The following is a 72089-nucleotide window of genomic DNA, read 5'->3' as shown; positions in this document are numbered from 1 at the left end:
CACTTTAGAGTTAAATAAGCCCTTACTGGGGCAGCCAAGCTCATGAAAGGAAATTACCTTCCCTGACAATCAATTTCCCTACCTGTCACTGTGTGTTGTCCTTCTAAGCATGGGACACATGTAGGCGAGATGGCCAAAATATGTTTTGCAGTTGGGTGGCCTGAATCGTTGGAAAATCTTAGTAAATTAAAATACGTGCTTTTGGACACACTGCCCTGGCTATGGTTAAGGGCTAATTTGCTATGCATTTACTATGCAGATTGACAATAGTCCTGTGTCACTTTTCACAGAGTTTGGGAACTACTGCACAGGGAAGACGTTCAAATGGTTTTGTCAGAAAAACAGTGTGGGTCTAGCTGGCTGGCTGGTTTTCTGTCTGTGTGTGTGTGTGTATGAGAGAAAGGAAGCAAGAAAGATAAATAGACAGATGGCGCCAATAGACATGGACACCCCATTCTTGGATCCTAAGAAACTTTGCAGTATTATTATTTTTGGGGGGTGTTATTTCTCACATTATTTGCGCATACATTTTTTTTCATTATTACCTACAGCCGGGTACATTACTCGTTAATGTTCAATCGTGGACAATAAAGTAAACAAGCTCATGGCAAGGATCTCCTTCCAGAGAGACACGAGGGACTGTAACATACTCTGTTTGACGGAATCATATCTCTCTCCGAATATACTGTCCCCGTCCATACAGCCAGTATATTGTGTGGACAGAAAGAAAGAACCCTCCCGGAAAAAGAAAGGTGGAGGTGTATTCATGGTGTGAATGTGGAAACGTACAGGAACTGAAGTCCTTTTGTTCACCCAACCTAGAATAACTCACAATCAAATGCCGACCGCATCGCATTACCTCCCAAAATAATTTTTGGGGGTCATCGTCACATCGTGTATACTCCCCCTCAAGCTGATACCATGACAGCTCTCAAGGAAATACACTGGATTTGTGCAAACTGGAAAGCGCATATCCTGAGACAGCATTTATTGTAGCTGGGGACTTTAGTACAGCAAATCTGAGGAAAACACTACCAAAGTTTTTTCAACATATCGACTGCGCTACTCACACCTCAAAACTCTCTACCATTGCTAATCTCTCTTCCGGGACACTTACAAGGCCTTCCCCCGCTCTCCCTTCAGCAAATCAGATCACACCACCTTTCTGCTTCTCCCTTCTTATAGACAGAAACTCAAACAGGACGTACCTGTGGAAAATAAAGTTCAACAACGGACTGACCAATCAGAATCTATGCTTCATGATTGTTTTGATCATGCAGACTGGGAAATGTTCTGTGTTGCCTCTGACAACAACATGACATATACACTGACTCAGTGACTTTGTTCATCAGGAAGTGCGTAGAGGATGTTCTTCCCACTATGACAATTAAACCTATCCAAACCAAAAACCATGGATAGTATTTGTGCTGAAAGCGCAAACCACCACATTTAACACGGTAAGGTGACTGGGAACATGGAGGAGTACAAAGTGGAGTCGCAATTCAATGGCTCAGACACGAGACGTACAGTACCAGTCAAAAGTTTGGACACACCTATTCATTCAACATTTTTTCTTCATTTTTACTATTTTCTACATTGTATAATAATAGTAAAGACATCAAAACTATGAAATAACACATATGGAATCATATAGTAACCAAAAAAGTGTTACACAAACATATTTCAAGGTAGCCACCCTTTGCCTTGATGAGAGATTTGCACACGCTTGGCAGGAGTTCTCACATTTGCTGAGCACTTGTTTGCTGCTTTTCCTTCACTCTGTGGTCCAACTCATCCCAAACCATCTCAATTGGGTTGAGGTCGGGTGATTGTGGAGGCCAGGTAATCTGATGCAGCACTCCATCACTCTCCTTCATGGTCAAATAGCCTTTACACTGCCTGGAGGTGTGTTGGGTCATTGTGGTGTTGAAAAACAAATGACAGTCCCATTAAGCGCAAACCAGATGGGATGGCATATCGCTGCAGAATGCTGTAGTAGCCATGCTGGTTAGGTGTGCCTTGAATTCTAAATACATTTCTGGAAGTGGAAGCTCAATTACTGCCATTCTACAAAAGTTAAAAACTCTAAAATACTGTTTGGAGAACAGTAAAAAAACAAAAATTACCTCAGCCATGAATCATCACAACAATATTAGGTTTAAAGGTCTGTGGATGTCACGTGTGCTCCCTCTCTGGCCTCTAGGTCACCAGGCTGCTCATTATGGCGCCCACCTGTCACCATCGTTACGCGCACCTGCATGTTGTCAGACTCACCTACACTCCATCACTCCCCTGGTGTCACTCACTTTGGTTCCTTCCCCAGGCGTCATTGTTTCTGTTTCATGTCTGTGCTTTGTCCATGTTTCTTGTTTTGTATTATTTACCGTTTATTTATTAAAACACTCACTCCCTGAACTTGCTTCCCGACTCTCAGCACACATCGTTACAGAATGAGGCCTCACCTAAGGGAAGTAACAGGGGGAGTTTTTTGTTTTGGTGGGAATGGCGTTGGGTTCGGGAACCGCTACAGGCTCTCATGCCTCAGACAGATCACCAGGCTCTCATGCCTCAGCCGGATCGCCAAGGCTCCCCTGCTACAGCTGGCTTGTTGGGCTTTCATGCCTTCACCGGATCGTCAGGCTCCCCTGCTTCCACCGGCTCATCAGGCTTTCATGCCTCAGCCGGATCACCAAGCTCCCCTGCATCAGCCGGTCTGTCAAATTCCTGCGCCCCAGCCTGTGACAAGTTCCCGTGCATCAGCAGGGGTGACCGGTCCGCTCCTGATCCCCGGGATCGTCCCTTTGTTTGGCGTCCTGCGAGGGGGTACTGCCACGTGTGCTCCCTCTTCAGTTTCTAGGTCACCTGTCTGCTCATTATGGCGCACTCCTGTCATCATCGTTTTGCCCACCTGTGTGTCGTCAGACTCACATGGACTCCATCACTTCCCTGATTACCTTCCAAATACTGTATATGTCACTCCCTTTGGTTCCTTCCCCAGGTGGCATTGTTTCTGTTTCAGTTTCATGTCTGTGCGTTGTCCATGTTTCTTGTTTTGTATTATGACTTGTTTATTTAATAAAACACTCACTCCCTCAACTTGTTTCCTGACTCTCAGGCCACGTCGTTACAGTGGAATAGCATATACAATATCAACCACTACTCAACCTTATCATAACTTTAGTCATTTACTCAAGGAACAGTGCACTGTAGTACACACTATCAGGCCAACTTCAAATGCCACCCGTGAGTGTGAAGTTTGGGCGACACAATTTTTTGCAGACTAATGTAAGATATAATGTAATGAGTAGATTGCGTAGTCATAATTTAGGCTAATAATAGGCTATAACTCAATCACTGTTAGCAAAACAGACAGTTCGGAAGAATGCATTCCTGTGCTTGTAGTGACATAAAGTAGGCCTAATTAGAGATGTTTCTTCTCCTTTCTTTGCACAGGAAAAATGTATCCTTTTATTAACACATTTCCTGCAATTCCACTACTTCTTATATGACTGGAGACATAAGCAATATTTTTTTTTTTATATGACAAATTAGAAGTCTAATCTGCTGACACTAACAAACATAAGACTGCTAAATAGTTGACAAAAATGCCTACACATACTGAGTTGACCCTTTAATGTCTATGTTTTGTTTGCACTGTCATGTACTCTCACAGTGTACATACTCTACACACTCACACATACTGACACACATGCTATTTTTAGTACTACATTGATATTGATTACTGCATTGTTGGGTTTAGGGCTTGCAAGAAAGGCATTTCACTATACTTGTGCACGTGACATTTAAACTTGAAATTTGAAACTTGAAAAAGATCAGTAAAAATGACCTTGTCTTGAATGCAACCATCTAATCTTGTCATCAAAAAACTTTCCAATGGTACTGATCCAATAATAAAGACAGTGAATTTTCGGGCACTCACCTGGGATATAGCCGATGCTCTCCACTGGTGCCAATAAGATAGGCTACTGTTAGCTCAATTGGGAGTTGAGAATTTTGATAACTAGAGACAGATTAGAATATTTTCTTTGTCTTCTCTTTTCAGCAACATCCATTTGCTTTCTTAACTAAGTTTTTCCTAAAATTGTATTTAGAAATCTTGCGATAGGCCTATTTAACTGCTTTTTCCTGACTGCTGCAACTCAACAATCAGCTGTTTGGTAGGCTATTTGTCTCATGTTATTCCCAAATTGCACACTTAAAAACAATCCACCTTTAATTTTAACTTTGTCTCCTCAGTAAGAAAAGCACCACTTATTTTTAAAATTAGGAATCCAATGTGCCATTTGTTTATTTCTGTGTTTACGTGACTAATGCTACTACTTTTTGGAAAATGTGTTGTATAACATTCCCTGTGGCCAACACATGCTCATGGTGTTGTATTTTGAATTATTTTATTTATTTATGTATAGAAACGAGTAATTGTACAGCTAATTTTGGGAATTTAATTCAATTTACTTTAGGGAAAGCTTATCTTCCCCAAGTCTATTGGATGCCGACATCAATGTGAATGTAACCAGTGCATAAAACAGCTGGCCGAGTTCAAATGCCGACATCAAACTCAAAGCAATCGGCACACTGCCTAAACAGCTGACCGGCAAAGGAAACTGCCTGGCACTGTCTACGCTCTCTGCTTTTCAAGTGAGAGAAAGGCGTGCAGGGCTGGCAGCTTCTCTCCGCTACCAGCTCTCACAGTCTCATGTCAGAAAAAGACATTCATCCATGTTTCTCAAACATCAAAATTAAAAAGTTGTTCCAAATGTTACATTTAAAATTGTTTAAGGTTAAGTTTAGGCATTAACTCCACATTTTTAAGCAGGGTTAAGTTCAGGCATTAACTCAAATTGTTATTTTTATTTTTATTTAGCCTTTTCTTAACTAGGCAAGGCAGTTAAGAACAAATTCTTATTTACAATGATGGACTACCCCAGCCAAACCCTCCCCTAACCCAGACAACGCTGGGCCAATTGTGCACCGCCCTATGGGACTCCCGATTACAGCCAGTTGTGATACAGCCCGGTATCAAACCAGGGTCTGTAGTTACACCTCTAGCACTGAGAGAAAGGCGTGCCACTCGGGAACCTTCTTAAGGTTAGATGTTAACTCTGAATGGTTAAGGTAAGGGTTAAAATATCAATAACAACTTTCTATTGCTCGATTTGAACTTGCAACCTTTGGAATCAAATCAAATCAAATCAAACTTTATTTGCTACATGCACCGAATAGAACAAGTGTAGACTTTACCGTGAAATGTTTACTTACAAGCCCTTAACCAACAGTGCAGTTCAAGAAGAAGAAAATATTTACCAAGTAGGCTAAAATAAAAAGTCAGAATAAAAAGTAACACAATAAGAATAACAATAACGAGGCTCTATACAGGGGGCACCGGTACCGAGTCAGTGTGCAGGGGTACAGGCTAGTTGAGGTAATCTGTACATGTAGGTGGGGGCGAAGTGACTGTCTATAGGTAACACACAAACAACGAGTAGCAGAAGTGTAAGAGGGTTTGTCAATATAAATTGTCCTGTGGCGATTTTTATGAATTGTTCAGCAGTCTAATGGCTTGGGGGTAGAATCTGTTGAGGCGCCTTTTGGTCCTAGACTTGGCGCTACGGTACCACTTGCCTTGCGGAAACAGAGAAAACAGGGTGACTGGAGTCTCTGACAATTTTAGGGGCTTTCCTCCCTGTTATACAGGTCCTGGATGGCAGGAAGCTTGGCCCCAGTGATGTACTGGGCCGTTCACACTACCCTCTGTAGTGCCTTGCGGTCAGATGCCGAGCAGTTGCCATACCATGCGTTGATGCAACCGGTCAGGATGCTCTCGATGGTGCAGCTGTAGAACCTTTTGAGGATCTGGAAAAGGTTTTGTCATGCCCTCTTCACGACTGTCTTGGTATGTTTGGACCATGATAGTTTGTTGGTAATGTAGACACCAAGAAACTCATGACCTGCTCCACTACAGTCCCGTTGATGTTAATGGGGTCTGTTCGTACCTCCTTTTCCTGTAGTACATGATCAGCTCCTTTGTCTTGCTCACATTGAGTGTGGGGTTGTTGTCCTGGCACCACACTGCCAGTTCTCTGATCTCCTCCCTATAGGCTGTCTCATCGTTGTCGGTGATCAAGCCTACCTCTGTTGTGTCGTCACTTAAACTTAATGATAGTGTTGGAGTCGTGTTTGGCCATGCAGTCGTGGGTGAACATGAAGGCAGATGCTTATGCCCAACAACCATCCCCATCCAGGTGGCATAACTGAAATCTACTTAAAGGTAACAGAGCTCACCGTTGCCCCTAGTGGCTGATTTCCAAGTCAAACTCCCGACATCCTCAGACAAGGATGGATGACTTTTACCACGGGTGACCTGGCTTCTCTCCGAGTGATGCTCCGCATGATCACACATGATGTGTGTGTGTGTGTGTGTGTGTGTGTGTGTGTGTGTGTGTGTGTGTGTGTGTGTGTGTGTGTGTGTGTGTGTGTGTGTGTGTGTGTGTGTGTGATTACAATGTGGGTAGGGATAAACATTAAAGATGGCCTAAACAGCAATGTGTTCCTTCAAGTCACTGAAAATCACCATAGACACTATTTTTACGCACATTCAAATAACCAACTTGCCAACCCAGAACCGCACCAGCCTACCCTACTCCTATCTCTACCTCTGTCTCTTTTGCCTTTGTCTCCCTCCTTCCAACTTTCTCTCCCTCTATTCTTGTCTCCGCTCATATTTTCTTCCTCCTTCCTTTCTTTATACCTCTCATTCTTACCCCCATATCTAATCTTTTCTCCTTTCTCTGTCCCTTTCTACTTTTGGAGAACCATTGAATCTTTGTCAGACCTGCAAGTGTGAAAACTGGGAGATGAAGTAGAAAGAGAACAAGTTATGAGAAATGTGAAGGTAATGTTGCCCCTCCTAGTTTTCTTGTTATCTAATTCTATCTCATAATCTCTGACTAGGTTTTTTAATTTACAGATTCAGTGGCACCTAAAGGAGAGAGCGAGAGAGAGAGAAAGAAAGAAAGAGAGAAAGAGGGAGAGAGAGCATGTGGCTGAAATCTGGCTTGCCATCTACTTACTTAAACTGCATACTGTGTGCTAATCGTACTACATACTCTTTAGAACATACTGTTTAGTAAAAACGAATGCAGTAAGCAATTGCGTTGATTCCCGCCATTCGTTCATTTGGGTACAGCATGTCTGTCAGACACACGTGGGTCTCGAAAGGTCTCCTCAGTTAAGTGCAGCGAATTCTATTAGATGAAAAGCCTAAATCAGTATGACATCCTGGCATTTAAAGCATACTATATTTGAGAAATTTCACATACTATTATGAAAACATATTTTTTCACATACCCAGAATGGCTACTATTTTAGAACCCAAGTATTGTATTCGGACATAGCCAGAGACAGAGAAAGAGCAGATTAGTCTTAATTATGTTAGTTATTATCTGGGTTCAGGGAGGATAGGGTTCTCACACTGGGACAGTTTCAAATGACCCTAATTGTTTTTTTAACAAAAACTCAACAAATATGCAGAGTTAAATAAAGAGAGAGGTAGAAAGGAGGGAGTTTGGCCTGGGAGGAGGACAGGAAAGGGCCTTTTTGGTTGGGTCACAGTCAAGTTCCTCCTTTTTCATTATTAAACATCATTAAACAGTGGACAGAGGTGACAGGCTTGCTCCAAGATTAGCTGCATAGAGAGCTGGTGGGAAAAATGTCTGGAGCCCCAGTGCTGGTTGGGGGTTGGAGGCTGGCTCAGTACTGGATAGTCTAGGAGCGTGGCTCTGTGCTATTTGCTGGGGCCCCAGTACTGGGTAAAGTCAGGACAGGGAGTCTAAGTACTGGCAAGCGGCTTGGGGCCCCAATACTGACTAGGGTATGGGCTGGGGATCTCTCTATTGGATAATGTGTTAACGATAGTACCCTAAAAGAGAGACAAGATGGTACCTTATATAATACATTTTATTCAAGAGTAATAAGCATCAGGGTAAAACAATATTTTAACTTAGTATTCATTTCTAACTGCCTCTATTTTGTTTGAATCAGATAATGTCTACAACAACCAACCACAATACATTGATAGCAGAGTATAGCTCCGGTAATATCTTGAGCAATATCCACAGCGAATGAATAATATCCATTATTTCCCCCTTCCTACACACATTTACAAATGAACACTTCCCAAGGGCTAGGGACTGCATTAAGATTCCCAGTTCCGGAAGTGTGAAAGTAGAGAACAGAGGGCAGAGAACATTCCGAGTGGTGGAGAATAATGATATTCCCTAGTTAGGTGCTCTCATGGTTGATTGAATTAAGGAAAAGAACTGGAAGACATGCGTCTTCCCATCTGGCCAATTCTTATCACAGGTGCAATTCCACATTATTTATACAGCCACCCTTGGAAAGCTGAACCGCAATTATTACACGATTGAACACTTAAATAACTGAAATGAAATGGAATTGGAATGAAATTTAAAAGATTCCTCTGGATGAGAAAGAAAACGAGAGATGGTGAAGGATGATGATTTTGAATAATGTGCATTATTGCTTTAATTAACTAAGAAAAAAAAGGTTTTGGCCCTCTACTTCCCTATAATCTAAGTTAGTTATGAGAGAAATATAATAATTTATAAGAAAAAACTAAAATGATCAAAAAGTAGTTTTTCTCTCATCTGATGGGTTTTGAGTTTCGAGGGACAAACTAGTTTATAGAATAGGCTACATTGTGTGTGTGTTGTGGTGATATGTAGATTAATTAATTAAGCATATTGATCGCGGCAGCAGTGTTGCATTGTGGATTTTTAATTAGCGCATGCTTGAGAGTAATAAAACTCCTCTGCTCTATTTGAGTGGAACCAAGTGGAACTGAGCACGTCAGCAGAGAACACTGCTCGGCATCGCGTGCACTCGCTATGCACTCACTACACTTTTCCCATGCATTCCAGACCATGGTACACTGATTCTAGATCTGTTCGTATGAAACACATTTTGAAACGTAAAGCCTTTCAACAACACCACTGAGTGTCAAGATGCACAAAATGCTCATATTGCACACACCCACCCACACACATACATACCATACACACACACCTCTCCCCACACAACACACCCCTCCTCACCGTTTCCCAATTACACATTTGATTCCTTCTCCACTCTCTGCCTAGAAACTGGGCAGCCATTTTGTTCCCGCAGTTTCCTCCCCTTTCATTTTATTAAATAAGTATTCAACCCCCTGATTCATTACATATTAGAATCACCTTTGGCAGCGATTACAGATGTGAGTCTTTCTGGATAAATCTTTCCACACAAGTTCTTCTTTTCAACATTTCAAGCTATGTCAAATTAGTTGTTGATCATTGCTAGATAACCATTTTCAGGTCTTGCCATAGATTTTCAAGCATCTTTATTTCAAAATTGCCACTCAGAAACATTCACTGTCCTCTTGGTAAGAAAATCCAGTGTAGATTTGGCCTTATATTTTAGGATATTGTCCTGCTGAAAGGTGAATTAATCTCCCAGTGTGTGGTGGAAAGCACACTGAACCACATTTTCCTTTAGGATTTTGCCTTTGCTTAGCTCCATTCCATTTAGTTTTTTATCCCATAATCATACCCATAACATGATGCAGCCACCACTATGCTTGAAAATATGGAGAGTGGTATTCAGTAATGTGTTGTATTGGATTTGCTCCAAACATAATACTTTGTATTCAGGACAAAAAGTTAATAGCCACATTTTCTGCAGTATTAAAGAATATTCTATTCTTTTAGAACATTTGTATTCTGTTAACCTCTAGTGACACCCCATCCCGTGAATGGGACCGTTGTCATCATCTGACACTAATTAGCATAACGCAACGGACATAAATATTACTAGAAAATATTCTTATTCATGAAAATCACAAGTGAAATATATTGAGACACAGCTTAGCCTTTTGTTAATCACACTGTCATCTCAGATTTTCAAAATATGCTTTACAGCCAAAGCTAGACAAGCATTTGTGTAAGTGTATCGATAGCCTAGCATAGCATTTTGTCCAGCTAGCAGCAGGTAACTTGGTCACGGAAATCAGAAAAGCAATCAAATTAAATTGTTTACCTTTGATGAGCTTCGGATGTTTTCACTCACGAGACTCCCAGTTAGATAGCAAATGTTCCTTTTTTCGCCCGGAAATTGCAGTCACGAAAACTGCGAAAAATATTCCAAATTAGCTCCATAATATCGACAGAAACATGGCAAACGTTGTTTATAATCAATCCTCAAGTTGTTTTTCAAATATCTAATCGATAATATATCCATCGGGACAATTTGTTTTTCAGAAGGACCGATTGAAGTAATGGCTACCTCTGTATTTTACGCGAGAATCTCTTTGGGAGCATCAGGTGACCACTTGCCCAATGTAGCCGCCTACGGGTATTCTTCAACCTAAATGCGTAAAACTACGTCACAATGCTGTAGACACCTTCGGGAATACGGAGAAAGAGTAATCTGGTTGATAGCCCATTCACTGCTCAATAGGGACGCATTGGAACGCAGAGCTTTCAAAATATGAGGCACTTCCGGATTGGATTTTTCTCAGGCTTTCGCCTGCAACATCAGTTCTGTTATACTCACAGACAATATTTTTACAGTTTTGGAAACTTTAGAGTGTTTTCTATCCTAAGCTGTCAATTATATGCATATTCTAGCATCTTGTCCTGACAAAATATTCCGTTTACTACGGGAACGTTTTTTTTCCAAAAATGAAAATACTGCCCCATAGTCACAAAAGGTATTAAGGCTTCCTTCTTTTCACTCTGCTAATTAGGTTAGTATTGTGGAATAACTACAATGTTGTTGATCCATTCTCAGATCCATCACAGCCATTCAACTCTGTAACTGTTTTAAAGTCACCATTGGCCTCATTGTGAAATCTCTGAGTGGTTTCCTTCCTCTCTGGCAACTGAGTTAGGATCTTAGATAAGACCTGTATCTTAGTAGTGACTGGGTGTATTGATACACCATCCAATGTGTAATTAATAACTTCACCATTCTCAAAGGGATATTCAATGTCTGATGTATTGGAGAGTTTCAGAAAATCTACCGAAATCAAACTAAGTGCATCGGCTATTCTCACTCTGATGTGAAATGTCCTACATGGCAGTAGCCAATTAGAATCTGCTGTGAATAAGAGTAGCCTAAATGCTCATTCCTAGAGCAACACACGCACACACACACACACACACACACACACACACACACACACACACACACACACACACACACACACACACACACACACACACACACACACACACACACACACACTCTCTCTCTCTCTATAGTAAGAGATCAGGTAGGGGGCAAAATAGTAGGCATTTTCACAGTATTGACATCACTTTTGCAGTAGGCCTATCACACAACAATTATGTAATGCAAATGAATGATAAGAGTATGAATGAATGAATAAGAGTAGCCTAAATGCTCATTCCTAGAGCAACACACGCACACACACACACACACACACACACACACACACACACACACACACACACACACACACACACACACACACACACACACACACACACACACACACACACACACACACACACACACACACACACACACTCTCTCTCTCTCTATAGTAAGAGATCAGGTAGGGGGCAAAATAGTAGGCATTTTCACAGTATTGACATCACTTTTGCAGTAGGCCTATCACACAACAATTATGTAATGCAAATGAATGATAACAGAGTGAAAGTTTATCCACTTCTTTTCGTAGGCTACACATGGTATTGATCCTACACTACTGTGACATATAAAATGTAGGCTACAAAATGAAGGCCTATCTGAAATGTAGCCATACACAACAACTGTCATTTTAACAAGAAAGCATGCAATGTTGTAGAGAAGCCCCACAAAGATACGGTAGCCCAAGATATATTCATTAAAACAGCACACACACAGGCTAACTAAGGATTCAGGACCATTGAACAGTACCGCCAGTTAGCACGGTCAAAAGGATCATGTTAGATGCGCTGTCAAAATGTAGATTCTCCCTCACTCCTGCCTCCTCAGATCATGAGAGGACACCCGGCATATAGCCGCATATAGGTCTGCGCTACTGGCAGGCCTTGACGGCGCCTTCTTCATTGGGGGCTTCCCATTCAAGATCGGATCCGGAGGTACCTGCGTCTTTGTCCTCGGTTCTGTCTCCCTCTTCGGTGGCTTCTACCTTGGGTTCAGATCCACGGAGCGCCCAGCCTCACCAGACCATGAGGCTGCCTGAGAGACCGGCCCATTCAACATCACCAGCTGTCATCATAGGCAGCTATATGGTGAGAAACATCTCGGTTCCCAAGGCAAAAACCCTGTGATACCCAGGAACACGAGTACATGACTGGCTGCTCCAGACTGTTCTACCACAGATGCCGGGAGCTGTTGTAGTCCATGTGGGGTCAAACAACATCAGGAGGGATAGCTCGGGAACATTTGAAAATGGATTTTAAAGAACTGATTTTAGCATTAAAAGACTCCAAACAATGGCTAATAATTTCAGGTTCAGTACCATCATTGGCCCGCTGGTGTGAACATTTCAGCAGACTGCTGGCATTACACATCTGGCCAAAAGACTACTGTAGCTCTGCTGGAGTCACTTTTATAGATAACATTGACACCTTCTGGAAACAGAAGTTGTAGAGGGTGCAACAGGACAGCACCTCAGGAGTAACTGTCAGTTGGCTATCATAGCCGATCATTCATCATCTCTACCCGACCTGCTGTCTCATGAGAGTTGAAAACAGCAGGTCTGGGACAAGGTAGCATTTCCGGTGAACAGGTCAGGGTTCCATAGCCGCAGGCAGAACAGTTGAAACTGGAGCAGCAGCACGACCAGGTGGACTGGGGACAGCAAGGAGTCATCAGGCTAGGTAGTCCTGAGGCATGGTCCTAGGGCTCAGGTCCTCCGAGAGAGAGAAAGAGAGAGAAAAAGAGAGAGAGTGAATTAGAGAGAGCATACTTAATTCCACACCGGATAAGACTGGAGAAATACTCCAGATATAACAGACTAACCCTAGCCCCCGACACAAACTATTGCAGCATAAATGTATGAAGATCCTTTCCCTACTCTCTCTCAAACCTTGCCTCTGTGTGCTTCCCTCTCTCCTCTCCTCCTCTCTCCTCGCTACTCTAACACTACTGGTGACTCACAGATTATTACCCTCTCTCTCTGCTCTCCGATCGATTAGCCAGCCTGCCGACTGCTGTAACAGCCAGACCACCTTGCCACGGCTTTGCAGGCTTTCATGTTCTCTAAGTCCTTGGCTCTGTTCATTAAACTCTACAGCACTGTTTGTTTAGACTCCCTCATCATTCTAGCACCTTTGTAGACTAACTCTCTCCCTGCCCACCCCCCATTACGAGACTCCCTTGATCTCCGCCCGCATCTCAAAGTGTGTACGGTGTGTCTGTGCATGCATGTGTATATGTGTTCTGTGAGCGTGTGTGCAAGTGTGCATGTGTGCGTGTACACTCACATTTCCCCTTGTATGCATAGGTCCACTGCACTCCCAAGCCAGTCCAGTACATGGAGAAACTTTCCTCTTGCCCTCCCAGTAGATTTATCCTCTCTCTCCTCTCTCCTCTTCCTCTGCTCTTTCCACCCTGTGCCTCACTCTCTGGTGGATCCCTGCAGTCCAGAGACAGTCATTTCTGTTGATTAGGCCCGGTGTCAGTTTAGTCAACCTTATCGGTGCATATTTTAGCTATGCAGATGAGGGAGGGCCAGAGCAGTTCACAACTCTGTAGGGAGGAGATGACGCTGTTTCTATTTGCCACTGTGTGTGTCTTTCTTTCTCTCTTTCAGTCTTTCTCTCTTTTTCTCTCTCCTTTCTCACACACGCATGGGCAAATGCACAACACACACACACACGCGTACACACACTCACACCCCGTGAGATCAGACACAGGGCCTGGGGCGGTCTGTTTATTATGTATGAGAGGGTCCAGCCTATAGGTGCCTAGTCTCCAGGTTGGGAGAATCAGAGAGAGGCCCATGTTTCGTTAGCATCTGACCTAGGGAAGTTAGGGGGATGTGGGGCTGGGAGCAGCCAGGTGCTGTAGTCGCCCTGGTGCTGGAGCTCAGTGGAGTCCAGAGATAGTAGCACTCTGCTGGCCCTGCTTCTGACAGGGCTCCTGTGGAGGTACGCCATGCTCGGAGGGAAACGATGCAGCGTGGGGACCTGTGTTTCTACTGCTCACCTGTCCATGGTGCTGAGGGGGACATGTTTCACTATAGCACACCTGTGGTCAAAGTTCCAGGCCGCGTTTGAAGTTAGGTTCATTCACCAAGATGTTAATTTTTTGGGGGGTCATTAATTCTCAAACTAAGGTCTTTCTCTCTCTGTCTCTCTCTTTTTCTTTATCTCTCTTTTTCCTTCCTCTTTTTCTTTTCTCTTTTGTCTCTCTTCTCTTTCTCTTTTTATCTTTTTCTCTCTTTCCATTTCTCTTTTCTCTTTTTCTAGGCACCATCTTTATACAGTATACTGCATGCCTCTCACTCAGTCTCCCTATGTCATCCTTTCCTTCTCAACACCATCATTGATTGTGGCTTACACAGCAGCATCAGTTGATGACGCCCTCAGAACTCATTATTTATCCAGCTTAAACTGTTTTTGTCTCTTCTCATATTTGTGTACAGGAAACATTGTGCACTTGAGGATATGTCACACCCTGATCTGTTTCACCTGTCTTTGTGCTCGACCCACCCCCCTCCAGGTCTCACCCATCTTCCCCAATATCCCCTGTGTATTTATACCTGTGTTCTCTGTTTTTCTGTTGCCAGTTCATTTTTTGGGGTGAAACCTACAAGCGTTTGTCCCCCTGCTCCCATCTGTTCTTGCCCCTGTTTTCTAGTCCTTCTTGGTTTTGACAGTTCCGCCTGTCCTGACGCTGAGCCTGCTTGCCATTCTATACCTTGCCCCATCTCACTGGATTATTGACCCCTGCCTGCCCTGACCCTGAGACTGCCTGCCGTTCTAGACCTTTTGCACCCTCCCTGGATTACTGGCCTGCCTTTGACCTGTAGTTTGCCTGGAGTACTATAGGGGTACTATAAATAAACGTTTATTTCTTCGACACCATCTGCATCTGGGTCACACCTGAAACCTGATAGATATAGTAGTCCTTAATGAAACACCCCTGTGTATGAGGCAACAAGGTGTAGCATTAGTCTGAGCCAGCCCTATCTCCTCTACCCTGTGGTCAGTGTTTAATTGCATTATATTGAGTACTGCAGGCAGTCAACCTCCTGATTCTGACTGGAGTGGTGGAGGGAGGAAGGTAAGAGGGAGGGATGGATGGATAGAATTTAATCTTTAGACTGGTACAATATTTAGGAGAACAAGAAATTGAATTATGTCGAAGAAGGAGACAAGGAAGTAATCCTTTTGTGAGAAAAATATTCCAAAAAACAAAAACAAGCATGCATCCTGTTTTTGTCCCTTCGTTGAGGTAATGACAGATCTGGACATGATTGGATAAGAGAAATAAGTTTCCAACCCACTGCTTTCACTAATCCGCCCCCTTCCGTTTTATGATTACTTCAAGGGTTTTTAAAAAGTGTAACCTCCCCCTTGATACATAAGTACTCAAACAGAGCCTCTGCTCTATTTCCTTCCTGGATAATCTCAGAATCTATGACATCATTGTCCAATCATTTGCCTTTCTTTAGCTCATCATTTTATATAGTATCCCTATGGTGTAAACCTGGTGTAAGCAACCCTGGTCCTGGAGTGCCGCAGGTACTTCATGTTCTTGATTTAACCGACCTGGAAGAGCAGGTGTGTTGAATTTAGGCAATCACTGAACTGATCATTTAGATCAGTTGGTCAGGTGTGGTTCCTAGTTGGAACAAAATTCTGCATCACCTGCGTCACTCCAGGAACAGGGTTGCCTACAGCTGGTGTACACACACACACACACACACACACACACACCTCTTCAGAGACGATATCCAACAGAGTGGATTCAAATTGCCTGCCTCTGTAGACAGACCATCCTAGACCCCAGTTGCTGATTGGGTGTCTCAACTATCTAGGGTTTGTGGGATTGACCAAATCGAAGCCAGTGAGGCAAAGCCCCCCTGAAATTAAAACCATAACTATGGAGTCCTTCAAAATACAAACAAATGAATTTAAACATATTATACATTTCATTGCAAACAATATCAAGTTTATTGGGGAGATTGTGTGTAGGTCTTCAGTGTTATTATGTGCAGTTTCATCAATTAAATATATGAACAAAGCTGTAAAGATATTTACCCTGCGGACTATATCTGGCCTCTGCGATAAGCAAGGTACTGCCCTGCTTAACACAGTGACTAGTGTCTGGTTTCAATTATGGACTATGTTGGCATAGAAGAACTACCTCACTGCCTACATTGAACCCCCCCCCCCAAAAAAAAACAAGGCACGCACGATTCAAAACCAAAGTTTGCAGTGAAAAATGTTGCAGTGGTTTTAGTTAAGGTACACTGCATGACTAAAAGTATGTATACACCTATTCTTCGAACATCTCATCCCAAAATCATGGGCATAAATATAACAATAAAGCCAGAGGGGGTGTGGTATATGGCCAATATACCACACACCCTCAGGCCATATTGCTATTATATACTGGTTACCAATGTAATTAGAGAAGTAAAAATATGTTTTGTCATACCTGTAGTATACTGTCTCATATACCACAGCTTTCAGCCAATCAGCATTCAGGCACGAACCACCCAGTTTATAATATATAATTGGTCCCCCCTTTGCTGCTATAACAGCCTACACTCTTCTGGGAAGGCTTTTCTAAAGATGTTGAAACATTGCTGCGGGGACTTGCTTCCATTCAGCCACAAGCGTTAGTGAGGTCGGGCACTGATGTTTGTTGATTAGGCCTGGCTCGTTCCAAGTCGGCGTTCCAATTCATCCCAAAGGTGTTCGATGGGGTTGAGGTCAGGGCTCTGTGCAGGTCAGTCAAGTTCTTCCACATCAATCTTGATAAACCATTTCTGCATGGACCTCGCTTTTTGCACGGGGGCATTGTCATGCAGAAACAGGAAAAGGCCTTCCAAAACTGTTGCCACAAAGTTGGAAGCACAGAATCGTCTAGAATGTCATTGTATGCTGTAGGGTTAAGAGTTCCGGTGATGGGAAATTAGGGGCCTAGCCCAAACCATAAAAAAACGGCACCAGACTTTATACTTCCTCCACCAAACTTTACAGTTGGCACTATGCATTGGGGCAGGTAGCGTTCTCCTGTCATACACCAAACCCAGATTTGTCCGTTGGACTGCCAGATGGTGAAGCGTGATTCCAGAGAACGTGTTTCCACAGCTCCAATGGCAGCGAGCTTTACACCACTCTAGCCAACTTTTGGCTTTGTGCATGGTGATCTTAGGCTTGTGTGCGGCTGCTCGACCATGGAAACCCATTTCATTAAGGATTGGCCCCTTTTTAAAATTGTTTTCCTAAAATGACATACCCAAATCTAACTGTCTGTAGCTCAGGCCCTGAAGCAGGGATATGCATTTTCTTGGTACCATTTGAAAGGAACCACTTTGAAGTTTGTGGAAATGTGAAAGGAATGTGGGAGAATATAACACATTAGATCTGCTACGATAATAGAAAGACAAAAAAAAAAAAAATTAAATGTATTTTGTACCATCATCTTTGAAATGCAAGAGAAAGGCAATAATGTATTATTACAGCCCAGGTGCAATTTAGATATTGGCCACTAGATGGCAGCAGTGTACGTGCAAAGTTTAGTCTGATCCAATGAACCATTGCATTTCTGTTCAAAATGTTGTATCAAGACTGCCCAAATGTGCCTAATTTGTTTAATAATAACTTTTCATGTTCAAACTGTGCACTCTCCTCAAACAATAGCATGGCATTATTTCACTGTAATAGATACTGTAAATTGGACAGTGCAGTTAGATTAGCAAGAATGTAAGCTTCCAGCCAATATCGGATATGTCTATGTCCTGGGAAATGTTCTTCTTACTTACAACCTCATGCTAATCCCATTAGCCTACATTAGCTCAACCGTCCCACAGGGAACCCACCAATCCTGAAGTTAAGCTCCTGACGAACAATTATTGGGCTGATGTTGCTTCCATAGGCAGTTTGAAACTTGGTAGTGCGTGTTACAACCGAGGACAGAAGATGTTTATGCACTACATGCTTCAGCACTCAGCGTTCTCACTCTGTGAGCTTGTGACCATTCCACTTAACAATAACAGCCGTTACAGTTGACCGGGGCAGCTTTAGCAGGGCAGGAATTTGACAAACTGACTTGTTGGAAAGGTGACATCCTATCATTGCCACAAAGTCACTGAGCTCTTCAGTAAGGCAATTCTACTACCAATGTTTGTTTATGGAGATTGCATGGCTGTGTGCTCGATTTTATACACCTGTCAGCAACGGGTGTGGCTGAAGTTGCCAAATCCACAAATTTGAAGGGGCGTCCATATACCTTTGTATATATAGTGTAGTTGACGCAAAACAGCTACTTGCGAAATGCACCAATAAAAAATAAGCTCTGTGATCTCCATCTTGCTAGCTACTATTTTATATTTTATTCAAGCAGATAAAGTAGTGATGTAGGCAGTGACGTAGTTCCTCTATGCGAAAAGAGTCCATCATTGAATCCAGACCCTAGTCAATGTTTTGCCTGTGGTCGGTGGGCCGAGGAATGGGAATCCATTTGGGATGAAAACAAGGAGAGGGGTTTCTAACAAGGCGAAAAGGTTTGACAATCTCGGCCCCCTCACCGCCCTTCCCCCCACTACATGCTCCAAGCAACCACGCATGCATCGCTGACACACCACCAACACACACACACACACACACACACACACACACACACACACACACACACACACACACACACACACACACACACACACACACACACACACACACACACACACACACACACACACACACACTTTAGCTCTCTCAATCTCATTGAAAAATCCATGCCAGGGTAGGGAATGAATTGGTCACGATAACACAGGTCACAGATAAGAGACAGTCCTACTCAGTTAACACCAGCTGCAGGAACATTCACCTAGCTACTATGAATGGCCCTTGGTTGTGGGTCCTGGGCCCTAATTAAGAGCACTGTCCTGGCCCACACACTCTCTGGCTAGGCACTGACCCCACATAACCCAGCCACGAGCTGTTCACTCCCTTACCGTTGGGCAGACAGTATCGGAGCATGAGGTCTGATACCAACAGGCGTAGAGACAGTTTCTATCTACAAACCATCAGACTGCTGAACACTTGAATTGGACTGGCCACATGCACTGACTAGCTCTCACAGTCTCACGTCATAATTAGACATTGCTTCCTAAACTTCAAATTTCGAAGCTTAGCAAATGTTACATTTCAAAGTGTTTAAGGTTAAGTTTAGGCATTAACTCTAAATGTTTCAGTTTCGGGTTGAGTTTAGTCCTTAAATCTGAATGCATTAGGGGGCGCTATTACATTTTTTGGATGAAAAACGTTCCCGTTTTAAACAAGATATTTTGTCATGAAAAGATGCTCGACTATGCATATAATTTTGGAAAGACAACACTCTGACGTTTCCAGAACTGCAAAGATATTGTCTGTGAGTGCCACAGAACTGATGTTACAGGCAAAACCCAGATAAAAATCCAACCAGGTAGTACCGCATTTTTTGAAACCGCCTCATGCCAATGACTCCATATATAGCGCGGTGAATGAGCTACGAATGAGCTTACGTTTTCCACGTATTCCCCAAGGTGTCTACAGTATTGTGACGTCTTTTTAGGCATTTCCATTGAAGAAGTAAGGGACCATATATAGCATGTGGTCACATGGTGTCTCCCGCAGAAAATCTTGTGTAAAATACTGAGGTACCAATTAAAAACACCTTGAGGATGGATCCTAAACAACGTTTGCCGTGTTTCTGTCGATATTATGGAGCAAATTTTGAAAAAAGTTTGCCGTTATAGTTGTAGCATTTTCCGGTCGATTTCTCAGCCAAGCATGATGAAGAAACGGGAGCTATTTCGCCTACAAAACTAATCTTTTTGGAAAAAAGGAACATTTGCTATCTAACTGGGAGTCTCCTGAGTGAAAGCATCTGAAGTTCTTCAAAGGTAAATGATTTAATTTGGTTGCTTTTCTTATTTTCGTGAAAATGTTGCCTGCTGCCAGCAGAGCCTAGCATAGCATTATGCCATGATAAACTTACACAAATGCTTGTCTAGCGTTGGCTGTAACGCATATTTTGAAAATCTGAGATTACAGTGTTGTTAACAAAAGGCTAAGCTTGTGTTTGAATATATTTATTTAATTTCATTTGCGATTTTCATGAATAGGAAAAGTTTCTATGGGTATTTATGCGTTATGCTAATGCATTTGAGGCTATGTTTACGATCCCGGATCCGGGATTGCTCGTCGCAAGAGTTTAACCTTAAGGTAAGGGTTAAAGTGGCAATATGGAACTTTTTGGGAAACCAAAAACACATAGAAATGTGACTAAGAGCTCTGTCATTGTATTTGCAAGCAAGTCTATGGAGCGGTAGATCTGTTCTATGTGTGCTATTTCTCTGCTTCCCATTCTTAAGTTGTGTTTTTGACTCTTTTACTTTTGTTTTTTACACCAGCTTCAAACAGCAGAAGTAACCATATTTTTGGTTAAGCAAAATATATTTCACAGTGGTTTAGATGGTACAATGATTCTCTACACTATACTAGCTTATTTTGTCACATAAATTGAAATTAGGTGAACTATTAGAGTTTTAGCACCCATGAAATGGCAGAGTGATTTCTCCATAGGGCAACTTTAAGGTTTGAGTTAGGCTAATTTTCTATCACTGTATTCAAGCTTGCAACCTTCGGAATCAGGGTCAGATGCTTTCGCCCATCCTCCATCCCCGTCAAAAACACTCAAGCAAAACCGAAACCAACTTAAAGGTAACCACATCTGGATGGATCCGTAATGAATTACTATTGGAATAAATATCACTGAATGACAGAAATATTGGAATAAAGTAGGCTAATGCAATTGAAAGCAACACATTGTTGCTTACTGAAACACCTAGAGTCATCCAATTGTTATAATAGGATTTGAAGCAATAGCCTACGCGCGTGTGGTCAACTATTTCATCACCGTTTCACGCTTCTTTGAGACAAGTATGGGGCCTGGTCTTAATTGCTTAGCCTACCATTAGGGTGTGGAACTGTTATTTATTATTATTTTGCTCTTCACTCGCAGTCACTTAGTAGCCTTGCCCTACTCCTGACCGGTCACATTGTACAGAGCCATATTTTCCCTACGGAAACCCAGAGGCCTGCATAGGCTACAGTAAAATGCATTTTTGTTTTTCTTGGAATAGAAACACCATAATATTAATCTATTTAATTAAGCTCCACTTCTAACAGCATAAACAGCACAACAAATACAATAATAATTTACAAACAAATTACAATCAATCCAATATAGTCTGTTCTAACAAAAAAAAGGTTTTAAAGTCTCTAGTGGTGTCAGTTATTAAAAACAGTCAAATGCATTCTTCAATTCAATCGCTTTAGCTGACATGTTGCGGTTTATTCATTGTTTAATAATTCAAGGCTCCCTTTGTTATTTCGTTTTAGAACTAAAATGCTTAACTGTATTTATATATTGATATACTCTATGTTGGAGTAGGTCTTTATGCCAATAAGTAAATTACACTAAAACAACTACAGTAAACAGGACTCTTGGTCGACAGCTCCATGTATTTTCAATAAAGATGCCCTCTGGTGGTCGAACTAGCATTAATGGCAGTAAAATACCATGACATCAGGCACTCCAACATGCAATACCATTCCGCAGCACCCCGCAAGCTTTTCTGCGGTATGATGCAACTTCTAAAAGAAGAACCACTGTATGTGACTTGTTAAGCACATTTTTACTCCTTAACTTATTTAGGCTTGCCGTAACAAAGGGGTTGATACTTATTGACATTTTTTATTAATTTGTCAAATTAATTCCACTTGGACATTAAGGGTTATTGTGTTTAGGCCAGTGACTAAAAATCGCAATTTAATCTATTTAAATTCAGGATGTAACATATCAAAATGTGGAAAAAGTCAAGGGGTGTGAATACTTTCTGAAGGCACTGTATGTCCGCCTATCTGCCTACTTGTGTGCTTAAGTGCACGTCTATGTGTGTGTGCCTCTCCGTACATCTGTGTGTGGGTGTGTGGGTGTGTGTGTTCTAAGAGGAAGGGCAGCCAGGAGTTCAGTGTGTCAGAGATCTGTGTGAGCTCCAGCTCTTTGATTGCTCTCCCTGGCGGCTGAGAGAATTTCCTCTCCAGTTTCCCAGCGACGAGCTCACGCTGAGCTAGAGGAGCCACGCCAGGGAAATTTATGTTGATGTCAGCAAGGAAAACACCATCAGCTCCAGCCTCTCCATAGTCCATGTGTGCAGCCCAAATGACACCCTATTCCCTATAGTGTACTACTTTTGAACAAGGGCCCATACGGAGGCTGAAGGGAGGCCATAGGGCTCTGGTCAAAAGTAGTGCACTATGTAGGGAGTAGGGTGCATTTGGGATGCATCCCATGGCTCTCTCATAATATTTGTCAAACAGCAGTCTGTCCATTCCTCGGAAAGAGAGAGAGAGCTCTCGATCACTCTCTTATTTTGTATTGATATATTTTGCTGGGATGGCGGATCAGAGCTGGTGAGCGTTTCACACTCCGAGGGGGTTGTGTTTTCTAAGAGGCGATTGTGTAACGTGGGGGTTTTGTGTTTGGTCCGTTGGGGCTGGGCTGGTTTGAGGGCTGTGTTGGGGAGGGGGCCGGGCTCTAAAGTGCAACCAATTTGGTCGCATTTGCGACCAATATTTTGCTGTGCGACTTGGAGTTTTATTTTGGAAGCACTGTACGACCCCAAAAAATCCAATGAAAAACTCAATGCGTAACAATATTTCGATGCAACACTACACTGCTCAAACAAGACAGGCTGAAGCCCCTGTCACAAAGAGAGTTTCTCCATGCTGTGCCTGTTTCTCTCAGTATGCACAAAACATATTCTTCCAAAACAAACAATGCTGAGTTCCACGGTGCTTCTAAGTATGAATCTACATGTTTTCTCTATTGTAACATTCGTTTTTTTTTATCTTGCTCTTTGCAAAACGTGAGTAACTTAGTCTAATGTAGCTGGCATGTACCTAAAGCTAATCACTAATGCTAATTGCTAACTGACCACCAATGGTTGATACCAGTGGTGGTGTGGTGGTGTATATCAGCATATTTTTGTGCAACGGCATGTTCTGAATCAGATAGAAAGCTCTGTTACCCAAGCCCGACGGGTCCTGACATTATACATCTGGTTAGGACTCATCAATAACTAGTGTACGGGCAGGGCTCAGGTATCACTAACGTTTTGAAGATGAGCCATTTGCTCATGCTCTGCTGCGCAGTACAGTCACATCTGACTAAGATCTTAACATGGTGTCAAAGTGCTTCAACCTCCTCATTAATTCGAGCAGCGAGACAGAGAGGAGCAGCTAATGGATCTTCTAATGGAGGAAGTTATTTCGGGTTTCGGGCAGAAGTAATCGGGCCTGGGTATGGTAGGGTCTGAATGTCGCGGGCATGGGTACTGTAGGTCTCCTGTTTAAATTCATGCCTGTGCAGGGCTCTAATGAGAAAAATTTACCAGAACTTTCGTTCCTACCCTGTCATAACTCCTAGCTTTTGGTGTCATACCAAACATCACCAACCATAGAATTAGAATAATCATTCTATTTATATGATTCCATTTTATTGGTGTCATATATCTTGCAATAATGTATTTATGTGTATTTTTAGCATTGATATTTTTCAACTAAACCATAGCTCTACAGAGGACATTGGAGAACATTTTCAGTTTGAGCTTTTTTCCCATGTTTGGAGTGTGTTTGGAGCTGCTGTGTGTTTGTGTGTTTGTACGTTGAAGTTCCGTGACTGCACACATGCAGAGACAGATTTGGAGACATGACACACTCTTGAATGTTTTCTGAACAGCTCCTTTCTCACTCCCATCGTGTTTCATTTTCTATGGAAGAAAGCAAATCTTGTTATCAGGCCTGAACCTTCGAGTTAAGCAAAATGGAGATGGTCAAAGGTGTGGTGCTTGGCTTTAAGCCGATGGTTTGGCTAGACAGCATGTGCCTTAAAAGTGTAACTCACGTACACGCACACCCACGTACAAAGACACACGCACACACACACACGGTTTGGCCTCTCAAAGTGCCATTGCCTGAGGGTCAGTGATAACAGCCAGGTCTCATTCTGATTGGATAAGAAATCCAGAGCCTGGGCTTCCACAAAGGAGAGACAGGTTAGACCTCGAGTTTAAAGTAGTGTGTGTGTGTGTGTGTGTGTGTGTGTGTGTGTGTGTGTGTGTGTGTGTGTGTGTGTGTGTGTGTGTGTGTGTGTGTGTATGAGTGTAAGCATACCTGTGTGTGTGCTAGACTAGCAGGGTTTGTTGTATTAGCAGTAAAGCTGGTTGGTATGTCTCTATGGGCTGGTATGGTTGACCTTTGTGTCGCCACTGTGCTTTGTGGGGGATCAGCAATTTTGGCGATCAGAATCTCCCGTGCCCTCCTACCTGGGGGTTGATAGGCGACGGTGAGGTGTGTGTGTGTTTTTATGTGTGTGCATGTGTGTGTGAGTGAGGGAAGAAGATAGATAGATAGAGGTGTGTTTATGAGTAGTGCAGGCTCTTGCTTTTTGAAGAAAGATGGAAAGGGAGAGATGGATAAAACCTGAGAGAGATTAAAAGGATCACCCCTGGTCTGGTGAAGGTGATTTAGATTTTCAGTCTGGAGAGAAATAATACAGTCTGTGTTTGGTGTTTATTGATGAAATGTGAGACCGACAGAAGCATTGACAGACACGCATGGAAGCATTTACACACATTCACACACACACAAACAACTTTTCAACAGTTGTTCTATGATAGTCAGAACCAAGGTGACAATCCAAAATGTAATAGAAGAACTGCTTTACTCCGTGGTATTCAACATTTTTACATAATACAACTTTGAAGCTCCTTATTTACATGTGTCCTATCCATCATTTATGCTGTGTTTAATCTGTAGGATTATTTTATGTTAGCCATTGTGTTTTTTAAAGCTTATAGTTGTGCATTAATATACTTGTCATACCATTGAGAGCATCCTGACCGGTTGCATCACCGCCTGTTATGGCAACTGCTCAGCATCTGACAGTAAGGCGCTACAGAGGGTAGTGCGTATGGCCCAGTACATCACTGGGGCCAAGCTTCATGCCATTCAAGACCTATATACTAGGCGGTGTCAAAGGAAAGTACAAGACTCGAATCACCCAAGTCTAGTCACCCAAGTCTCGCCAAGTGTAGGACCAAACCACTGATTTTATGTATTTAGTATTTCTTGATAGTCAGGATTTGTTTTGAATTTGTTTTTTAGAGTAAAGCTGTTGCTGGAGTTTAGACTAAACTGTATAATGTAGCTGCTATTGAATTGTATTATACCATAAAACTTTGGTGAAAAATATCTATAATAGTATATACCTTTTAGCAGATGCTTTTATTCAATGTGACTTACTGTCATGCATGCATACTTTTTTCATATAGGTAGTATACCCAGTAAAAATACCTTACCCAGGAAAAACTTCCATAATGTACTAAAACAGGCAGATAGATATTTACTTAATCTTAGAATGGCCAGGCTTTATTCCATGAGTTGACCAAGACAGGTATACTGACATTTTCTTGTCATAATATTACAGGCTGGAACTCCCCTGCCTGGTGCCTGTCATCTTATTGGTTGGCATGCCTCTCTCCTTCCATCATCACCATGGCAATGTGGGTGTCCTCCCGGTAACCATCGACATGGGGCATATGTAAGCCTCTTAGCCAGGATCGCTATGGCAATGTGTGTCCATCAGTCTTTCCTAACCACCATACAAACAGGGGCCGGGTTTTCATAGCCTTTCATTGTTGGACCCTGCAGGTGCGCTGTAACCATCAGACTAGTTTAACAGAAACATTTGTTGAAACACTGGGTATTAACATTGCTCTTTAGTAACAATGCATCCATAGTAAAAAGAAACATTGAATTTCATAGAATCGTGTGTGTGCGTATGTTTGGGCACTTGTGTGCAGGTGGATATACTTGCTGAAAAGGTCCCCAGAACGTCAATATATATTCCTTTCTCAGCACTTACCAAAAAAAAAGAAAAACAAGTGCCCAGGTCTGAGATTGAACTCATGATACTTAGCAACAAAGCACACTGCCTAGACCACGGCAGCACCACAGTTCACAATGCTCTAGCAAGCCGTAGGAATACTTGATGATACTCGATGGTAATAGCGCTTCCTTTAGTATTATTATTACTTTTTAAGCCTTTCACAAACCATTTCCCTAACATTAACCACTATGAAGGAATACCTAAACTTAATCCTTTGAGTTGTTTCTGTTTTAACCCGGTAACCACACAGAATTAAGCCTGTAACCATACCCAATGAATGTGTAAAAAAACATCCATAATATGTTGAATTTCAAATGGAAACTGTGAGATCTTATTTCTCTCTCTCTCTCTCTTTCTCTCTCTCTCTCTCTCTCTCTATATATATATATACATGCGTCACGAGTCACGAGACACATGTGTATATATATATATATATACCACCCAAGAGTACCTTGGGCACCTCTGGGAGCGGAGTGTCCCTATCTGTTTGTGACATCATCTTACGTGTGTCCCGCCAGACATTAGTGAAAGCTGTCAGAACTACAGGGGGTGAATCTACTCTGGGACTACAGTGACAGAGAGAGAGACATGGATACATGTTTCACACACACACACCTGGTGCAAGAATACACACATGCAAAAAGGGTGTGTGCACACATTCACTCATATATACACACCCTCATATGTGATATTCATCCCAGTCAAAATCCAATTGATCAGTCACGAGACGCATGAAGGATTATAAACGGAAAGCCAGCCACTTCACAGACATCAACGCCTCACTCCCGGACAAGCTAAACCCCTTCTTCGAGGAAAACAACACCGAGCCACCGTCATGGACCCCCGCCGCTCACAAGGACTGTGTGCTCCCGATCTCCATGGCTGACGCGAGTAAGAGTTTCAAGCTCAGACTGCATCCCAAGATGCATCCTCAGAGTGTTTACAGACATATTCAATCTTTCCTTACCCCAGCTTGCTCTCCCCACTTCCTTCAAGATGTCCACCATTGTTTGTGTACCTGAGAAAGCGAAGGTAACTGAACTGAATGATTATTGTCCCGTAGCGCTCACTTCTGTCATCATGAATTGCTTTGAAAGGCTAGTTAAGAATCATATCACCTCCAGCTTACCCGACGTCCTATACCCAGTACAATTTGCATACCGCCCCTTAGATCAAAGGACAACAAAACGCCAATGCGCTATACACTCCCACCTGGACAAGGTGCAATGCAAGAATGATGTTAATCGAATACAGCTCAGCCTTCAATACCCTAATTCCCTCCAAGCTCATCACTAAGCTCAGGGTCCTGGGTCTGAACCCCTCCCTATGCAAATGGGTCTTAGAATTCTTGACGGGCCAACCCCAGGTGGAGGTAGGCTACAACACCTCTGCCACACTGATCCTCAAAACGTGTGCCCCACAGGGGTGCATACTCAGCCACCTTCTGTACTCCCTGTTCACCAATGACTGCGTGGCCACACACGTCTCTAGGTCAATCATGAAGTTTGCTGACAGCACAACAGCGGTAGGCCTGATTACCAACAACAATGAGAAAGCCTGCAGGGAGGTGAGAGCCCTGGCAGAGTGGTGGCAGGAAACAACCTCTCCCTCAACATCATCAAAATGAAGGAGCTGACCCTTTTTCTTGATGACAACCTTGCACATTCTTGCAATGCTTTTCCAACAGTCTTTAAGGAGTTCCCTCATATACTTAGCACTTTTCCTTCACTTCACTTTTCCTTCACTCTGCGGTCTAACCCATTGAGAGTATCTCTACCGCTCATGCTGTCTCTAGAGAGTTGAAAACAGCAGGTCTGGGACAGGTAGCACGTCCGGTGAACATGTCAGGGTTCCATAGCCGCAGGCAGAACAGTTGAAACTGGAGCAGCAGCACAGCCAGGTGGACTGGGAACAGCAAGGAGTCATTATGCCAGGTAGTCACATCACACCTCCTTCTCCATGCTTCACGGTGGGAACCACACATGCAGAGATCATCACCTTCTCTGCGTCTCACAAAGACACGGTGGTTGGAACCAAAAATCTCAAATTTGGACTCATCAGACCAAAAGACAGATTTCCACCGGTTTAATGTCCATTACTCATGTTTTTTGGCCCAAGCATGTCTCTTCGTGTTATTGGTGTACTTTAGTAGTGCTTTCTTTGCAGCATTCAAACATGAAGGCCTAATTCATGCAGTCTCCTCTGAACAGTTGATGTTGAGATGTATCTGTTACTTTGTGAACTCTGTGAAGCATTTATTTGAGCTGCAATTTCTGAGGCTGGTAACTCTCCTGAAGTTATCCTCTGCAGAAGAGGTAACTCCGGGTCTTCCTTTCCTGTGGCGGTCCTCACTGCACTTGAAGAAACTTTCAAAGTTCTTGACATTTTCCAGATTGACTGACCTTCATGTCTTAAAGTATTGATGGACTGTCATTTCTCTTTGCTTATTTGAGCTGTTCTTGCCATAATATGGACTTGGTCTTATACCAAAAAGGACCACCTTCTGTATACCATCCGTACTTTGTCACAACACAACTGATTGGCTCAAACACATTAAGAAGAAATGAAATTCCACAAACTTTTAACAAGACACACCTGTTAATTGAAATGCATTCCAGGTGACGAACTCATGAAGCTTTTTGAGGGAACGCCAAGAGTGTGCAAAGTTGTCATCAAGGAAAAGGGTGGCTACTTTGAAGAATCTCAAATGTAAAATATGTATTGATTTGTTTGACACGTTTTTGGTTACTACATGACACATGTTATGTGTCCAAACTTTTGAATGGTACTGTGCATACATATTAATTTGCATTCTGGACTCTGACATTGCTCATTCAAATATTTCTTAATTTATTGTTCATAATAAAAGGGATTATGTGTGTATTGTTATTGTATTGCTAGATATTGCTGCATTGTTGGAGCTAGAAACATAAGCATTTCGCTGTACCTGCGATAAAATCTGAAAAACTGTATCGGCGACCAATAAACTTTGATTTGATTGGATATTCATGAGCGTGCATACAGGGTGTTTCGTTTCGCATGGATGTCTTTTATTGTTTCCCTAGTGTGTACAATGTGTACACACACACGTGTGTGCCTGTGTGTCTGCATGTGTGTGTGTTTCGCTAAAGAGCCCGCTGGGTATCAGAAGGCATAGCTTTTAGATATGATATGTTAATAAAATGTGTCAAGATGTCTGAAAGCCGCTTCTCTCTTTATAAACAAACTTATAGGCAGAGCAGCCTTAATTAGCATCGCCATCTGCTCAGTTTAGCAAAGTTGTTGAGGTTTACCAGAGAAACTGTAAAAAGACAAGCTCCACACAGCTCCCTTTTCCACACAGCAGATGACAAGTGTTAGCTGAAAATCCCCTATTCAATTCACCATTCAGCCTGGAGCCTCATGTGTTTTTGGGGGGCTTTTTGTACTATTCACTTTAGTGATTTTATTTGGTAATATCACTTTTGAGTCTTCTGTAGAGGAGAGGGGTTAGAGGGTTGTTTGGGAAATTAGCACGGGCATTCTCCTAGTGAGAGAGAATACTGTATAAAGATGGTGCCTAGTATTCCCTGTGAAGCTGTGGCAATTTGCTGAGACTACTGATTGAACTGGCTGGGGCCCAGGTACTGTGCACGCTAAGCACTCTGCAGTTAGGTCTGACGGTGTGTGTGTACTTGCGTGCGTGTGTGTGTGTGTGTGTGAGGGAGGTGAAGTGAGGGGTCCATCTGCTCCCTTCTGCTCCTCTGCACTGATATAAGATTACGTTAATCTGGGTACTTGTCAGGACAGGTTAGCGAAAGCAGGCGATTGGGTGAGACTCACACTAAACTGGTTGGCTAGAAAACACCTGTTTCTACCCCCTGACTCTGTGGTGTCGAGCATGGCAGAGGCAGAGAGAGATCATAGTCCTGGCCTAGACTGGGATGGACTGAAGTTCAGTGTGTATGCTGTGTATCAATAGCCTTGCTATTATTATACAGGTGCTGCACATTTTGTGGCCATGGATGATAGTGTGTGCACTATGCATCTGTGCATAACATTTATATGTGTACAATTCCACAATGTTCAAAACCATATCAATTTAACAATTTAACAATGGAGGTTTGTGTATGTGAGTGTGTTTGTGTATGTGTGTGCCTGTGTCTCAGGCCCACCTACGGAAGTAAGGCCCTCAATTTGTGTTTGTTCCCTCCCCTTGCCTAGCCCCTCATGTTAGGTTCCCCTTTCCCCACTCTCCCCGAAGCCTCCCCAAACATTTTTATTCAATTAAATAACCATCCTAAACCCCTGGCCTGCATCCTGTGTGCTTCTGATGTTTTTTCTCTCCAAGCACTTTAAGGCCATAATGATTTTCTAACTTGTTATGCTAATTAGGTGGCCCGGCCTCTTGGGCTCTCTCTGCCACAGCTCAGGATTTATTGGCCGTTTGCTTGGGGGAAAGAAAAGAAACACAGGCGCGTAGTAACACACACAGACGCTCACACAAGAAGTTTGAGTAATTAATCCCGTTAACCAAGGATAATTGGGCAAAAAATGGGCCTAGTAACAGGGAGGAGAGAAGTGGCAGTTAACCCCGCTTCCTGTCTTTTATTTTCCTGTTAATGTTTCCTCTTGTTTTAAATTCCTCTCAGGATCCCACTAATCCTCACTCCTGTTCCTTATTGGCTGATTCCCACAGAAGCACCGGGGGCCAGTCTGTGAGAGGGGAGAGGAACAGGAATTTAATCAAACCAACAATGTGGTAAAAAAGGTTATTATTTACAGATGTTGGATCTTAATTTGATCACTATTTTGTTACTGAGAATGTACCTGCACAGCAGGAAATGTAAACATGTAGTAATACGATGTAAAATGGATGGACAGGATGGACAGGTCCACCAGCTGGTCAAATGTGAAGGTGGTGTCTTTGCAGGCCAGCTCCCGATGGACGTCCTCGCGCAGACTGCAACGATAATGGTCGATCAGGGCCCTGTTTTTCCATCCTGCGCCGGGAGCCAGGGTCCTAAACTCCAGGGTGAACTCCTGGGCGCTCCTCGTCTCCTGCCTCAGATGGCAGAGGCGCTCACCCGCCACTCTACCCTCGGGCGGGTGGTCGAAGACTGTCCAGAAACGGCCGGTGAACTTCTCAAACTGGTCCACCGCCGCATCTCCCTCTCTCCATACGACGTTGGCCTACTCCAGGGCTCTCCCGGTGAGAAACAAGACGAGGGCGGACACTCTCTCACGGTCCGATGGAGCCAGGTGGACGGTGGCCAGATACAGGTTTAATTGTAACAAGAACCCCTGGAGCCATCCCGTTGTACTCCTGGGGCAAGGAGAAACGGATCCCACTGGGTTCAGGTGGGAAAGGGGTGCTCAAGAGAGACCCCGGTTGTGCTGGTGGAGGCGCTGGAAAAACTCCCTGTCTCTCCCTGCGGTCCATTGTCTGGACAACGCGATCCATGGCGACGCCAAGATGGTGAAGCGTAACTGCATGCTCCTGGACGCGCTCCTCAATGGCCGGGGTACACCAAACACATACCAGCACAATCACATACAATAAAACAATCTCCGACAAGGACATGAGGGGAAACAGAGGGTTAAATACACAACATGTAATTGATGGGATTGTAACCAGGTGTGAAGGAAGACAAGACAAAGCCAATGGAAAAAGAAAAATGGATCATTGATGGCTAGAAGGTCGGGGACGTCGACCGCCGAACACCGCCCGAACAAGGAGAGGGACCGACTTCGGCGGAAGTTGTGACAGACACACTGATACACAGGGTTGTCATAAATTCCAGATATTGTATTCTACTAAAATACTAATGATCAATTTAATAATAAAGTTGATATATTATCGGTACATGCATGGGCCTATTCCCTGTTATCATGCAAATATAATTGTAAATATCAAACAAAAAGGATAATACAAAAAATGTGAATGAATTTAAAGTGTTTAAGGTTTGACATTCCTTAGTGGTTTGTGGAGAGTTGTAATGACATTATTATGGGACAAAGTGTTAATTCCATAGAAAATGTCCTTCAGTGGTCATAATTTGTTTGATTTAGGCTACATCTTCTTTTGAAATTGCTATTTAAAGGTGAAAACAAGATACATTTTGATTGAAAGGGGTAAAATAACTGTTTTCAGACTAATGCTGTATAATATTCCTCATTCATTTCCCATTCAGTTTTCGTGTGAATAAATGGCTCATGTATCTTTTAATGTGGAGAAGAGCCTGTTCCTGTTGGCCAAATGTATTTTGTTTAAGTTTCTGATCCACTAAATGGATCAATTGGATTTAACAAGCTTTGTTTATTTGTTCTACCTTTCTGACCCATTGCCTTTTGAAGATCACTGAAATAGCAGCTATAGTGTTAACTCCTTCCATGCCTACACAGCCTATCTTCTCCCTCAGCAACAATAGGATCCATCCCAAATAGCACCCTTTTCCATATAGTGCACTACTTTTGATCACAGCACATAGGGACCAGGTCAAAAGTAATGCATTATGTAAGGAATAGGGTGGGATACAGATCTTTCTTATATACAGTGCATTCGGAAAGTACACAGTAAATGTTAAATGTAACACTGTCAGTGAGTACATATGGTCCCACTCTACACAGTGTAAAAAGTACACTGATCAAAGTGTTACATTTCTAGTGTTGATTTAACAATGATGAGGGCAAAAAGTTAACAATGTACTAAACTGGCTGGTGTTGATCAAATTTAACACTAAGAGGTAATCAACGCTTTGAGTGTTATAGTGACACTCACTAGTGTTCGTCTAGGGTGGCTACTATTAAGAGTACAAATGTGTTTACTTTATTCAGTGTTAATTTATTTACTCTTCCCCCATGTAAATGTAAATTACATTTTTGTAAAAGCACTTGGAATTTCACAACAAACTCAAGCAAATCTGTTACTTTAATGTTGAATGTTTATTATGACCAAACCATAAGTCTCAGCCCTGGCTTAAACTGTTATCAAGTGACAGTAGGGGACAATGTAGGCAACAACAACACAAAATGACTCCATTTGAAAGGTTTGTGGTACATGATGTCATTTACATGAAATACCTCGCATGGTGGACTTCACTTCAAAACAACTTTAAATGCATGCAAATGATCATCAAAACTTCAGGTTTCAAGAGCTGACCCAACCAAAAAAACATTCCTCTTTCAGAACAATATAGCCTTTATTTTGTAAAATACTGGCATTTCAATGACTACATCAACACATATGACAATATCAAGACGATATTCTATACCATGGGGCTTTACCCATTTAACTGACAAAACATGTGTGTACACTGAGACATTCAGCTTGGCAGCAATCTCATGGCCTTATTTTAGGTCATTGAGCCTGACATCTTTCCTGGACCTATAGCTAGTCTATCCTGGCTGAACATTTCTCAATTATATGCCATGTCATTTTGGTGTTTCTTGGCTAAGGTCATAGTGACATTCTTAAAACTCTTCTGTTGCTTTTTAAAGAAATGATGGTCCCAATATTCCTTATACAACAAGGATAATGTATCATGAAGAGGTGTTTCGGTAACAGATTTCTGTCAGGGAACAGAGACTTGAACAGCCTATGATGTTCAGCAATTAAGTGCTCCAGATAGATAGTTATGCCCTCTGTTAGAATAGGAGAAAACACAATATTTACAATTTGTAGTAGCAACAGAAACAGCTGCCAGTATTTATCATCTTTCTGTACCAGATCACCAAATATTGATGGCATATTACGGAGAAGACGCCAAGACTGAATAGCATTTAGACCCACATCATTGCTCCCATCATCCAATTTGAGTGCAGGTGGATGATTCCTCCTCTCTGTGTATTCACAGTTAAATGAATGAACTCTACCATACACATCATTATCAGTCACAAAGTTGGCTTGTATATACTGTAACACAAGTTTTACTTAAAATTGTACAACTCCTTCTAAAATGTCATGTATTATATCAACATAAAGTAGTATTGAAGTACTGCAGAGAGTTCAATAAGCAAGCATACTTCACACTGTACACATGAGGTAGTTTTGGGTTTGACTGAATAGTTTGACAATGGTCTGAGTGTATGTGTTTTGTTCGCAAAGTCACTCTTGGGTCAAGCTCAGAGAACACAGTTTGAAAATCCACTTTCTCAGTGAGGCAAAAAAACGGCAACAATAACGAGCACTAAATGATTCCATAAAACCAAACAGGCATTGCATAGCAAAATTTCCTCCAGTTACTTGAACAATACTGCCGTGTATACGACCACTGAAGAAGGGGACTTCAATACCTTCAGTCTCAAGCACTTTAAAATCGCTTACTATTGGCTCATGAATGGAATCAAATCCATAAGTGTTAAGGTCCTGGGTATAGGAGAGTGTACATAAGTTAAGGTCCTGGGTATGGGAGAGTGTACATAAGTTAAGGTCCTGGGTATGGGAGAGTGTACATAAGTTAAGGTCCTGGGTATGGGAGAGTGTACATAAGTTAAGGTCCTGGGTATGGGAGAGTGTACATAAGTTAAGGTCCTGGGTATGGAAGAGTGTACATAAGTTAATATTTACCAACATTGAATTAAACTTTGGGGTAACATTTCTCAAAGTAAAGTATATACCTCCCAACTTGTGAATACCTTTTTTTGATCCCAATGGATTAGCAGTCTCAAAGTCATCATAAAATAGTTGAATTTGCGATGCATTTTTCTCTTTAGAAAAGAGAGGATGCCTCTTCATATATAGTCCATCTTCCAAATCAAAGTAAACTCCATATTTTGTGCCCCGAGTTTAACATGCCACTTGTGTTTGAGTTCTTCAAAATTGATTGCAATGTCTGGAGAATTGGAACGTAAGAACATTTATCATGTCACGTTCTGACCTCTATTTCCTTTGTGTTGTATTTATTTAGTATGGTCAGGGCGTGAGTTGGGTGGGCAGTCTATGTTTGTTTTTCTATGTTGTGGGGCAGTTCTATGTTTTCGGCCTAGTATGGTTCTCAATCAGAGGCAGGTGTCATTAGTTGTCTCTGATTGAGAATCATACTTAGGTAGCCTGGGTTTCACTGTGTGTTGGTGGGTGATTGTTCCTGTCTTTGTGTTTGCACCAGATCGGGCTGTTTTGAGTTCTCACGTTTCTTGTTTTCGTTAGTTTGTTCATGTATAGTGTCTTCATTAAAATACAATGAACAACCACCACGCTGCGTTTTGGTCCGCTTCTCCTCCTACAGACGAACGTCGTTACATATCAGTTCTGACTATTTGATCATGACTTCCAGTAGTTGTGTTTCTTCTATTATCAAATCTAACACCAAGGACTTTCTCAACTGGTTGAACTGTTCCCCATTTTTGTATGAAATAAGCACTTAGTTTTGATACCAAATTCAACAATATGAAAGGATTTTCAATATCCTGAAAAGAATGTTGGATTTTTTTGACAGTTCCTGTGTCTTTTGAAGATATACATGTAAGAGCGGTTGCTTTAGCTTGACCTTGTATCTCTTGAACTGCTTCTTCCATGGAAGATACAAAACTATTTGCAATCGTCTGACCTATACCTGCAGCCTGCAGTTGTGCAATAGCAGACGCACACGTATCAAGTGTGTTCTTGTTAGATATTGGTAAAACATTGTTACAACTAGAATTGGAAGGAAAATCAGTATTACTTGGCTGATTATCAACAGCTGTATTAGCATCCAAGTTAGTGTTTAACAAAATTTGACAGTCTCCAGAATGTGCCTTGTTCAAATGCTTCCTAAAGCCTGAAAATGTACCAAATACACGACAACAATCTGCTTGACCACATTTTAGTCTAAGTTCTAACAGGGCACATTCCATGCATCAAATTGAGATGCTTCACGATCAAGTTGGTACTTCCATGACTAGTTTGGCAAACAAGCCATATCATCATAACCTAATCAGCATTAGTGCAGCAGTTTAGCTCTGAGCTAAGCAACCCTTGGAGTCTCCTTAACCTTCTCAATGTCTATGTTGTACACAGTTGTCTGTAAGAAGGTGTACATGTTGCACAGCATTGTATTGTAAGCAGTACCAAAAGCTAGGTGACTCTTGAAAAGCTCATTGATGGCACCAAGAGCGCTCGTTGACTTGCACGGCAAGGCTCACTTCTCCAGGATGATGAAGTAAGCATGGATGCTGCTCTTCCTGGTCCCGACTGCAAGAATATATGGTTGGCAGCTCTGGTCAATCGCATCAAGGTGCTCCTGTATACTGGTTCCTGCCTGAAGATGACAAAAACGAACACCATCATTAGTTCATCATAACGGCTGCAGCACTGTCCAAGAATAAGAATGCCAATACAAACCTTTTAGAATATCACAAGATGCTGTTCAGCTTGGGATGCAGACATGTTGTCTGGTCTTTTGCATCCGTACGATGATGGAGGAATCAAACGGGGCAAGAGAAGTATGGAGGAAAGGTCATCGTCCCATCCTAAACAAAGAAGAGATCCTGATTAAAATGGTCAATTCCATCATCAGCGACATTAACCTGTCTACGATACTGGTTCCCAATTGGGGATCAACCCTCCCACGTTCAGCTGAAACGGTGGCGCATGGAACGCAAAAATATTCTTAAAAATATTTAACCTCCACACATTAACAAGTCCAATAGCTCAAATGAAAGATAAACACCTTGTTCATCTAGCCAGCAAGTCAGATTTCTAAAATGTTTTACGGCGAAAACATAGCACATATTTATGTAAAACCACCACCAGACACAGCTCATTTGAATAGCCAAAACATGCAATCAACAAACGCAGGATAAAAAAATAAATCGCTCACTAACCTTTTGAAAATCTTCATCAGATGACAGTAATATGACATGTTACACAGTACATATATATTTTTTTCAATATCAATTTATATCCATAAATGTCCATTTACAGTGAGTTCACGTTCAGAAATTACTCAAAAATGCCCGCAGGAAATCTATGTAGCGCGGCAAGATAACGTAAATAGACATCACAAACTTTGACTAAATATACATGTTCTACATATAGTTAGAAAGATACACTGCTTCTTTATGCAACCGCTGTGTTAGATTTATTTTTAACGTTACAGAAATCGCACACTATTCCATATGCTGAGACAGCGCTCAGTTCCAAGCTACATTTCCACGTAATGTTGGAGTCAACAGAAACACAGATTTAAGTGTTACGGTGAGTGAATGAGGACCCAAAAGCGAACTAACTTAAACAGAGCTTCTTTAATAACCAAACATAGGTAGGCTCAGATAGACCGGCAGATTCCGACAGGACAGGACAAGGTTACAGCAAACATGACGATAGTCTGGCTCAGGCATGAAACACAACAAACAAGAATCCGACAAGGACAGGAACAAAAACAGAGAGAGATATAGGGGACTAATCAGAGGGAAAAGGGGAACAGGTGGGAGAAGGGGTGACGAGGTAGTCAAGAGGAGACAAGGAACAGCTGGGGGAAAGCGGGGGAGAAAAGGTAACCTAATACGACCAGCAGAGGGAGACAGGGTGAAAGGAAAGGACAGAAAGACACAACATGACAATACATGACAGTACCCCCCCACTCACCGAGCGCCTCCTGGCGCACTCGAGGAGGAAACCTGGCGGCAACGGAGGAAATCCTTGATCAGCGCACGGTCCAGCACGTCCCGAGAGGGAACCCAACTCCTCTCCTCAGGACCGTACCCCTCCCAATCAACGAGGTACTGGTGACCACGGCCCCGAGGACGCATGTCCAAAATCCTGCGGACCCTGTAGATGGGTGCGCCCTCGACAAGGATGGGGGGGGGGGGAAGACGAGCGGGGGCGCGAAGAACGGGCTTGATACAGGAGACATGGAAGACCGGGTGGACGCGACGAAGGTATCGCGGAAGAAGAAGTCGAACTGCGACAGGATTAATGACCCGAGAAATACGGAACGGACCAATGAACCGCGGGGTCAACTTGCGAGAAGCCGTCTTAAGGGGAAGGTTCTGAGTGGAGAGCCAAACTCTCTGACCGCGACAATGTCTAGGACTCTTAGTTCTACGCTTATTAGCAGCCCTCACAGTCTGCGTCCTATAACGGCAAAGTGCAGACCTGACCCTCTTCCAGGTGCGCTCGCAACGTTGGACAAAAGCCTGAGCGGAGGGGACGCTGGACTCGGCGAACTGAGATGAGAACAGCGGAGGCTGGTACCCGAGGCTACTCTGAAAAGGAGATAGCCCGGTCGCAGACGAAGGAAGCGAGTTGTGGGCGTATTCTGCCCAGGGGAGCTGTTCTGACCAAGACGCAGGGTTGCAAAAAGAAAGACTGCGTAAGATGCGACCAATAGTCTGATTGGCCCGTTCTGCTTGACCGTTAGACTGGGGGTGAAAGCCGGAAGAGAGACTGACGGAAGCCCCAATCAAACGGCAAAACTCCCTCCAAAATTGAGACGTGAATTGCGGACCTCTGTCCGAAACGACGTCTGACGGAAGGCCATGAATTCTGAAAACATTCTCGATGATGATTTGTGCCGTCTCTTTAGCAGAAGGAAGCTTAGCAAGGGGAATGAAATGAGCCGCCTTAGAGAACCTATCGACAACCGTAAGAATAACAGTCTTCCCCGCTGACGAAGGCAGTCCGGTGACAAAATCTAAGGCGATGTGAGACCACGGTCGAGAGGGAATGGGAAGCGGCCTGAGACGGCCGGCAGGAGGGGAGTTACCGGACTTAGTCTGCGCGCAGACCGAACAAGCAGCCACGAAACGACGCGTGTCATGCTCCCGGGTGGGCCACCAAAAACGCTGGCGAATGGAAGCAAGCGTACCCCGAACGCCAGGGTGGCCGGCTAACTTGGCAGAGTGAGCCCACTGAAGAACGGCCAGACGAGTAGGAACGGGAACGAAAAGAAGGTTCCTAGGACAAGCGCGCGGCGACGGAGTGTGAGTGAGCGCTTGCTTTACCTGCCTCTCAATTCCCCAGACAGTCAACCCGACAACACGCCCCTCAGGGAGAATCCCCTCGGGGTCAGTGGAGGCTACTGAAGAACTGAAGAGACGAGATAAAGCATCAGGCTTGGTGTTCTTAGAGCCCGGACGATAAGAAATCACGAACTCGAAACGAGCGAAAAACAGCGCCCAACGCGCCTGACGCACATTAAGTCGTTTGGCAGAACGGATGTACTCAAGGTTCCTATGGTCAGTCCAAACGACAAAAGGAACGGTCGCCCCCTCCAACCACTGTCGCCATTCGCCTAGGGCTAACCGGATGGCGAGCAGTTCGCGGTTTCCCACATCATAGTTACGTTCCGACGGCGACAGGCGATGAGAAAAATACGCGCATGGGTGGACCTTGTCGTCAGAGAGGGAGCGCTGAGAAAGAATGGCTCCCACGCCCACCTCTGACGCGTCAACCTCGACAACGAACTGTCTAGAGACGTCAGGTGTAACAAGGATAGGAGCGGATGTAAAACGATTCTTGAGGAGATCAAAAGCTCCCTGGGCGGAAACGGACCACTTAAAGCACGTCTTGACAGAAGTAAGGGCTGTGAGAGGAGCTGCCACCTGACCGAAATTACGGATGAAACGACGATAGAAGTTCGCGAAGCCGAGAAAGCGCTGCAGCTCGACGCGTGACTTAGGGGCGGGCCAATCAATGACAGCTTGGACCTTAGCGGGATCCATCTTAATGCCTTCAGCGGAAATAACAGAACCGAGAAATGTGACGGAGGAGGCATGAAAAGTGCACTTCTCAGCCTTCACAAAAAGACAATTCTCTAAAAGGCGCTGGAGGACACGTCGAACGTGCTGAACATGAATCTGGAGTGACGGTGAAAAAATCAGGATATCGTCAAGGTAAACGAAAACAAAGATGTTCAGCATGTCTCTCAGGACATCATTGACTAATGCCTGAAAGACAGCTGGAGCGTTAGCGAGGCCGAAAGGAAGAACCCGGTATTCAAAGTGCCCTAACGGAGTGTTAAACGCCGTCTTCCACTCGTCCCCCTCCCTGATGCGCACGAGATGGTAAGCGTTACGAAGGTCCAACTTAGTGAAAAACCTGGCTCCCTGCAGGATCTCGAAGGCTGAAGACATAAGAGGAAGCGGATAACGATTCTTAACTGTTATGTCATTCAGCCCTCGATAATCTATGCAGGGGCGCAGAGACCCGTCCTTCTTCTTGACAAAAAAAAACCCCGCTCCGGCGGGAGAGGAGGAGGGGACTATGGTACCGGCGTCAAGAGCTACAGACAAATAATCCTCGAGAGCCTTACGTTCGGGAGCCGACAGAGAGTATAGTCTACCCCGGGGGGGAGTGGTTCCCGGAAGGAGATCAATACTACAATCATACGACCGGTGTGGAGGAAGAGAGGTGGCCCTGGACCGACTGAACACCGTGCGCAGATCGTGATATTCCTCCGGCACCCCTGTCAAATCACCAGGCTCCTCCTGTGAAGAAGAGACAGAGGAAACAGGAGGGATAGCAGACATTAAACATTTCACATGACAAGAGACGTTCCAGGAGAGGATAGAATTACTAGACCAATTAATGGAAGGATTATGACAAACTAGCCAGGGATGGCCCAAAACAACAGGTGTAAAAGGTGAACGAAAAATCAAAAAGAAATGGTTTCGCTATGATTACCAGAAACAGTGAGGGTTAAAGGTAGCGTCTCACGCTGAATCCTGGGGAGAGGACTACCATCCAGGGCGAACAAGGCCGTGGACTCCCTTAACTGTCTGAGAGGAATGTCATGTTCCCGAGCCCAGGTCTCGTCCATAAAACAGCCCTCCGCCCCAGAGTCTATTAAGGCACTGCAGGAAGCTGACGAACCGGTCCAGCGTAGATGGACCGACAAGGTAGTGCAGGATCTTGAAGGAGAGACAGGAGTAGTAGCGCTCACCAGTAGCCCTCCGCTTACTGATGAGCTCTGGCTTTTACTGGACATGAAGTGACAAAATGACCAGCAGAACCGCAATAGAGACAGAGGCGGTTGGTGATTCTCCGTTCCCTCTCCTTAGTCGAGATGCGGATACCTCCCAGCTGCATAGGCTCAGCTCCCGAGCCGGCAGAGGAAGATGGTAGTGATGCGGAGAGGGGGGCAACGGAGAACGCGAGCTCCTTTCCACGAGCTCGGTGACGAAGATCAACCCGTCGCTCAATGCGAATAGCGAGTTCAATCAGGGAATCCACGCTGGAAGGGACCTCCCGGGAGAGAATCTCATCCTTTACCTCTGCGCGGAGACCCTCCAGAAAACGAGCGAGCAAAGCCGGCTCGTTCCAGCCACTGGAGGCAGCAAGAGTGCGAAACTCAATAGAGTAGTCTGTTATGGATCGATTACCTTGACATAGGGAAGACAGGACCCTGGAAGCCTCCTCCCCAAAAACAGATCGATCAAAAACCCGTATCATCTCCTCCTTAAAGTCCTGATACTGGTTAGTACACTCAGCCCTTGCCTCCCAGATTGCCGTGCCCCACTCACGAGCCCGTCCAATAAGGAGAGATATGACGTAGGCGACACGAGCAGTGCTCCTGGAGTAAGTGTTGGGCTGGAGAGAAAACACAATATCACACTGGGTGAGGAACGAGCGGCATTCAGTGGGCTCCCCAGAGTAACACGGCGGGTTATTGATTCTGGGCTCCGGAGATTCGAAAGCCCTGGAAGTGGCCGGTGGATCGAGGCGGAGATGGTGAACCTGTTCTGTGAGGTTGGAGACTTGGGTGGCCAGGGTCTCAACGGCATGTCGAGCAGCAGACAATTCCTGCTCGTGTCTGCCTAGCATCGCTCCCTGGATCTCGACGGCTGAGTGGAGAGGATCCGAAGTCGCTGGGTCCATTCTTGGTCGGATTCTTCTGTTACGGTGAGTGAATGAGGACCCAAAAGCGAACTAACTTAAACAGAGCTTCTTTAATAACCAAACATAGGTAGGCTCAGATAGACCGGCAGATTCCGACAGGACAGGACAAGGTTACAGCAAACATGACGATAGTCTGGCTCAGGCATGAAACACAACAAACAAGAATCCGACAAGGACAGGAACAAAAACAGAGAGAGATATAGGGGACTAATCAGAGGGAAAAGGGGAACAGGTGGGAGAAGGGGTGACGAGGTAGTCAAGAGGAGACAAGGAACAGCTGGGGGAAAGCGGGGGAGAAAAGGTAACCTAATACGACCAGCAGAGGGAGACAGGGTGAAAGGAAAGGACAGAAAGACACAACATGACAATACATGACATTAAGCATAAATATTCCCTTACCTTCGATGGTCTTCGTTCAGAATGTTCTGGAAGGCTTCATACTTACCCAATACATCGTTTGGTTTCAAGTCTTGCGTCTTTGTATTAGCTACTGCTAATAACATCAGCTGAAATGCACCCAAAACGTCCTCTGGTCCGGAAAAGTTGCGCATCAAAACTTCAAAATGACATATTATATGTCGACTAAACAGGTCAAACTAAGTGCAGAAGCAAGCTTTATGATGTTTTAGACACGCAAAACAAACTTCAATTCAATCGGCCATCGTCTGCCCTTCTCTTGAGTGCTGGAACAAAGGAATGGCTGGGACCAATTCGCGCCCATACGCACAGCCTATTCTCTCGTGGCACGCACTAATTTCACTCCCATAGGGTCAATTCTCGCGGGATTTGAACGATTCAAAGCTCTACTGAAAGAGGACATCTAGCGGAAGAGATAGAACGTGTCCCCAGAATCATAACTGGTTGGGAAGGGTGGGGGCCATGACGTCAAAGTTGCTCCAACTTTCATAGCCACAAAAACTAGTTTGGAAGAATGCCTGCCCTGTGAGTTCTGCTATACTTACAGACATAATTCCAACGGTTTTAGAATCTTTAGAGTGTTTTCTATCCAATAATAATTTTTATTTGCATATATTAGCAATTTTTGACAGATTTTTTTTCCAGTTTACTAGGGGTACCCAATCTCTCCAAAGGGGGCGTATGTCTGCCATATCCTTAACAGGTTTTAACATTTCAGAGTTATTTGAAATATAAATTATAAATTATGATAATCTAACCGTCAGCATTCGCATCAGGTCCCTCATAAACTGCAGATTCTGCCATCTGGATCAACTCCTGAAGTTCAGCTGAGTGGCCTTGCTTAGGGTCTTGCTTAGCGTGATCTTTTGCTTGAATGTAGTTGGCCACCTCTTCAAAAACTTGGCTGATGTTTCATCTCCAAACAGGAGCACAAAATCCTGTTCAATCTGATTTTTTTTTACAAAGAACAAAACATTAGTTGTGTGCAAGTCAATGTCTTTCTCATAAAACATTCCACATGAACCTCCAAAACAGAGTTTGAGTAAATCACCAGCCTACACATTAATTGAACTACTATTACGGAAGTGTTGTTGTTGTTTAAATTTACTGGCCAACCTGAATTGGCATCTATAGATTAAACACAATTTATACAATTTAAAACTGTTCTTTAACAAAAGTCTTACCAAGCCCTTCACATCCAGAAAGCGTGGACATTTGGTTTGGACGGTGGAGCACTGAAAGGTCAATTTCATCTTCTCTTTGACTGTTTCTTCATCAGAAGAATGCTGCACTGGTCTTCACTCAGGGTAACCAAAGTGGATGGACTGGACTCCCTCTCGGCAGTTGGCCCTCCAGGGTATAGTTGAGTGGGCTGTTTCTAAGATGAAGCCAAATTCCTCTGAACGGTTTTGATTCTATACGAGAGGTACCCTTTTCCACTATTAGGGTTGTAATAATGTGCCTTAAGAAAATGAAAATGGTTGCTAATCTTGAAAGAAAAATCAATAACCAAGTCCCATTTGCTCAGATACCATACCAGACTAATTAAATGCAGATGCCCTTTATCAGTTGTAATGTATACTTACAGTGGCAAGAAAAAGGATGTGAACCCTTTACGCTTTCTGGAGTGGCACAGTCAGAGTTCTGACCTCAACCCGATTGAGATGCTGTGGCATGACCTAAAAAGAGCAGTTCACACCAGACATCCCAAGAATATTGCTGAACTGATACAGTTTTGTGAAGAGGAATAGTCCAACATTCCTCCTGACTGTTGTGCAGGTCTGATCCACAACTACAGAGGTTGAGGTTGGTTGAGGTTATTGCTGCCAAAGGAGGGTCAACCAGTTATTAAATCCAACGGTTCACATACTTTTCCCACCCTGCACTGTGAATGTTTACACGGTGTGTTCAATAAAGACATGAAAACGTGTCCTTGTTTGTGTTATTAGTTTAAGCAGACTGTGTTTGTATATTGTTGCGACCTAGATGAAGATCATATCAAATTTTATGACCAATTTGTGCAGAAATCCAGGTATTTCCAAAGGGTTCACATACTTTTTCTTGCCAATGTACATATACATTTGCAGGGTAGGGATCCTTCAGGTATGGGAACAAGGAGACGATGCCTTCTGCAAACGTTTCTTGCACTCTGCACGGTGGTGATGTCCTGACAAGAATATAATGTTATGTTTAGGCAGCAATCATAATCTCCACAAGCAGCATTGGTCCCCAGTCAGCTAAATATCAGGGTTGATTTTTGAAGCAGTATCATGCCCATCGAGTTTTATACAAGATAAATCTTCTACCAATAGCAGTGGATGGTCAGCAGTAGCCTAACCAATTATGTGACTGAGATACTGATACAGAAGTCATTTTTAACATGCATCAGATATGGGAGCAAGTAATGCTCAACCATTTTCATTATGAATATTTTGTTTAAACTTACCTGTTAGTCTCTGTCATCGCCGAAACAAGAATGTTGATCATCTTTCATTTGGTGCAGTCAGTCAGGCTTTTAGTTTTGGAGTATTCTTTGATGACAACCTCTCCACCAGGTTTTCTCTTCAGTATGCTCTCCATTAGCTGTAAAAAAAAGCAGTAAAAATTCAATTTGATGGCAAGTGAATTGAAGAATGAATGACCCACAAGTCGAATTTTCAGTTAAAATTTGAATAAATAAACAACTGACCTTAAATCAGATTAGTCCTCAATATATAGTAAGCTGCTGAAATAAAGAGAACAAACTAGTATGAGGCTAAAAAATCTCGGTGCTGAAATGAGACACATGCCCCTGTCCTGTGCAGACTAACTGCACAGGACAGGGGAGAGCTAGTTAGCAAATCTAGCAAATACATGCAAAAAGTGAAACGCTGGTAACTCTAAAATTAGCTGCACACACACAATCAAAACCGTTAGGCGTTTTATGTTACACTGTAGTCTGACAACCAAGTATCAAGTATTTAAATTAAAAGAGCTAAATAATATCAGTGGAATAACTGTTTAAACCTCACCTGTGCGTGGAACAAATTAGGATTTTGTTGATCCAACAATGGCGTCGAGAAAAGAGGACATTTGAAGGCAGAAACTGAATTTATGGGCGGGGTTGTGATGATATTTACACTTACCGAGTAAAAGTCTACACTAATAGAGTAAAATGTTATACCTTAGCAATAACACCAGTTATCAGCACTGACTATAGGGGTCATTTGGCACTGCCAGTTGCTAAAACAATCTATGGGAGTCTATCACTTTAGACACAGTGAATGTAACACTGGAGGTTTTACTGTGTATTCAGAACCCTTGACTTTTTCCACGTTTTGTTACGTTACAGCCTTATTCAAAAATGTATTACATCCTTTTTTTCCCGTCAATCTACACACAATACCCCATAATGACAAAGCAAAATACGTTTTATTTATGCACATTTATTAAAATAAAAAAATGGAAATATGACTTTTACGTAAGTATTCAGACCCTTTAATCAGTACTTTGTTGATGCACCATTGCAACGATTACAGCCTCGAGGTGTGCCAAGTGTTACGTCCTTGGCACACCTATATTTGGAGAGTTACTCCTATTGTTCTGTGCAGATACTCTCAAGCTCTATCAGGATGATGGGGATTGTCGCTGCAGAGCTCTTTCCAGGTCTCTCCAGAAATGTTAGATTGGGTTCAAGTCCGGGCTCTAGCTGGGCCACTCAAGGACATTCAGAGACTTGTCTTGGCTGTATGCCTTGGCTGTATGCTTAGGTCGTTGTCCTTTTGGAAGGTGAATCTTCGCCCTAATCTGAGGTCTTGAGTGCTCCGTAACAGTTTTCCGTAACAGTCTCCATAACAATTTTCATCAAGGATAACTCTGTACTTTGCTCTGTTCATATTTCCTTCGATGCAGACTAGTTTCCAGGTCCCTGCATGCTTCACCTTAGGGATAGTGCCAGGCTTCCTCCAGACGTGACGCCAGGCCAAATAATTCAATCTTGGTTTCACCAGACCAGAGAATCTTGTTTCTCATGGCCTGAGAGTCCTTTAGGTGGCATTTGGCAAACTCCAAGTGTCAAGTGTCATGTGCCTTTTAATGAGGAGTGGCTTCTGTCTGGCCACTCTAACATAAGAGCCTGTTTGGTGGAGTGCTGAAGAGATGGTTGTCATTCTAGAAGGTTCTCCCATCTCCAAAGAGGACCTCTGACGCTCTGTCAGAGTGACCATCAGGTTCTTGTTCACCTCCCTGACCAAGGCCCTTCTACCCCGATTGCTCTATTTGGTCGGACGGCCAGGTCTAGGAAGAGTCTTGGTTGTTCCAATTTTCTTCCATTTAAGAATGATGGAGGCCACTGTGTTCTTGGGGACCTTCAATGCTGCATACATTTTTTGGTAGCCTTCCCCAGATCTGTGCCTCAACACAATCCTGTCTCGGAGCTGTCCGGACACTTCCTTTGACTTCATCGCTTGGTTTTTGCTCTGACATGCACTGTAAACTTTGGGACCTTATATAGACAGGTGTGTGCCTTTCCAAAAAATGTCCAATCAATTTAATTTACTACAGGTGTACTCTAAACACATTGTAGAAACATCTCAAGGATGATCATTGGAAAAAGGATGCACCTGATCTCAATTTTGAGTCTCATAACAAAGGGTCTGAATACTTATGAATAAGGTAAGAGTTAATTTCTTAAGAAAATGTGATGTGACTTTCTGCTCTGAATTAAATTGATTATTTACCTTTTCGTGGGCTGTTGTTGCTAATTGCCAATTTGATGGTTCTCAGGTCCCATTATTAGTCACATTAGGTCACATTAACTTCCACTGAGGGCAACCATAAGGAGGCACACAAACACACATATACTCACACAGGAGGGCATGCACGCAGTCACTGAGCACACACACAGATGCACGCACATACACAAATGTGCACTCTCACAAACACATACACACACACACACACTAGACCTTGGCTTAATTAGCGCGACCAACTAAAATCAACCTTCAGAGCGTTTGAAGAAAGTGTATGTATTTCTCAATGTGAACTTGTATTCCTGCCTCCCACTCTTCAGAAATGGGCTGTGTAGCATCTGCAGTATGGCTATTGTCACTGTCAGCCAGAAGAAAGGAAGCAAGGGCATGGTAGAGGAGCATAAGGAAAGGATAGAGGGAAGAGAAGGAGAAGAAGGAGGAGAGGAGGAGGTAGAGGCAGCCAAGAGACTCACCTTCTGAAGCAAACCCCCACGTTAATTACACAAATAAAAAAATAATTTCCTTGATTTGTTTGTTTTTCCCATTTTTCCTCCTTTTTTCTCCCCCTCCCACCTTTTGATTTGTTTATTTATTTATTTGTTTGTTTGTCTATTTATTCCCCCCCTCCTCTCAGGGACTTTTTCCACCATATGGTTGCAGATCAAATAATGTCAAACATTTTGCCCTTGCAAGTTTTTGCAATTTGCAGTTTCCAAACGTGCGACCTGTTGAAAGCAGGAGTGATAATGGACATGCTCTACCCCCCGCAGTCCAAGTCCCACCATATCTCCCTTCAATTAATGCTACAGCGGGAGTTTCATGTAATAACACTTGCGCTTGTGAGTTGTCCGCGTGAGAGGTAGAGGTAGAGAGAGAGAGACAGAAAGAGAGAGATAGAGGGAGGGAAGGATGTAGAGCAGAGGGTAACGAAGAGAAAAAACACAAACAATTACAAATCCTCAAATGTGGTAGGCGGTAGTGGCAGGCCCTGTGTTGTGTGTCCATGTGAATGTTGCATGTCAGCTAAATGGAGCAGAGAGGAGCGGGTGGGATTGGCTGCTGCGTAGGTTCATGGCAAGCTTGTCTATCATTGTTGCCGGGGTGAAATAAAACCTCTGCCAGCGGGAAAGTGGAAGCGTTAACAGCTTTAATTATCCATCGACATGGCGATCACTTTTGGCCTGTCATGGGTGGCTGGCGGAGGGCCCTCTTGTTGGTGTTTGTAATCAGATTGGGCTGTAACTATGTAGACAGGCAGGGGAGGGGAGTGTGAGTGAGTGTGTCCAGGCTGATCACTTAAGATAGACTGTGATATTGGTTGTCTGAAAAGGTCCCCACAACATTGGAATATACCATCCTCGACGCTCACAAAAAAATAAAATAATAATACCCAGCACTGGGATTGAACCTGTCAAGCTCAGAGCTGCAGCAAACTGTTTAGACCACTACACCATCACTGTTCACAATGCTTAATAAGTCACAATCATACTTGATGATACTTGATGGTAATAGTTCATTGTTTGTAATAATTTTTTTTAAGCCTTTCCCCAACCATAGCCCTAACCTTAACTACTTTGAATGAATGACCAAAGCTTAACCTTTCTATTGTAACACCTGTAACTTGGGCTGTTGCAGTAAGCAATACCATCACACCGGCAATCATGAGTCATTCCACATGACTGTTGAGTAACGTTAATCTGCTCTTATGCACTCAGGACATGCATTGTTAGTACCCTAATAACCATTAGGTCGCTAATGGCCTTGTACCCAGGGCTCTAACCACTCCAAAATTAGTGCAAATGCAAGAAAAAAATCACATCAAATACTTAGCATCAAAACTGCTTTTACAACTCACCTCACTGTGATGATCAATTTTAACTAAGAAGTTCAAAAGCAGGTTGAAACTGAGTGGTTAACTTGGTCATTGTGGATGTTGTTTCAAAGCCTAACACAATGAAATGGACAATATCTTCTAAAGTGATGATTAGTTCAAACACCCACATGCATATTAGGGCTTATGAATATGCATATGATTGTGTTGTTATACAATACATAGCCTACAGAATATTTATGCATGGCAGAAAAACATAAAATCAAATTGATTGTCTTTGTACGTAATTGGTCTATACTCCAAAATTAAACACATTTGGGTAATCGTCTTAGAGTGTGGGCTGTCTTATTATGCATACTGGATGGACTGATTTACCTTATGCTCCAACATGTCTATCAAGTAGTCTGGGAGAGAACGTATATCCCTAGGCGATGCTCTTGGATTGTGCAGGGAGGTTTACAATTAGTTTACAATTATAGTGGATTTATATTTGATTTTGAATAACCTAGTAATATGGGATTGTTGTATATTTTCATAATTAATAGGCTGACACAGCATCTTTAGCTACAGAATATCTCTCCACCTTGCGTTTCCATCTCCTCCTCTCTCCTTTATTCCGTTCTCAAACGCGCTGTCAACAGTTTAGTGAAATATTGTCTGTTTTGTTGCGAAAACATGTTACTATCGATGTTCCCGAACAGATTTCCCTTTGTTCCCCAAAATTAAGCACTGGGTAGCAGCAGGAACAGGGTTGGAGAGCCCATGGCATACAGAGTTCGTCCAGAATATCACTTGTCCCACAGAGAGAGAGGCTGCATGCTCCCCAAACAGTGGTTGATTTGTGGAGTGAAATAAGTGTTCTTATATTTATTTCCCAGCTGCTCATGTTAAGCACAGCTCTGCTATAAAACCCTAGTAGCCTATCCAGCGTCATTAAAAAATGGACCAGCGGGAAAGCGCGGTCTCCATTCGCTATTTCAGTGCATGTGGATGAAGTTTTTTTGGTTAACTTTAGTTAGTTATGACAATCGATTTGTACTACTAGTACTATATGCATTGGGATTGTGGTTCATTGTTTAGCTAGCTAGCTAGCTACATGCCTAAACAAAAGACTCCACTTCACCAGATGATTACATGACCCATCAAGTTAGCCAGGTGTGTCTGATGGTGATTACGACCATCTATTGTATAGTCATGCTAAAATATTTGTATCTGGAATTTGTCATTCAGCATCAGTAGAACATGCCACCAGTCATACAAGGAGAATGGTATGATGTCTCCCATTAAAAAGAGAGCTGGCCCAAGCAAGGACAGGTTGCACCTGAAGTATGAGGATTTGCAGTAAGTTGTAAACTTCATCAACAACTATGCAGAGGATAATGCAATAGTCTCATTGTCTCAAGTCGGCCCAGCCTGCCCCGGGACATCTTCCAGCAGGTTTGAGAGAAGCCTCGGATCTCTCAGACATTCCAGCGGAGTACCTGGACCTCCGAGAGGTCTTCAACAAGGCCCGCGCAACTTCTCTCCCTCCAAATCTACCCAACGACAGCGCCATTGACCCTCTCCCGGGCACTACACCCTATCGGGGGCGGTTTTACTCCCTGTCGGGTCCAGAGAACAAGGCTATGGAGGAGTACAATGAGAACTCGCTCGTTGCAGGAAATATTCGCCCATCGGTCTCCCCTCCCCTGTGCCTATGTATCGACTACAGGGGCCTTAATGACATTACTTTTAAAAAAAATGTTACGCTCTACCACTCATCTTTCCGGCTTTTGAACCTCTTCAGGGAGCAAACATCTTCTCTAAGTTGGGCCACTGGAACACCTACCATCTGGTTCGGATACGGAAGGAGATGAGTGGAAAACTGCCTTTAACACGGCTAGCAGGCACTATGAGTACTTAGTTAAGCCATTCGGGCTGACCGACGCTTTCGCTGTGTTCCAGGCGCTGGTCAACGATGTGCTCCGGGACATGCTGAACCGAGAGCCCAGTCTGCCCTCCTCAAGACCACCTCAAGGTATCGATGACAAGCGGATCGCCACCGGACCCCGGCTCCCTGGTATTGTCTCAGGCAGAAGGTACGGCTGTCCACCGGGGATCTGCCCCTCCGGGTGGAATCTTGCAAACTCTCCTCCCAGTTTATTGTCCCTTTTCCCATCTCCAAAGTCATTAGCCCCTCTGCTGTTTGTCTTCTGTTGCCATGTACCCTCCGTATAAATCCCAAATTTCATGTGTCCAGAGTTAAACGCATGTCTCACAGACCTTTGCTCCTGTCTGTCTCTTGCTCCTGTTTCCTGGTCCTAGACAAATCTGGGTCATACCTGAAATATGATAGGTTTATACTAGGGGTATTCTTAATTTCAATCTGGAGTGGTAGTGTGTTCTTAGCGTTCGTAAAACTCATAGCGTTGCAAGATCGTCTGTTCATAAATTCAGAGCATTTCGCTCTCGGAGCATTCAGAGCTCACACTGAATGCTCTGGCCTAGGAGTAAGGGTTGATCCGAGCGTTCTGATCTATCAGCAGCAGTCAAGCACTCAAGCTAACTGGCTAACGTTGGCTAGCTTGCTAGCTACTTCCAGACACAAATGAGAGATCACCTCATTCTGACCAGTTTACTTGCCCTAGCAGAGCCGGTTAGGCTGTTTGTATGTTATCCAGAGCATTGATGACTGCAACTGTGCTTCTGGCAACAATTTTATAAATATTTTTTGCCAACGTTTACTGACACTGTCCATATTCAACGGGTGTTGAGCGTTCGTAAACTCATCAGTTATCCTGTGCTCTGAGAGTGCTCTGAAATCAGAGTAGATAGCCAGAGCGAATTTACCAGCTACGTCTATCAACAGATGTCGCAATGACATCTTGAACATTCTATTGAAATGGTTACTTGCATAGTGGAGTCTTTTGTTTAGAAATGTAGCTAGCTAGCTAGACAATGAACAAGAATCCCAACTCATAAAATAACCGAACTCTACCCTGCATGAATCTGCAGGTAGCTAACCAACCAGGTTCAATGTTAGCGAGCTACTGTAACATTAGGCTATAATTAGCAATGCAAATGGCTCTGAGATGCAAATAATATTATTACACAGATCATATACGTAACGTTAGCTAGCAAGCCGGCCAGCTAATGTTAGCTAGCTAGCTAACAGTACACTTTAACTTGAAATTGACTTTCTGAAAAATTAGAAATGTGCAATATCTGAAAATGTAGCTAGCTAGACTATCTTACCTGTATACATGATTGGATGCTCTTCCTCTTTGTCACGGATGCCATGGTTGCCCTTAGTTTGAAGATGTAATCCGGAGACAGGGGTTTTATACAACAGCCTTCTATGTTTTCTTTTCGACTCTGTCTGCATATTTGCAATCAAATGCCAACATGTTCTTGATCTCCTTAGCTATCATACTCATATCCACTGATTTCAAAACTCGGTCCTCCAGAAACTGGAGAGCAACACTATTGCAGTTCTATTATGTGATATCTTTAAAAAAAATGTGACTTAGAAAGGATTACCAACACATGCTGACCAGCTCATGTTATAGACAGAAGCGGGCTACATGGCAGACCAATCCGAACTCATCTCTCGGCATGTCCAGCCCACTCATTATCTCAGCCAATCATGGCTAGCGGGAGCGTTGCTTTTTTTCCCATTTTTTATTTATATTTACAGATGGCATACATGTTTGTTAATGAGGCTCATGAAAGTTCACATGTTCCACAAGGTATTTCTGCCAAAAACGCATTTTGATAAAAAAGGTTTACCTTCAAATGGCTCTCCTGTGAATTAGCGATACGCGACACATGCCTAGTTTCCTGAAATGAGTCACATATGTCTTATACTATGTCTTACCTGATGTTGGCTATGGCTAAGTTACAGGCCATGAGTTTGGAGGTGAATACTGAAAGGTTATTTGTTTTGTCTTCTTTTTCTGGGTGATCTGTATGTCCGGGATAGTAAAGACTTCTGAGACATGTCCTGTCACCAGGTCCTTGGAATCGTCTGTGCAAGTGTTTGTGGTTGAGTAGTATTGGTTCTACATACCCTGCCGTCAGCAGTCCAATGTCCACTTTGTCCTCTCCATACCGAATCCTCTTGAGTAGGCTACAATCAACTTTTGGGGATGGCAAGAGGCAGGGTGGCACTCAAGGTATGCATGCAGTTTATCCCACGTAGGTTTCTTTTACCCCTAGGTCCTGGGCCCATTTATCTATCTTCCATCCAAAGACTTCATTATTTTTGGGGGTTGAGTATTCCCAGCAATCCTCAAGGATAGACTTCCCTGTGTGATTTGGGGTGTGTCCTTAAATTGATGTCCAATATGCAATAGAACATTTTTGTCACTGTCATCTAACCCATTTCCACTGGGGGATGATTTGGGCTGGGAATTGCCATGGATCTCATGATACAATATAATCGCGATACGTAGGTACCGATTACGATATGTTTTGCAATTCTCACTATTCTCACAATTCTATATGTATTGCGAAGCGATTTGGTACTGTGATTTTATTGCGATTTGATGTTCCAAACATATTGCTCACCATATGTCTGCTGCAGAGGGACAAGAGAGAGCATGAAAAATTGTCATGGAAATAAAAGTTCTGAAAACCAATTTTTTAAATTAATTAGTAAGTCATGAATTATTAATTAATTATTAATTAGTTATTGAACTAGTTAAAATGATTGAGAAAAATACTGGAGTTTTGGTGCAGGTACAGCAAACTAGTGCAAAAATAATATTACGATATTGTCAAATATGTATATTGATATGTAATTGTATCAATTTCTTCCCCACATCACTACCACAGCTTAGTCTTAGGGCAGCAGCTTGGATGACATCTCATATCTGTAATAGCGCTGGGGCCGCAGAGCCATAGGGCATGAGTTGAATTTGGATCTCATAAGAGCAAAATAAACATTAATGTGTGAGGATCGGAAGCCCCCATTAATATCCATTACAAAAAATAATTTGTTGCTTCAAACTGCATGGAAGTTTATGATAAATTTGCTGAAAACAAAATAGTGTGCCACAAAATGCTGCCAGAAGTTTTCAAACGTTTGCCACTAATGGTGAATCTGTGGCAAGCATTTGACAACAATAAAATGTATTGCCACTATTGGCAAGCAGCTCATCAGAGTTTTCATTTCTGTCAGACAATTCTCTCAAGATTCTATTTGAATCTGTGGCAAACCTTTGGCAGCAACATATACTATGTCTTACCTGATGTTGGCTATGGCCACTAGTGTCACCATTTCCGGTGAACACATGAGTTCCAAGACCAGTAACTGTTGATGACTAATCAAGGGGATTAGAAACATCTATTGGAAAATGGAAACCAAGCTATCTAGCTAGCTACAGTACCTACCAAAGTTGTCCCGTGACTGTCTAACGTATAAATAACTTATACAAAAAAATGTATTAGCTAAATGATGCCTAGCTAGCAATGGTATGTTTTATGGGATATAGTGAAAAATATTTTGTTGATACCAGTTTCGATCTGTCAGCGCCCCTGAATGTCTGGCTAGCGCTTAGCTGGTGTCACGCCCTGACCTTAGTATTCTTTGTTTTCTTTATTATTTTGGTTAGGTCAGGGTGTGACATGGGTGATATGTGTGTTTTTGTCTTATTCTAGGGTGTTTGTACTGTCTAGGGATTTTTTGTAGATTTATGGGGTTGTTTATGTTGGTCTATGGTTGCCTAGATTGGTTCTCAATTAGAGGCAAGTGTTTATCGTTGTCTCTGATTGGGAACCATATTTAGGCAGCCATCTTCTTTGGGTATTTCGTGGGTTATTGTCTATGTTATGTTGCACGTTAGCATATTTTTTATATAGCGGTCACGTTCATCTTACTCATTTTGTTGTTTTTGTTCTTCGTGTTCTTCGTGTTCTTCATTAACCTGTTGATGCCAGGCAGATTTACGCCCCCTTTGGAGAAATTGGGTACCCCTAGTAAACTGAAAAAAAAAAATATTAAAAATTGCTAATATATGCATATAATAATTATTATTGGATAGAAAACACTCTAAAGCTTCTAAAACCGTTGGAATTATGTCTGTAAGTATAGCAGAACTCACAGGGCATGCATTCTTCCAAACTAGTTTTTGTGGCCATGAAAGTTGGAGCAACTTTGACGTCATGCCCCCACCCTTCCCGACCACTTATGGATCTGGGGACACTTTCCATCTCTTCCACTAGATGTCCTCTTTCTTTGGAGCGTTCAATCGTTCAAATCGCGCGAGAATTGGCCCTATAGGAGTGGTTGGAGTAAGTGTCGCGATAAAAAAACCTGTGCGTTAGGGCGCGAATTGGTCACAGCCATTCCTTTGTGCCAGCACTCCTGGGAAGAGCAAACGATGCCCGGTTGAATTGAAGTTTGTTTTGCACGTCTAAAACATCATAAAGCTTGCTTCTGCACTTAGTTTGACCTGTTTAGTCGACATATAATGTGTAATTTTGAAGTTTTGATGCGCAACTTATCCGGACCGGAGGACGTTTTGGGTGCATTTCAGCTGATGTTATTAGCAGTAGCTAATACAAAGACGCAAGACTTGAAACCAAACGATGTATTGGGTAAGTATGAACCCTTCCAGAACATTCTGAACGAAGACCATCGAAGGTAAGGGAATATTTATGCTTAAATCTGTGTTTCTGTTGACTCCAACATTACGTGGAAATGTAGCTTGGAACTGAGCGCTGCCTCAGCATATGAAATAGTGTGCGATTTCTGTAACGTTAAAAATAAATCTAACACAGCGGTTGCATAAAGAAGCAGTGTATCTTTCTAACTATATGTAGAACATGTATATTTAGCCAAAGTTTATGATGTCTATTTACGTTATCTTGCCGAGCTACCTAGGTTTCCTGCGGGCATTTTTGAGTAATTTCTGAACATGAGTACACTGTAAATGGACATTTATGGATATATATGGCATATTATTGAAAAAAAAAAAATGTACTGTGTAACATGTCCTATCACTGTCATCTGATGAAGATTTTCAAAAGGTTAGTGAGCGATTTATTTTTTAATCCTGCTTTTATAATTTTATATTTTCTGGGACAAAATGGCTGCCGCTTGTCTTTGTTTCGGTGGTGGTCTAATATAAATGTGTGGTGTGTTTTCGCCGTAAAACATTTTAAAAATCTGACATGCTGGGTAGATGAACAAGGTGTTTATCTTTCATTTGAGCTATTGGACTTAATAATGTGTGGAGGTTAAATATTTTTAAGAATATTTTTGCGTTCCATGCGCCACCGTTTGAGCTGAACGGGGGGGAGGGTGTTCCTACAGAGGAACTCCTGGCATCAACATCAAGAAGAATGTATCTAACCACGCTTTGGTCTACTCCATACGACGATCGTGACAGCTGGCTAATGTTAGCTATCATATTTTTGCACAATTCACGTGATAGGTACCTAGCTAACAAATTACTTGCCTAAAGCTTTATATGTTTTGTAAATGCATGTATTATTCTCATAAATGTAGCCCATATATTCATTATTTGTAACAATTAGATTGCTCATTGCTTTAAATTAAACAAGTAGCTAGCTCATCATGATCATGTATTGTTCCTTCTCTCTTTCTAGAAGCAAACAGTTACCAGGCACAAAGGACAGAGAAACTGAGGACAGGGACTGAGGACAGAGGACAGAGGACAGAGAATTATGTGTGCACCAGCCAGGTCAAGGCTTCTTGCATGCATGGAAGCCTCAAGAACCTTCTCAAGCGAGATCAGTCAGGATTACCACACGATATCTTACAGCAGAAGCTCTGCAAACATTTCAGTAGGATTGAGCTTAAAGGAAAGAAGATGAGGAAAGTGTCACTTCTATTGACACCTGACATGCTTCATGTCGTCACACTCTTAGTAAAACAATAAAAACGTGGTGTGCAAGATAAAAACAAGTTTTTCTTTGGAATTCCGGGAGGTTTAACATACTACATAGGGTCTGACTGCCTGAGGGATCATTCAAAGCCATCAACAAAGCTCCACAAGCAGGTTACTTCAACCTCTCAGATCATAAACCTGACAAGCAACTAACTGGACCAGTTGGTGGATTTCATTTGACATGATATTAGAGTTTAAAGAGTTCCTTCGTTTACCAGAACCAAGAATTCAGGTTGTTAAAATGTGCAAGCTATTGATAGCTATGGAAAGAGGAAAGATTACGAGAGTTAAGGAGAGTTTACAGTCTAACCAGACACTTAGGTATTTGTAGTTGACCACGTATTCTAAGTCAGAGCCGTCCAGAGTAGTGATGCTGGACGGGCGAGCAGGTGCTGGCAGGGATCGGTTGAATAGCATGCATTTAGATTTCCCTGCGTTTAAGATCAGTTGGAGGCCACGGAAGGAGAGTTATATGGCATTGAAGCTCGTCTGGAGGTTAGTTAAAACTAGTTAGGGATAGGCGGGAAGCAAATGTCTCAACTGGCCAGGGAAAATGCAGAGCGCCAGATTCAAATTAAATACTATAAAATGTAAAACTTTCATTAAATCACACATGTAAGATACTCAATTAAAGCTACACTCGTTGTGAATCCAGCCAACATGTCAGATTTTAAAAATGCTTTTCGGCGAAAGCATAAGAAGCTATTATCTGATAGCCTGCACCATCTGCACCAGCAGTAAACAAAGTGGTTAGCATATTTCAACCCTGCAGGCGCTACACAAAACGCTGAAATAAAATATAAAACAGGCATTGCCTTTGACAAGCTTCTTTTGTTGGCACTCCAATATGTCCCATAATCATCACAATTGATCCTTTTGTTCGATTAATTCCGTCCATATATATTCAAAATTTCCATTTATAAAGCGCATTTGATCCAGAAAAAAACAGCTTACAAAAAACGCAAGTCAGGGAACAGAGAGAGGCAAGAAAAAAAATATTCTGAACAGTTAATCCTCTGGGTTTTGCCTGCTACATAAGTTCTGTTATACTCACAGACATGATTCAAACAGTTTTAGAAACTTCAGAGTGTTTTCTATCCAAATCTAATAATAATATGCATATATTAGCATCTGGGACTGAGTACGAGGCAGTTTACTCTGGGCATATGCATATCTTATATTCTTGGCATGAGTAGCAGGAAGTTGAAATTGGGCACGCTATTTATACAAAAGTGAAAATTCTGCCCCCTAGCCTCTACAAATCAGTGTTGCCTCTCTCTGTTCCCTGACTTGTTATTGCCAAGGGATATTTCTTAGGAACCTGTTTTCAGTTCGTACCGCTCCCACTGGATGTCACCAGTCTTTGGAATTGGTTGAGGTTAAGAAGTAGGCCAACTAGGAACTGGGTACACCTTTGTGAGTTGCGCAAGACGTGACAGTGTCCAAAGAAGGGCCATAAGTATACAGAATGGTGTCGTCTGAGTAGAGGTGTACCAGAGAATCACCAGCAGCAAGAGCAACATCATTGATGTATACAGAGAAGAGAGTCGGCCCGAGGGTTGAACCCTGTGGCACCCCCATAGAGACTGCCAGAGGTCCGGAAAACAGGCCCTCCGATTTGACACACTGAACTCTATCAGAGAAGTAGTTGGTAAACCAGGTGAGGCAATCATTTGAGAAACCAAGGCTGTCGAGTCTGCCAATAAGAATGTGGTGATTGACAGAGTCGAAAGCCTTGGCCAGGTCGATGAATATGGCTGCACAGTAATGTCTCTTATCGACGGCTGTTATGATGTCCTTTAGGACCCTGAGCGTGGCTGAGGTGCACCCATGACCAGCTCTGAAACCAGATTGCATAGTGAAGGTACAGTGAGATTCAAAATGGTCGGTGATCTTTGTTAACTTGGCTTTCGAAGACCTTAGAAAGACAGGGTAGGGTAGGTATAGGTCTGTAGCAGTTTTGGTCTAGAGTGTCACACCCTTTGAAGAGGGGGATGACCGCGGCAGCTTTCCAATCTTTGGGAATCCCAGACGATACGAAAGAGAGGTTGAACAGGCTAGTAATAGGGGTTGCAACAATTTCGGCAGATAATTTTAGAAAGAGAGGGTCCAGATTGTCTTGCCCGGCTGATTTGTAGGGGTTCAGATTTTGCAGCTCTTTCAGAACATCAGCTATCTGGATTTGGGTAAAGGAGAAATGGTGGGGCCTTTGGCGGTTGCTGTGGAGGGTGCCGGGCAGTTGATAGGGATAGGGGTAGCCAGGTGGAAAGCATGGCCAGCCGTAGAGAAATGCTTATTGAACTTCTCAATTATAGTGGATTTATTGGTGGTGACAGTATTTCCTAGCCTCAGCAGCTGGGAAAGGAGGTGCTCTTATTCTCCATGGACTTTACAGTGTCCCAGAACTTTTTTGAGTTAGTACTACAGGATACAAATTTCTGTTTGAAAAAGCTAGCCTTAGCTTTCCTAACTGCCTGTGTATATTTGTTCCTAACTTCCCTGAAAAGTTGCATATAACGGGGGCTATTCGATGCTAATGCAGAACGCCACAGGATGCTTTTGTGCTGGTCAAGGGCAGACAGGTCTGGAGTGAACCAAGGACTATATCTATTCCTAGTTCTACATTTTCTGAATGGGGCATGCTTATTTAAGATGCTGTCTGTTAATATTACTGCACTCTGCAGATGACACAGATACTGATGGGTCCTGCAAGTGGCGTTACTGCGATCATTTTACACCCAGAGGAAGCAGCAGCTGCTGGAGCAGGAGATGCTCAGGGAGGAGTAGAGGCAGGACCAGGAAGCTTCCCTGACCAGGCTCCAGGACAAGATGGATCACATCCTCCTTGACCTGGAGAGGAGCCAGGACAAGAGGGAGCTGCCACAAGAGAAGGTGGGTGAGGGTGGGGAAACCGTTGCCAGTGTAGCGCACTGGACTGCACCACAACTCAGGAAGAAAGGGATTGTTCTGTTCTGATCAGTGTTGTGGGTAACAAAAAGTTACAGTTGAAGTAGGAAGTTTATATACACCTTAGCCAAATACATTTAAACTCAGTTTTTCACAATTCCTGACATTTAATCCAAGAAAAAAATCCCTGTTTTAGGTCAGTTAGGATCACCACTTTGTTTTAAGAATGTGAAATGTCACAATAATAGTAGAGAGAATGATTTATTTCAGCTATTATTTCTTTCATCACATTTCCAGTGGGTCAGAAGTTTACATACACTCAATTAGTATTTGGTAGCTTTGCCTTTGTTTAAGGTAATTTGGGGCAAACGTTTTGGGTAGCCATCCACAAGCTTCCCACAATAAGTTGCGTGCATTTTGGCCCATTCCTCCTAACAGAGCTGGTGTAACTGAGTCAGGTTTGTAGGCCTCCATGCTCGCACACGCTAATTCAGTTCTGCCCACAAATGTTCTATAGGATTGAGTTCAGGGCTTTGTGATGGCCACTCCAATACCTTGACTTTGTTGCCCTTAAGCCATTTTGCCACAACTTTGGAAGTATGCCATTGGGTCATTGTCCATTTCGAAGACCCATTTGCGACCAAGCTTAAACTTGACTGATGTCTTGAGATGTTGCTTCAATATATCCACATCATTTCAAATCAAAATCTAATTTTATTGGTTACATACACATGGTTAGCAGATGTTAATGCGAGAGTAGCGAATTGTTTGGGCTTCTTGTCTCGACCATGCAGTAATATCTAACAAGTAATCTAACAATTTCACAACAACTACCTCATACACACAAGTGTGAAGGAATGAATAAGAATATGTACATATGCATATATGGATGAGCGATGATCGTGTGGCATAGGCAAGATGCAGTAGATGGTATAGAGTTTCAGTATATACATATGAGATGAGTAATGTTGGGTATGTAAACATTATATAAAAAGCCATTGTTTAAAGTGACTAGTGACATTTATTACATCCAATTTTGTATTATTAAAGTGGCTAGAGATTTTAGTTGTGGTTGGCAGCAGACACTTAATGTTAGTGATGGCTGTTTAACAGTCTGATGGCCTTGAGATAGAAGCTGTTTTTCAGTCTCTTGGTCCCAGCTTTGATGCACCTGTACTGACCTCGCCTTCTGGATGTAGCGGGGTGAACAGGCAGTGGCTCGTGTGGTTGTTGTCCTTGATTATCTTTTTGGCCTTCCTGTGACATCGGGTTGTGTAGGTGTCCTGGAGGGCAGGTAGTTTGCCCCCGGTGATGCGTTGTGCAGACCTCACTATCCTCTGGTGAGCCTTACGGTTGTGGGCGGAGCAGTTGCCGTACCAGGCGGTGATACAGCCCCTACAGGATGCTCTCGATTGTGCATCTGTAAAAGTTTGTGAGTGTTTTCGGTGACAAGCCAAATTTCTTCAGCCTCCTGAGGTTGAAGAGGCGCTCTTGCGCCTTCTTCACCACGCTGTATGTGTGCGTGGACCATTTCAGTTTGTCTGTGATGTGTACGCCGAGGAACTTAAAACCTTCCACCTTCTCCACTACTGTCCCGTCGATGTGGATAGGGGGGTGCTCCCTCTGCTGTTTCCTGAAGTCCACGATCATCTCCTTTGTTTTGTTGACGTTGAGTGTGAGGCTATTTTCCTGACATCACACTCTGAGTGCCCTCACCTCCTCTTTGTAGGCCGTCTCGTTGTTGTTGGTAATCAAGCCTATCACTGTAGTGTTGTCTGTAAACGTGTATGGCCACGCAGTCATGGGTGAACAGGGAGTACAGGAGAGGGCTGAGAACGCACCATTGTGGGGCCCTAGTGTTGAGGAACAGTGGTGTGGAGATGTTGTTTCTTACCCGGCCCAGAAGAAAGTCCAGGACACAGTTGCACAGGGCGGGGTCGAGACCCAGGATCTTGAGCTTATTGATGAGTTTGGAGGGTACTATGGTGTTAAATGCTGAGCTGTCATCGATGAACAGCATTCTTACATAGGTATTCCTCTTGCCCAGATGGGTTAGGGCAGTGTGCAGTGTGATTGCGACTGCGTCGTCTGTTGACCTATTGGGGCTGTAAGAAAATTGGAGTGGTTCTAGGGTGTCAGGTAGGGTGGAGGTGATATGATCCTTGACTAGTCTCTAACCTGATGACGGGTTAGGGTTCCCTTTTGGGAACGACCCTCCCACGTTCAGCTGGAACGTGGCGCATGGAACGCAAAAATATTCTTAGAAATATTTAACCTCCACACATTAACAAGTCCAATACCTCAAATGAAAGATAAACACCTTGTTCATCTACCCAGCATGTCAGATTTTTTAAATGTTTTACGGCGAAAACACACCACATATTTATATTAGACCACCACCGAAACGAAGACAAGAGGCAGCCATTTTGTCCCAGAAAATATAAAATTATAAAAGCCGGATTAAAAAATAAATCATTCACTAACCTTTTGAAAATCTTCATCAGATGACAGTAATAGGACATGTTACACAGTACATTATTTTTTTCAATAATATGCCATTTATGTCCATAAATGTCCATTTACATTGAATTCATGTTCAGAAAATACTGAAAAATGTCCGCAGAAAATATGGGTAGCGCCGCAAGATAACGTAAATAGACATCATAAACATTGACTAAATATACATGTTCTACATATAGTTAGAAAGATACACTGCTTCTTAATGCAATTGCTTTGTTACATTTCTTTTTAACGTTACAGAAATCGCTCACTATTCAATATTCTGAGACGGCGCTCAGATATAAGCAATATTTCTCCGCTATGTTGGAGTCAACAGAAACACACAATTTCAGCATAAATATTCCCTTACCTTTGATGGTCTTCTTTCAGAATGTACTGGAAGGGTTCATACTTACCCAAAACATTGTTTGGTTTCAAGTCTTGTGTCTTTGTATTAGCATCTGCTAACAATATCAGCTGAAATGCACCCAAAATGTCCTCTGGTCCGGAAAAGTTGCGCATCAAAACTTCAAAATTACATATTATATGTCGACTAAACAGGTCAAACTAAGTGCAGAATCAAGCTTTAGGATGTTCTAAACGTACAAAACAATTTTCAATTCAACCGGTCATCGTTAGTTCTCCTCCGGAGTGCTGGAACAAAGGAATGGATGGGACCAATTCGCGCCCTAACGCACAGGTATTTTCTCGCGGCACTCACTCATTTCACTCCCATAGGGCCAAAACTCGCGGGATTTGAACGATTAAATGCTCTACTGAATGAGGACATCTAGTGGAAGACATAGAACGTGTCCCCAGATCCATAGCTGGTTGGGAAGGGTGGGGGCGATCACGTCAAAGTTGCCCCAACTTTCATGATCCCAAAACTAGTTTTAGCTATTTTGCATGTAAAAGTGATAATTTGAAACAGATCCTATAGGCTAGATTTTAAGTTATTTGGCAACTTTAGTTGTGAATGATAAAAACCTTAGAATGTCTTAGAAATCAAAACATATATGGGCTGCATGATGTGACTATAGGCTACTGATAATGCACACAATGTTCTCTTATCAATTAATACCATTTTCACCCATCAGACTATTCACAATTTAATATTGTCTTTACTAATTTGTCAAATTTGTTTCGATTTAGAATGTCACATTAAGAAATGGGCAGGAACAGGGGCAGAAGAAAAAATACGTCATCTGTCACCAGGTGAAAAGGGTCTATATCAGGGGATCTCTTTACATGACACAATTTTGATATTCTATAGCAGGGGTCTCCAACCTTTTCTAGCATGAGAGCTACTTAAAAAGCTAGCTTTCAAATAGGTACATTCTTCTCTTCTCCTCTCCCCTGCAACTCTTTCTCTGGTCCTTAGTGTACAATATGCTTTATGTGGTAATATAATGGTTAATAAACAACCCTGGTAAGGGTGGCCCTATAACAAACATTTTAAATATTTGTAACTTTTTTTTATCAACCTTACAATTGTTCATAGAAAACAACAAAATGTGAAGTTCTGAGTCCATGTCAATGCTAAATCTCATCAGAAAACATTTTTTTTAGGTCTGGAAGAAAACAAAACGGTTTGGATTTTTTGTGCATTTCACCTTTAATTGTACATCTGTCCCTTTAATTGTGCATCTAGCGATTGAGAACGGTGCGGTCTAATGTGCCATTCTAGTGATAGTTCTGTACTGCTGCTGCTCATCTCATGGCAAAGTTTGCAAATAACAAATAATAGATACAAATGATATACTATATACTCATATTTCATACTTCTGCCAGGTAGTAAGCCTATGTTGCAGCTAACATGTAATTGAGAAAGTTTTGGGCAAAGTACTTCTGTCAACCCACAAAACGGTTATCACATTAACTGGCTGGCTACACACAGAGTGATAGACAAACGTGCCCACCACATAGACAGACAGAGAGTGTCGAGGCACAAAAAATGCATGCAGCATTGAAAGTCCAAATGAAGATTTAGAACCACCAAAACTCTTCCTAGAGCTGGCTGCCCGGTCAAACTGAGCAATTGGGGGGAAAGGGCCTTGGTCAGGGAGATGACCAAGAATGTGATGGTCACTGACAGAGCTCCAGAGTTCCGTTGTGGAGATGGGAGATTCTTCCAGAAAGACAACCATCTCTCCAATCAGGCCTTTACGGTAGAGTGGCCAGACAGAAGCCACTCCTCCGTAAAAGGTTCATGACAGCCTGCTTGGAGTTTGCCAAAAGACACCTAAAGCACTCTCAGACCATGAGAAACAAGATTCTCTGGTCTGATGAAACAACAACCCTAAGCACACAGTCAAGACAATGTAGGAGTGGCTTCGGGACAAGTCTCTGAATGTCCTTGAGTGGCCCAGCTAGAGCCCGGACTTGAACCCTATCAAACATTTCTGGAGAGAACTGAAAATGGCTGTGCAGCGACGCTCCCCATCCAACCTGACAGAGTTTGAGAGGATCTGCAGAGAAGAATGGGTGAAACTCCCCAAATACAGGTGTGCCAAGAAGACTCGAGGCTGTAATCACTGCCAAACGGTGCTTCAAAAAGTACTGAGGAATGGTTCTGAATACTTATGTAAATATCATATTTCAGTTGCAAACATTTCTGAAAACCTGTTCTTTCTTTGTCATTATGGGGTATTGTGTAGATTGATGAGGAAAAAAAACATTTCATCTCTTTTAGACTATGACTGTAGCGTAACAATATGTGGGAAAGGTCAAGGGCTCTGAATACTTCCCAAAGACACTGTATGTGTTTTCTCAGCACATTCAATATATTAAGCTATATTGAATGCAGATATGCTTATTTTGGTCCATATCCAGCTCTTGATATGCTTTTTGATACGCTGAAAGTAAGGACAATTTCTAATGCTTTTCTGAGTTTCAGCACATGCTCAATAATTTTACAAATATGAAATCATCATTTTTGGATTCCCTCTGGATATCGTACATGGTACGTCCGGATATTGACTCATTAGATATCCTGAGATAGGCGTATGTGGACATCTTATTTTCTCTATATGATGTCAAATACTGACAGTAGATCTACAGAGTATATTGTTTTAGCACATTTAGCATATGCTCTTGACTGAGGTCCATATCAGGATCTTGATATGCTTTTTGATATCCTAAATAAGAACAATTTCTGATGTTTACTTAAGTTGAGGACATGTTCAATACTTTGACAAATACTAAATCCATGCCATTCTTTTAGACACTAGCTATAATTGTTGTATTCCCTCTGCATGAATGTGAGCGCAAACCGCAAGCTAAAAGCACTAACTGCTACATAGCAACAATAATCATGTATGTTCTGCTGTGGAGTTCCGAATGTCTTTTTAAATTTAAGAAGTTAACACTAAAGTGAGTAGCTAATATTAGATGCTTTATTTATCTTAGTAACTACAATCAAGAACATTGGGTAATGTATCCAGCAGCCATTAGCTAGCTAACTAGCTAGCCAGGCTTGACAGGGGGGGGTCAAATCTAACTGGTAGCCGAGCTATCTAACAAATAACCAAATTGCCTTCCCTTTAGGGAAAAACATTTGAAGTGTATTTTGTATAACTGGTTAATATAAGATAGCTAGCTAACTAACTTTCAACTTGGCTAGCTAGCTATCTTGTTCCAGTTAGTTTTCTCATCATGAATGAAGCAGGTAGAATAGCTACCTTGAGTAGCTACCCTGCGGTATGGTTATATGGACTGTCTCCTAAAGTTGATTCACTGACGTAATTTCCGGTCACAACTTGTACAACTTGCAGACTTGTTTACGTGTTGCTGTGCATTTTGTTGCCAACCTTACTTTGCTACCTGACAACTTTACGGTTTTTACTTTTGAATTACCTTTTATATTTTTTGTTTTTCCCTCACTCAACCATTTTTCATTCAACTTTTTCACTCCGGACGCTTTATCTGGACATGGTTCGTCAGGACCTCCAACAACCGAAGCTAAGTAGTAACAGTAACATGATGCCTTCTAATTGCAGTCGCTGTACTCATAATATACAGGAGAACGATCGCCTTACGGCGAGGTTAGCTGTGCTGCAAGCCCAGCTTCAGACGCAATCATTAGGCAAGATTAATTTCAGTGTAGGAAAGGATGAAACAGTGTCTGTGCCACCAGTAAGTACAGATAGTAACGTCAGGTTCAATCCCCTCGCACAGTCCCCGCGGCTGGACAACTTTCTCATGGCTTCTGGAGAGAAAAGCTGTAGGAATGTTAGATCCCTCACAACAAAGGCAGTTATAGTCAATGAACTGATCATAATCTTGATTGTCCTGACTGAAACATGGCTTAAGCCTGATGATTTTACTGTGTTAAATGAGGCCTCATCTCCTGGTTACACTAGTGACCATATCCCCCGTGCATCCCGCAAAGGTGGAGGTGTTGCTAACAGTTACGATAGCAAATTTCAATTTACAAAAAAAAAAAAAATGTTTTCATCTTTTGAGCTTCTAGTCAAGAACCGCTAACGGAACCTTAGCCTTTTGTTAACAACACTGTCATCTCAGATTTTCAAAATATGCTTTTCAACCAAAGCTACACAAGCATTTGTGTAAGAGTATTGAATGGCCTAGCATAGCATTAAGCCTAGCATTCAGCAGGCAACATTTTCAAAAAACAAGAAAAGCATTCAAATAAAATATTTACCTTTGAAGAACTTTGGATGTTTTCAATGACGAGACTCTTAGTTAGATAGCAAATGTTCATTTTTTCCAAAAATATTATTTGTGTAGACGAAATAGCTCCGTTTTGTTCATCACGTTTGGCTAAGAAAAACACCGGAAAATGCAGTCACTTACAACGCCAAACTTTTTTCCAAATTAGCTCCATAATATAAACAGAATCATGGCAAACGTTGTTTAGAATATAGCCTCAAGGTGTTTTTCACATATCTATTCGATAATCTATCAGTGGTGGCAGTTGCCATCTCATCAGAAGAAAACGGAAAAATACTGCACCTGGAGATTACACAATAATTGCGACGGAGGACACCAAGCGTCTCTTATGGTCAATCTTCCAATGATATGCCTACAAATACGTCACAATGCTGCAGACACCTTGGGGAAAACGTGGAAAACGTAAGCTGACTCCTAGCTCCTTCACAGCCATATAAGGAGTCAATGGCATGAGGCGGTTTCAAAAAATGTGGCACTTCCTGATTGGATTTTTATCTGTATTTTTTCTGTAACATCAGTTCTGTGGCACTCACAGACAATATCTTTGCAGTTTTGGAAACGTCAGAGTGTTTTCTTTCCAAAGCTGTCAATTATACGCATAGTCGAGCATCTTTTCGTGACAAAATGTCTTGTTTAAAACGGGAACGTTTTTTATCCAAAAATTAAAATAGCGCCCCCTATATCCAAGAAGTTAATCTACTCATCGTGTCCAATTTTTAAAATGTTTTACAGCAAAAAAGCAACATATATTTATGTTAGATCACCACCAAATCCAAAAAAACACAGACATTTTTCCCAGCCAAAGATAGAGCAAAATTAGAGATAAAATGAATGACTAACCTTTGATAATCTTCATCAGATGACACTCATATGACATCATGTTACACAATACATTTATGTTTTGTTCGATAACATGCATATTTATATCCACAAAACTCGGTTTACATAGGCGCCATGTTCAGAAATACCTCCAAAATATCCAGAGTAATTACAGAGAGCTATGTCAGATAACAGAAATACTCATCATAAACTTTGACGAAACATATAATTAAAGATACAGTGGTTCTTAATGCAACCGCTGTGTCAACCCAACCAAGCCGCACTGATTCTTAACACAGTGCCCTCCAACCCGGAAGCCAGCCGCACCAATGTGTCGGAGGAAACACCGTGCATCTGGCAACCTTGGTTAGCGCGCACTGCGCCCGGCCCGCCACAGGAGTCGCTGGTGCGGGATGAGACAAGGATTTCCCTTAACCACTGCGCCACCCGGGAGATATCCCCTTACCTTTGATGATCTTTCATCAGAATGCAGTGCAAGGAATCCTAGTTCCGCAATAAACGTTGTTTTGTTCGATAATGTCCATTACTAGTGTCCAATTAGCTACTTTTTCTTGCATGTTTAGCTCACATGTCCAAAATCTGGCGCCGGTCCAGGCGAAAACTTCAACAAGTTATATTCCAGGTCGAATAAACTGGTCAAACTAAGTAGAAAATCAATCTTCAGAATGTTCCAACCGGAGCATTCGTTTTTGTCTACAGAGTAATGGAACGCAAGACAATATTTTAAGTACTGTGCATAACCAGGAACTGACATTCTGCCAGACCAGTGACTCAAATAGCTGCCATTCGGTCCCACATCACAATAGACGCTTCATTCCATGTTCTACTGACTGTTGACATCTAGTGGAAGTGCGAACAGATCCATATCTTATTTGGATGTGAATAGGCGATGAGTTGAAAATCAACCAGCCCCAGAATTTCCACTTCCTGTTTGGAAGTTTGCCTGCCCTATGAGTTCTGTTATACTCACAGACATAATTCAAACAGTTTTCGAAACTTCAGAGTGTTTTCTATCCAATAATATGCATATATTAGCATCTGGGACAGAGTAGTAGGCAGTTCACTATGGGCACGGAATTCATCCAAAGTGAAAATGCTGCCCCATATCCCTAAAAGGTTAAATCTGCCTATTCCTTCAAAGCTCAGTTGTCCTGAGTCTGCACAACTCTGCCAGGACCTAGGATCAAGGGAGACACTCAAGTGTTTTAGTACTATATCTCTTGACACAATGATGAAAATAATCATGGCCTCTAAATCTTCAAGCTGCATACTGGACCCTATTCCAACTAAACTACTGAAAGAGCTGCTTCCTGTGCTTGGCCCTCCTATGTTGAACATAATAAACGGCTCTCTATCCACCGGATGTGTTCCAAACTCACTAAAAGTGGCAGTAATAAAGCCTCTCTTGAAAAAGGCAAACCTTGACCAAGAAAATATAAAACACTATCGGCCTATATCGAATCTTCCATTCCTCTCAAAATGTCTAGAAAAAGCTGTTGCGCAGCAACTCATTGCCTCCCTGAAGACAAACAATGTATATGAAATGCTTCAGTCTGGTTTTGGACCACATCATGGCACTGAGCCTGCACTTGTGAAGGTGGTAAATTACCTTTTAATGGCGTCAGACCGAGGCTCTGCATCTGTCCTCGTGCTCCTAGACCTTAGTGTTGCTTTTGATACCATCGATCACCACATTCTTTTGGAGAGATTGGAAACCCAAATTGGTCTACACGGACAAGTTCTGGCCTGGTTTAGATCTTATCGGTCGGAAAGATATCAGTTTGTCTCTGTGAATGGTTTTTCCTCTGACAAATCAACTGTACATTTCGGTGTTCCTCAAGGTTCTGTTTTAGGACCACTATTGTTTTCACTATATATTTTACCTCTTGGGGATGTCATTCTAAAACATAATGTTAACTTTCACTGCTATGCGGATGACACACAGCTGTACATTTCAATGAAACATGGTGAAGCCCCAAAATTGCCCTCGCTAAGAAGCCTGTGTTTTAGACATATGGAAGTGGATGAACGCAAACTTTATACTTTAAAACTTGGACAAAACGGAGATGCTTGTTCTAGGTCCCAAGAAACAAAGAGATATTCTGTTGAATCTGACAATTAATCTTAATGGTTGTACAGTCGTCTCAAATAAAACTGTGAAGGACCTCGTCGTAACTCTGGACCCTGATCTCTCTTTTGACGAACATATCAAGACTGTTTCAAGGACAGCTTTTTTCCATCCAAATAACATTGCAATAATCAGAAACTTTCTGTCCAAAAATGATGCAGAAAGATTAATCCATGCTTTTGTTACTTCTAGGTTAGACTACTGCATTGCTCTACTTTCCGGTTACCCGGATAAAGCACTAAATAAATTTCAGTTAGTGCTAAATACGGCTGCTAGAATCCTGACTAGAACCAAAAAATGTGATCATATTACTCCAGTGCTAGCCTCCCTACACTGGCTTCCTGTTAAGGCAAGGGCTGATTTCAAGGTTTTACTGCTAATCTACAAAGCATTACATGGGCTTCCTCCTACCTATCTTTCAGATTTGGTCCTGCCGTACATACCTACACGTACGCTACGGTCACAAGACGCAGGCCTCCTAATTGTCCCTAGAATTTCTAAGCAAACAGCTGGAGGCAGGGCTTTCTCCCATTTTTCTTCCATTTTTATGGAATGGTTTGCCTACCAATGTGAGAGACGCAGACTCGGTCTCAACCTTTAAGTCTTTACTGAAGACTCATCTCTTCAGTGATTGAGTGTAGTCTGGCCCAGGAGTGGGAAGGTGAACGGAAAGGCTCTGGAGCATTGAACCGCCCTTGCTGTCAATGCCTGGCCGGTTCCCCTCTCTCCACTGGGATTCTCTGCCTCTAACCCTATTACTGGTGCTCTTTCATGCCGTCCCTAGGAGGGGTGCGTCACTTTAGTGGGTTGAGTCACTGATGTGATCTTCCTGTCTGGTTTGGCACCCCCCCTTGGGTTGTGCCGTGGTGGAGATCTTTGTGGGCTCTACTCGGCCTTGTCACAGGATGGTAAGTTGGTTGTTGAAGATATCCCTCTAGTGGTGCGGGGGCTGTGCTTTGGCAAAGTGGGTGGGATTATATCCTTCCTGTTTGGCCCTGGCTGGGGGTATGATCGAAAGGGGCCACAGTGTCTCCTGACCCCTCCTGTCTCAGCCTTCAGTATTTATGCTGTAGTTGTTTATGTGGGTTAGTTTATTATATCTGGAGTACTTCTCCTGTCTTATCGGGTGTCCTGTATGAATTTAACCTCTTGAACCTATAGGGGCGCTGTGTCATTATTGGATAAAAAGACGTGCCCGTTTTAAGCGCAATATTTTGTCACGAAAAGATGCTCGACTATGCATGGAATTGACAGCCTTGGAAAGACACAACTCTGACGTCTCCAAAACTGCAAAGATATTATCTGTGCGTGCCCCAGAACTAATGCAACAGGTGAAACCAAGATGATGTTTCATACAGGAAATGCCCCGGATTCTGAAGGCGCTGTGTTCCAATGTCTCCTTATATGGCTGTGAATGCGCCAGGAATGAGCCTGCACTTTCTGTATATTCCCCGAGGTGTCTGCAGCATTGTGACGTGTTTGTAGGCATATCATTGGAAGATTGACCATAAGAGACTACATTTACCTGGTGTCCCGCTCGGTGTCCTGTGTGCGTAATCAGTAAGTCCATGCGCGTTCCATTTCTTCAGAATTGAAAGTAAACTGCCACGATGGATTTTATCATCGATAGATATGTGAAAAACACCTTGAGGATTGATTCTAAACATCGTTTGCCATGTTTCTGTCGATATTATGGAGTTCATTTGGAAAAAAGTTTGCGTTTTAATAACTTTTTTTTTTTTTTTTTTTTACCCAAACGTGATGAACAAAACGGAGTGATTAGTCGACACAAATAATATTTTTAGTAAAAACGTAACATTTGCTATCTAACAGAGTCTCCTCATTGAAAACATCTGAAGTTCTTCAAAGGTAAATTATTTTATTTGAATGCTTTTATGTTTTTTTGTGGAAAATGTTGCATGCTGAATGCTAGGCTTAATGCAATGCTAGGCTATCAATACTCTTACACAAATGCTTGTTTAGCTATGGTTCAAAAGCATATTTTGAAAATCTGAGATGACAGTGTTGTTAACAAAAGGCTAAGCTTGAGAGCAAATAGATTAATTTC

The 72089-nt window shown here is 42.6% G+C and overlaps 1 pseudogene across 1 annotated transcript; it reads right to left on the bottom strand.

The window, feature by feature from the left end:
* Positions 1 to 35828: 35828 nt before the first annotated feature.
* On the bottom strand, positions 35829 to 45192 carry LOC149984570 (uncharacterized; annotated as a pseudogene). The gene is made up of 6 exons (XR_016494966.1): positions 44946 to 45192; positions 44573 to 44666; positions 43684 to 43961; positions 43258 to 43446; positions 36584 to 36711; positions 35829 to 36500 (listed from the first exon to the last, which is right to left on the bottom strand). The product of XR_016494966.1 is annotated as an uncharacterized LOC149984570 (transcript).
* Between the last annotated feature and the right edge of the window lie 26897 nt (positions 45193 to 72089).

The sequence above is a fragment of the Oncorhynchus mykiss genome, chromosome 3, assembly GCF_057628025.1.
Source record: "Oncorhynchus mykiss isolate SJ-2025 chromosome 3, ASM5762802v1, whole genome shotgun sequence".
NCBI classification, from domain to species: domain Eukaryota; kingdom Metazoa; phylum Chordata; class Actinopteri; order Salmoniformes; family Salmonidae; genus Oncorhynchus; species Oncorhynchus mykiss.
This window is presented reverse-complemented; position numbering and strand designations above follow the sequence as displayed.